Consider the following 72089-nt stretch of genomic DNA (forward strand, 5'->3'; position numbering starts at 1 on the left):
TTCTTTGTCTTGGACCACAGAGATGCCCAGGATATGGGACAGCTCACCCATGTCTTTCATCTTGTAGCGCTCCTTGAGAGCCGTTTTCAGCTCGTTCATGCTCTCAGTCGATTCCGTTATCAGAATGAGATCATCCACGTAAACGGCGAGTATCTCAAGCTCTTGTCTTGATCTCACAAACACACAGGGGTCTGATGTGCTCTGTTTGAATCCTATTTCTGTCATGAACTCTGTGAAAGCCTTGCTCCAGCAGCGAGGAGACTGCTTCAGTCCATAGATTGATTTCTTCAGTTTGCACACCAGGTGTTCCTGCCCTGGTTTGATGTATCCCTCTGGTTGCTCCATGTAGATCTCTTCTTCCAGGTGTCCATTAAGGAATGCAGTTACGACATCCATCTGGTGCACATGTAGATTGTTTTGGATAGCAAAGGACAGTAATGTACGAATAGAGCTGAATCGTACCACTTTACGTTACTTTGAAGACTACTCGTAGCAGCATATTTGAAAGGAGCCCAAGACAGAGGCGCTCCACTGTAAGGGTGTGCCCGAATACGGTATTCGGATGAGTACAAATAGTAGCTTTTTCCCGAATAGTGAATTTGTACGAAAATTGTAAAAAAAAAAATATTCGGGAGAACAGTCAAATACTGTATGAGCCAGCGATACGCGCACGTTCTGTCTGCTTGTTGACATGACACGACGAGGGAGAGAGAGACGGAGGCGCACGCGCTTGCCATCTCGCACCTGCTGTCTGTCTAGACGTCTAGACAACGTGGAGAGGGAGAGAAAGTTTGGAGCGCGCTGATAGTAGGCACTAGGCAGGCAACGAACGTAAGCAGCACCGAGGGCTTTTGTCCCTAGTTAACTGGTTTATTTAGACAGTTATTGGATTTTGTTTTCTTGTCGTAGCCTACCTGCTGCAATAGCCTATGTGAACTGTAGCGTTTGTTTGAGCAGAGGAGGACCGGTAGCTAGCTTGTTAGCTCAGTGTGTTGGCAATTTATGATAGTACAAAACTTCACAGGAGACCCAAGTCGTTTCAGCCTTTACGGGTATTTATTACGTAACAAGTATTCTGATACAGCCCCCCAGCCCAACTGGGCTCATCACCTTTTATATGCATATCCTCAAAACCTAGTGTGTGCGTCACATATGGCTGCTGGTTCGGAACTGGTCTTGGAACTTAGTTCCAAGTTACGTAAGGAGATATGAATCTTGTCATTGAGTGCGTTCACATGCACACTTAAAGGAAAATGCTCGTTTTTGACAACCTGGACCTTATTTACGACATATTATAAGAAGTTTGACTCACCGAGATCACTTTTGTGTTGTTCGGAGGCCTGTAGAAGAAATTTAAAATCCAGCGCGAGCCAGTATATCCATGTAATGGCGTCCGACGGGGCAACGGGAATGCAGTTTCTCAAAATCCATTTTCGGCCGCTAAACGGTTGTTTTCATCAATCAGATTGCATGAATCGACAGTTGAGATTCCTCTACGCGAGCCATTGTTGTTTTGGTTTTCAAATACGTGGTCTTTAGCCTCTGTAATATGATCTTTACACGCCTCTCCCCCACTTGCTCCAGCACGCATGCGCACAGGCCAGCGCGCAGACTGGCTATTCTCCGGCTCACATTCTCTGCGCTACGATCGTTGTTGGTGCCGAGAATATTGTCGTCGTCATTCGTCAGCAACAATCCGATCGTAGCGCAGAGAATGTGAGGGAGAATAGCCAGTCTGCGCGTATACATAATTGTTTCTAAAAGATACAAAATCATTTAGTGATTTTACAATCACAATAGCTTAGCTACTATCACCATTATTTTATTGAAGAAATTATAAGATTGACTTACCCATTGCGAGGTTGTTGGACATTTGTCATTGTCTGATCAACTGGGATTTTTTTATTTTTTTTAAAGTGCACTAGAATGCGTCGAATGTCGCAGCCTGTGTGCGGGGCTAGCTGGACACAGCGCCATGCGCCGTTGTACGACGTCGTACGACATCGTGGCGGATGCGGTCTGCGGGGGGCTTAATACGCCCGATAATGGTAATAATGCGATTATTGAAATGGTCTTGTGAACGCCTTTATCTGATTTCCAAAATCGGGGTAAAGTCTTAATCGGCGTTTTCAAAACCCGATAAAGACCCCTGGATTTTTGCCCAATCTTTCGATTCTTTGAAGCATGTGAACACCTTAATCAGCTTTCTTGCAGGTTTTGGAAACTGCGCATGTCAGGAGGACGATGCATTTGTTTTGATTTTACAGCGCGCGCGGCGCTGGTGAACCTTTAGCTAACGTTACACGGAAAGACCGGGGAAACACCTCAGCTAACCCTCTTTGGTTTCGTCATGGCTGTCCGAGCAACAAAATCCCAGCATTTTTGGTCAGAAGAGGAGACACGATTTCTAGTCTGTCAACTAAAAGATCTTAATATTCTGAAATATTTAGATGGGCGAAAACATCGTAACGGAGAGCTGTTCAAATTGGTGGCCGAAACCATGAAGGACGCAGGCTTCATTCGGACCATAGAGCAAATTAGATGCAGGTGGAAAGGATTGAAGCAGGCATATTACAAAACAAAGAGCCACAACAACACCAGTGGAAGTGACCCTGCTTCTTGCCCTTTCTACGACGAATTAAGTGAGCTGTTAGGGAGCCGTCCGATGGCCAATACCGTTGCAACAGGAGTGGACGTCGGTCGTGATGAGAACCCAGCAGAACACGAGCAGGCGACACCTTCAACACCCTCACCAAACTCCGGTGAGTAGGCCCAACTCTTCATAACTTTAATTCTCTTAACCAATACGTAAAATGTCTTGCTAGCTAGCCAAAGTCTGCTATATCTAAGTGTTATTCATGAAAATAACACCCAGCTAACGTTCTCAGAGCTAACGTTAGCTAGCTAGCTAGCTTCAGAGAGGACTGATTGGCATGACCGAAGGAGAAGGGTAGAGATCTCTACCCCACCCTAATATACGCGTGTGTGGATGTTTGTAGAGGATGATGACGACCTTGAAGTGGCAGGACCAGAGCAGGATGCCAGCGAGATGCCATCTAGGCCTACCTCCAGGTCTTCTGTATCTCACCCTGATTCTACTGGTAAGTTTCCATACATTCTGTGAAAAATAAACTAGAAGCTGAATGCAATGGCAGTTTATTAATGCTCCATATGTGCACCTGTGTGAGTGCAGCCCAGCTTTAATATAATGAATATTTACTAAACAAATACACTTTGGCAGGTGTGGGGGCCAGGAGACAGAGAGTTGGAAGTATGTCGACCCGGAGTACCCAGCATCAAAGCTTCCTGGAGAGAATGCAGCAGCAGCAGAATGCATGGCTGGCAGCGCAGCTGGCTGAGAGCCATGAGAGGGAAGAGAGAATGATTTCGGCAGTTGTGGAGGCAAATACTCAGTCCACAGAGCGGGTTGTGAGCCTACTCCTAGAGGATCTTCGAAACACCATGCCCCGACCCATACTTCCTCCCTACCCCTTTCAAGGACTTAATCATACACCACACACCTTTCCCAACTATTCAGACCAAGCAACCACTGAAAATGGGGGCAGAGTATACCGAAACCTAGATCATTTTGATTAATTTGAGTAGAAACCTGTAGCCTGGCTGTTAAATGGCCTCCTTGTTGTATCATTTTAGTTATTAGTAAATAGAACTTTGATTGCAGTTGCACTATTCTAAACATTAAGGTTGAGGTAAAGATGTTTGTGTGCGACATATATTGTTATGATCACAAATAACATATTTATTTATATATGTGGCAACAGCTTATATTAGTATGTTAATAAAGCTGTGAATATTCAAACCTTAAAGGAAAATGCTCGTTTTTGACAACCTGGACCTTATTTACGACATATTATAAGAAGTTTGACTCACCCAGATCACTTTTGTGTTGTTCGGAGGCCTGTAGAAGAAATTTAAAATCCAGCGCGAGCCAGTATATCCATAAAATGGCGGCGCACGGGGCAAAGGGAATGCAGTTTCTCAAAATCCATTTTCGGCCGCTAAACGGTTGTTTTCATCAATCAGATTGCATGAATCGACAGTTGATATTCCTCTACGCGAGCCATTCTTTCGGTTTTCAAATACGTGGTCTGTAGCCTCTGTAATATGATCTTTACACTGGCTATGCTCCCTCACATTCTCTGCGCTACGATCGGATTGTTGCTGACGAATGACGACGACAATATTCTCGGCACCAACTACGATCGTAGCGCAGAGAATGTGAGCCGGAGAATAGCAGGCTGCGCGCTGGCCTGTGCGCATGCGTGCTGGAGCAAGTGGGGGAGAGGCTTGTAAAGATCATATTACAGAGGCTACAGACCACGTATTTGAAAACCGAAAGAATGGCTCGCGTAGAGGAATATCAACTGTCGATTCATGCAATGTGATTGATGAAAACAACCGTTTAGCGGCCGAAAATGGATTTTGAGAAACTGCATTCCCTATGCCCCGTGCGCCGCCATTACATGGATATACTGGCTCGCGCTGGATTTTAAATTTCTTCTACAGGCCTCCGAACAACACAAAAGTGATCTGGGTGAGTCAAACTTCTTATAATATGTCGTAAATAAGGTCCAGGTTGTCAAAAACGAGCATTTTCCTTTAATACTCATGGCTCATTCCAGCAGGCTGATTGGACACTACGGTAAACAAGAAAAATATGGCGATTGAGAACTATGAACGATTAAAAACATCTTATAGCTAATTTACCAATAATCTGAACTGTAATAACATTCTCTTTTACAAACACAAACAGCTTCAAACAGGCAACTGATGGACAAGGGGGGCGGCGCTGTTTTTCCAGAGTCCCAGCCCCCACCCTTGTCATCACCACCACTGTCTTGTGCGGTCAGGGAGGGCGGATCTGTCCCAGCAGTGTCCCGCCATGTGTGAGGAAAACTAGAGGGAGGGAGAGAAAGGTGAGGGGAAGTGTGTACGAGAGTGATGCAGAGGAAAGGGAAGACTAACCTTTGGAAGTTGATGCGAGTTCTTAAACAGTATGGATTGTCAAAGAACATTTGCGTCATGTGCACTTCCTGGCACTTTGCAGCTAATGTTCCAAAAGCTATCAAACAGAGTACAAACAATTTTAGGTATCATGCATCATGTAACTCTATAGAGTTAGATTGTTACATAATTAAATATTTACTTAAATAGTTTGAGTGTTCTTGCTCTATATGACTTACCAGTAGGTGTCATCAACCACTCCCTGAAGAACGTATGATGTCCAGCCCTTTCTATTTACAAAATCTGCATATCCATCAGTCGGTGCCAGAACAGGGATGTGGGTGCCGTCAATACATCCTATAATTTGAGGAATGTGATATGCACCCTCAAACCTTCTTGCGATGACACAAGCCTCTTTAACTGATGGGACTTGAATTAGTTGATGGACGACTGAGGACATCATACCCTTACAGAACATGTAAATGCATTTCTGCACAGTGGATTTAGCGATCCCAAACTGGTTGGCCACTAATCTGTATTCACAGCAGCTTCCCAGTTTATACAGACAGATTTCCACTCGCATCTCTAGGGGTAGGGGGGCATGTACAGTCTCCTCTTGAGGGCTCATGACCTTTCATCAATCCACATAGCCTCATAAAAGAGTCTCGGGTCATACGGAAATTCTCCTTCCATTCGCTGTCGGTAAACTCGTTCAGGACTATCCGCTCCCACCAGTCCTTACTTCGTACCCGCATCCAGCATCCACGCCCTCTTGATGGAAAGCAGGGTAGGCCTATCTGTCCATAAGCAGGCCTCGTTTGCCAGCAATTGATCAGCATACGACGTTTTCTACTTTCCGTTAGGATCAAAAGTATCATGAACGCGATTGTCATTTGATTCTGGAGCAATAGGAATGACTGCGTAGAAGACGATTAATTTACTAAAATCCATTTTCGTTTTCGGTTTAAATAGGCTACTAAAATAATATCCAGTAGGTTAATCTAACGTTATCGGAAACCAACAAATTAGGCGAGGTGGAAAACCGTTTGGAAATGGAAAATGGAATGCTTTTTTGTGTAGCCTGCTCGCGACAAATGTGTCGCATTGTACAGTATATGATAATATTATAACCACCCTACTAACACACGCAGGTTGCGCAAACGTTCTACATACGGCCGCTATAGGTGACAATTCATCTGCGCCGCGTGCGGAAATTACGCGGCCATTTACGGAAACGCGAGATCTGCCGATTAGTAGACGCTACGTTAGAACGACACGTCATTCAGAAGTTGCGGCCGCGTGCAAAGAACGCACGTGATCACGTGGGCAGGAACCTCCGTTATAAACTCACTTGGCTGACACTAGATTTACAGGTATTTATATGACTTGGTCTGCACGTCTTTTTCGCACGGTGCAAATATGGTGCGGCCGCGTGCAAAAAACGTGGGCAGGAACTTCCGTAATAAACTCACTTGGCTGACACTAGATTTACAGGTATTTATATGACTTGGTCTGCACGTCTTTTTCGCACGGTGCAAATATGGTCACTTACTGACCACTGGCTATATTTAGCATTTGCAGTACCACTGGCTATATTTAGCATTTGCAGTACCACTGGCTATATTTAGCATTTACCAGTACAAAAACGAATTAATGCTATATGGGGATATAGCAGCAAGCATTATGAAACAAACCAATATAAGACTGAACACCATTAACAGTTTAGAACATTTTATTACACAAAGTACATTACAAATTAAAAGTATACATATTTACAAGGATGAGGTTTACGGTCGGTCACATTACGCATAGCCAGAAAAGCAAAAAAAAGCATGTACAAGCTCTGGCTAGCAACCCATTATCTGACAATTGCAAAAGTTCTAAAAACAAAAATGAAACAGTGCGCATTCTGTGGCAGGCAGACCGGGAACAGACCGTTGTATCCCACAAAAAAAAGGTTAAAATTTACAAAAACTATTTACAAAAAAGGCATCCATCCTGGCAGGCTGGAAAGGCAGGTTTAGGGAGACGGGCTGGGGCTCACCCACATCTGAATCGAGGGTCTGGGCAGAAGAGGTCATCCTCATCTGAATACTCCACTGTGGTCAGGGCTGGAGCTGCGGTCAGGGGCTGGGCTGGGGAGGTCAGCTGGGCTGGAGCAGATGCCTAAGGACATAATGAAATGGCTGTAAAAGCAAGTCGCATACGTTCATTGGAAGCGTGCCATGTCACTGGATACGAGAAAATTAACTGCCTGACATCACATACCTTTTTGAATCGAGCAGGGGCATGTTTCAGCATCTCCTGAAGCTGGGCAGACACCTCCGTCACAGTGGTGCTTGGCTTACAGGCCATAACTGCACCTTTTAACCAAAAAGGGAATGGTTTCAATGCACATGGCATGAAGCAAAGACAATGTATTATTTTGCGAAAATATGAACAATCCCTTACGTAATATGACATTGTAGAGGGTCATTTTCTTCAGAGGCTTCATCCCCCTCTTCCCATGGACGCTGTAGACACACCACACTCTGTGTATGGCAATGGCTGACAGCACCTGCCGGACCACATCTGGCAGATCTTTGCCGCCAATGGAACTCAGATATCGTGTCTGCAAAACATAAAGACAATCATTTACTTTTACATTTCCTTAACACTTCCCTGCAAAAATAAGGAACAAAGTTCTGCCCTGAAGTTACTCACCATCTTCCTTTGATGATCCTTGTCCTTCAGCTGCTCCTCCAAGACCAGCAGCTCCTCCTCCGTTTTAGCAGGGTGCAGGTCATCCAGTACTGCTCCCCGATAGCTGTCTGCAGACTCGCCGGACAGTCTCTGCTCCAGCCTCATCATTGTCTGTGCCATCTCCCTCAGACTCTGCATGACGCTGGAGAACTGCTGACACATCATCCTCTGGAAGTCTGGATATTAAACACAGATGTGGCTATAAGTAATTGTACGGTCCCATAATGGATATTCAGCTCAAAGTATATCCCTACATGCAGCATGAAGTAGTTCACAAAATTCAGCATACCAGCATCTGCAGAGCTTGATGGCAACACTGCTGGAGCTGTTGGTCTCACAGGCGATGGCATCAGAGAACTACCTGAAAACCAGAGGATAAAGGGATGAGCAGGAAACTATGGTGCTGGCGGCGTAGTGATTCTGGCATAAGGGGAAGAATCAACTCGACATGAGACATGTCAGACCCTGACCTGGTCTGGCCGGGGTGCTAATCGCTGATGCATGCTGCTCGTGCCTGGACGTCTGAAGGGCTGAAGGGCCTGGGCTCACAGCGCCTTGGCTCAAAGGACCCGGGCGATGAACATCTACTGCCGAGTAGTGAGATGTGAGATGAGCGAATTAGTGAACTGAGTACATGAGTCTTCAGAAAGTCCTGAGTTAACTGTAAGTGTGCAAATATGCATAGACATTTCACCAACACAAACATGCATAGATTCCTGCATTGATAACTGGCAGAGCAGGCCTTCCGGCTCTGGCACCTGGCATAGCTGGTCTGGTCTGAGTTCTGCCGACCGGCTGCCTGGGCACTGGAACATATAGTAGAGGTAAATTAGCTCAGATTAGTCAACTCAAGTAGTACTCTTTTGGGACTGTTGAATGCACTTTATTATATTACCTTCGTCACTGGAGTCATAGCGTGTGTTGCGCTGTCTCTTCCTTGCATCTTGGGAGTTAATCCATTGATGACTGCTGCTCAAACACCTTCGCCAAGGCACTGGCTACTTCATAATGCTCTGTGTGTTCCTCAGCAGAGACAGAGGTTGTCATGGCTCCTCTTGATGTGCTTGTGGAGGTAGATCTGGGAGGTATAGGAGAATGGGCACTCAGAGCAGGAGAACACCCAAGTCTTGCACAACTCTAACATCACAGCTAGGAGAGCGAATGAGAGAGACCATTAAAAAGGATTATCTCACCTGTAGTACAAGTTCAAATATAGAGGGATTATACGTCATTGTAAATGAGAGCTTACTCTCAATTGATTCACGAGGTTAAATAAAGATTGAATGAATATGTAGCTAGTGGGGGGTTACAACCACACAACTGTGGAGAGAGAATGAGACACTTGGTTCCCTCCTCTACTGGTGTTCATGGCCATGGCCACACACCTGGAATACTCCAACCCTGATTTAAAGGCATAAAAGTGGGGAACACATTCTTGAGACGGTCCCTAAAACTGGAGGGAAAAAAAACGGGAAAATGATCTTCCCTCTCCTCATCACTCACTTCTGCATGGGGCTGAGCTCTACCCTGTCAGCAGTGGCAATACATGGGATAGCGGCTCAGCACACAGGAGAACTGCACAGAGAGGAAGGAGGAGAGAGAAAACCAACAACAAAAAAGGCAAGAAGGGTTAATAACTGAGCGAATCTTGCAAGTTTGCACTACAGGGAAGCAATTGCTCAATTTCCCTGATATTGTGGCGTCACTGGCGTCAGTGATGCGTCTTATGAATCTCACATGTCTACCGCTAACATTAACTCAATATCAATATCCCCATTTGTTTATCCCGTCTATGGAAACGTATGTGCATTTGTACTTACGTGTGCCTGCCTTTATTGATGATCAGGTGTTTCTCCACCTAAGGGCTGGCCAGACAGAACCATCAGAGACCATTGGGCTGAGCTGAGGAGAGAGCGACATGTTAGAGTGTATGTGTGCATATGTATATGGTGCTCTTCTGTTAATACTCATGAGGGCATTCAACTGAACAAGACTCACAGAGCATGTGGTGCTGTCCCAGGACTGCCCCTGGCCACGCCTGTCCCCGTCTTAGCGCCTCTTCCTGTCCCGCTCACCTGCTTCTTGCTCAGTTCAAACAAGAACTGGGAGGTTGGCAACTGAGAGCATGGGAGGGGAGAGAGGGAGAGAGAGAGAGAGAGTGGGTGGGTGACCCTCTCGTAGGCTGACATGCACACTCCACAGGACCACGTGATTTCTGACACGTTTAGAGGAACAGGGCAACATGTCTACCACCCTTCACACTCAGTAATTAAATAGATTTTGCAAGACACTATATTAGTAGTCCACATCATGAGTACCTATTATGCAAAATTTGGATTTGTATGTGAGTGAAAACGTAGTACACAATTCTTTACCCGTTTGACAGAATGAGCAACCATTTCAACAGTTAAGAGTAACATGAAATCCACCAAGATGGCTGCTGTAACCAAATGAGCCAAGATGGCTGCTATAACAAATCCTGCTAGCTAGCCTAGCTCCGTTGTTGGGGCTTCTAGTATTCTGTTAACGTTAACTTCAGAAAAATAAATGCCTAAAAACAAACACATACTAACGGTGTCGTGGATTAATGCGAAATCAATGAGTAAGCTAATTATCGCATTTTATTCCAAGCGATGAAACAGTACGAACGTGCAGGAGCTCGCGCGAGCCTGCTAGACTTGAGAAGACTCCACCATTGCCCGTAATTAGGAAACAATGGCCCACGACAACACTTCATAAAAGTTATAGTGTACACAACTGAAATATTCTCAAGTTGCCAAGCCAACATTATAATTTAAGCTACAATTACACAAAAGCTAAAGTTATAACAATAATTGCGAGAGTAATTTTACGTAGGCTACTTAGCTAGCCATGATGTACAGAAAAAGGCTAATCACGTTAGCTGGCTAGCTAGTTAGCTAACATTGGAAAGAGAGCATCTGCATATAGATAATCATTACAAAAGGGTAGCTTGCACATAACGTTGGTGTTTTATCTGGGACGATACCAAAATACATAGTATGTATGTATACATACTAATGTATACATTGAAATTGAGATACTTACAGGATCTGTGTTGTCGCGGGGACAAAGACAGCGTGTTGGTCTTTCTCCATCGTTTCTGTTTCAAACGGAGCGGAAGTTTCACCCGTCCTCGTTCTTCTTCTTCTTCGCTGGGTTTAGTGGCGGATCGCAAACAACTTTAATGTGCATACAGCCACCTACTGGCACAGAGTGTGTAACTTGTTTGTCTAGTTCTTCAATTGTGTCACCTAAGAAAGTAGCCCAATGCCTTGCATTCTACGTTCACTGCTCAGCGTTCATTGCTCACATTTAGGTTGCAAAATTAGGAGTTTATTCATAGGCATATTTTTTATCATTATTTTTATTAGGCCTAGACTGCAAATCTTTAGTGTTAATATTAACTGTAAATGAGAAATTACACACAAAACAGACATGCAGGATTTCTCCTCATTATTACAATTCTGTAACTGTATGACTTCAAAATTTATTTTAAAACCTAAGTAATTTACAAATGTTCTGACCCACTGTGACACATTTCCAATAAAGTCAGATTGGGACTGTGATGTAACCACATTGTCACGTTATTTAATTACATCGTAGTTACGGATTTAAGCAGCAGTGGCGGCTACGTTCCCTTACAGCAGGGGTCTCAAACTCGCGGCCCGCGGGCCATTTGCGGCCCACCACACCACTCCATCCGGCCCGCGACATGATGTCAGAAATATAATGTAATCCGGCCCGCAAAATAATTCCTTGTAAACGGCGCCGGCAGGCAGGCCTACAATGCGAAATTCAAATTGTGGGGCGAAATTCTGTTATTGTGCACAGCGCGCAAGGTGAACGATGCAGTCACAGGTGCAATCAATCCGCACGCGACTGTGAACGGAATGCAGCTAGCTACCGAGAGGCTGTTTTCATGATTAACTAACGTTAGGAACACAGACCGTTTCAAGAAAGATGGACATTGTAGTATTTTTTGTAGAGTTCAATGGAAATGCTACCTGCCTGATATGCAAGAACAAAGTGGCCGTTCTGAAGGAATATAATGAGCTATTCATTAGGCTAGTAAACATGGAGAGTGTCGGGAGACGAGAGAAAAAAACGAGCCACACAGTTGAGAGGGCTGACGTCTCAGTCTTTCAAGATAAGTGTCTAGCCAGAAATAGAGTAGTAGCCTACACATGTATTCAAGTGTCTGGTAAGAAATGGAAACAAACCTGAACTTTAATAAATGCAAGTAGCTAGCTACAGGTCCAGGGCAGGCTTACAGTAGTGATGCATCTTGCAGTTAAAACAGAATAGTAGGTAGTACAAATGTAGGCTATTCAAGATCAAATAAAAGTAAGGAAAAAAGATTTGCAGCACTAACTGTTAAAATATATTAAAATGAATGGAAACCGGTTTGAATTTGTATGATGAAAATGTTAGTTATGGAATAGTCTTGCAACATTTAGAGACTGAGTTGTGAGTCTAGTTATGGAAATGAAAAATGACATTTTCCGAAATATTGCACTTTCTTATAGTTAGTAGTAGTTGAAGTTGACTTGGCCCTCCTATGAGTTGACGATACCAGCAGTGGCCCCAAGCCAATTTGAGTTTGAGACCCCTGCCTTACAGTGTCCTTGAGGACGGCTATTTTGGTTATTTCGCGACTGAAAAGGCAAGTGTCAGCTAGGTGTCAGCTAGGTCCGCTGCTGGTACCGTCGCAAAGTTACCACAATTACACCAATGTGTCCCGTCAGTTTTACGTACTGTGTTAGTAGGGCAGTGGCTATAGTGGGCTGTTCAACGCGTTGAATGAATAAAACATTTGTAGCCTAAGTAACGGCGATACTTTGCTGCAGAAGTTAACGGTGCACATATTTGTCTATGTAGCAAACACCGATTAATGCAAAGAATCAAGTAGACGCGTCTATTGAGTAATCGCATTATTAATTACACATGTGTACGGAATAATCGTATTATTGTCATAAGCCGACTATTCCCAATAATCGGGTTTCTCATGGTCATGTGAACGCACTGAATGATGCGACATCCAGAAACACCTGCTGTATAGTATTAAGTAAAAATGTCTTACCGTCACGCCGAACAGGCCAGGAGTCCATTCCAACTTCTAACGTAACTCGTCAATGTAAAACTATGTAGCCTACATGTGGTGAACTTGCTAATTAGCAAGTATTAATAGATGGTTGAGTCAAAGCTCCCCAACAACTGTCGAGGAGGGTGGAACGTTGCAGCCGTCAAACCGCTCCGTTAGACCAAGCGCACGTCCAGAAAGCAGCGGTAATCCCATGCGATTTCTGGCATCATCTTTAGCGTCACTTGGGAAAATTCTCTCTCCACATGAGCATTTGATATGGGCAGAGTGAGCAATCTGATTGCGCCAAGTGCCACATCCTGAAAGCACAGATTTCCTCCGGCATCTTTAAAGGCCTCTACCTCCAGCCAAAAGGCATCGATGCGGTGATCATGACAGAAACCGGCTGATCCCACATCCCCAAATTGGTATCTTTAGGTTTCTTCGGGGGTAGCTAGCTAGATTTGACTCCGACCTCGACCTTCTCCTTGACCGTGTGAATCAAATGCATTGAACAGGGAGAGCTCCCTCGCCCCTATTGGACACGTGCACATCTCCCATCCAATTAACATCATTGGATAAAATTGAAACGTCAATTTGACAATTGACAATCAATCGAAATGACAATCTCCCCCGTTTGTAAATATTTTTATGAAATTTGACAGGAAACAAGGTAAAAAAGATGACATGATTACTAGTCTAAAAGTGGACAACCATTCACCAAAAACCTTGATTTAAAGTTTGACAGAAACAAGGTAAAAAGATGACATGGTTACCAGTGTAAAAAGGGCAAAAAACCTCTTGGTCAATTTAGAGGAAAAACCCAAAGAAATAACTCTTCAATCTCATTTATCAACTCATGTTTCAACCATTGTAACTCTTCTAAACAAATATGATATTTTTTCAAGATAATTTCAAAGTTCATTCACTCCTGTTGTGAACAATCGAATGTCATTTCCTCTTCTGGATCGTAGCTTCCATGTTTGCGTCCAATGAATGTCTGAATGTCCAATGTAGGTTCCAGTGTGCGTGTTTATGTGGTGCAGTCATTGCTGTTGAGCTTGTTCACGTTGTCATAACAACGACCACGAGAAGGAGGTGACCGGCAAGGTCACTCTCCGATTGCTCATCAGAGGAGAGGACAGTGTGGCGGTGACCGGCAAGGTCACTCTCCGATTGCTCATCAGAGGAGAGGACAGTGTGGAGGTGACCGGCAAGGTCACTCTCCGATTGCTCATCAGAGGAGAGGACAGTGTGGCGGCCCCCTGCTTTGCTCTTGAGATCTCTGGTTCGGCTGCATGGACCGTCCTCTCAGCTACTTTTGACAGCTATTCCACACAGGCCTGAATGCCATGGTCCTGATTGTTCCATCTTTACCGGTAGGTTCACCCCGCTACTACTACTTCTCTTCCATGTCTTCTGGTCTCTTCTTCTCAGGCTGCTCGTCTGCTCCCTGGTTTGGGACGCAACGGCTCTCATGGACCCACAAAGTTCTCTCAGCTACTCTGGCAGCGTCTGCGTGGTGAGTTGAATCTGGTACGGCCCCAGGTCGCGGATCAGGACCCAATCCCCAGGCTTGGTGTGATGCAGGAACCCTTCTTTGGTCAGGAAGCCCCTCTTTGGGGGGCTTTGAAACATTGTTAAGTGCATGTCACATTCTATCATCTCCTCTTCCTGGCAGGAGATGATCCTGCTTTGGGGAAAATGGTGTTAGTCATGGTCAGGAAAACTTGAACAGGGTGCATTGGTCAGTCTAAGTGTCGTTAGAGCCAGTCGGCTCGTCAGTCCATGTCATTGGTCAGTGGGGACCTAGCTTTTGTCCATTTACCGAATCGGACAGTAGCAGGGATCTAGGCTCTGCAGTAGCCTACAGTGACATCAGGGGCAGTGTAAGAATTACTTTAACACGCCCAGTCCCCAGTCGTGATCAAGGTAATTTGCTCTTAGAATTTCTGTCGCCATTTTATGAAATAAAAATAAAATAAAAACATTCTCGTCTCAACAAAACAACACCCCCTAAGGGTGAAAACAAAAATTCCCTGAAGTCAGGATAAAACAGAGATGGGTGAAAAAATGCATTACTCAAATAAAATAACACTAAAATGAACGCTTCATTTACAATTAACAAAATATAAAATGAACGCTTCATTTACAATTAACAAAATATCAATTATCTAAAACTTCCCTCTTCTGCATTTGAGGACAGAGTATTGGGCACGCTTCGGACAAAATGGTCTCTTCCCTATGTCATACTTATCTGTCGCTCACGGTGAGTCGGTGACATGCATTGGCCCTGCATCCCACGAACCACAGGTGTCGCCCATCTGTAGGGAAGCAGGCCGGTAACCTCCATCTCCACCTCCGGTCCCGTCTCCTGGTTCGGCATTCACCCGTCACTCCCGGAACGACAGTTGTCTGTAAAAACACTCAGAAAAACACTCAGACCCGATGAATGTGCCTCAAACTATAAACATGAGATATTTAACATAAACATAAAAATAAATATATATAATTGGGTTGTTAGGAGATGCTGTATTCAGATTAAGACACTGGCAAACATTATCCATCCTCCCACCATCATGTACAAACCTTACGTCCTCAGCTACATCTGTCTTTTCCTGTTTATTTACCTTAAAAAGATTGGTCTATATTGGCTAGTTAAAATCTACCTTGTGGGTTGTTCAAGGGAACCCCAGCAGGTGGCGCCGAAACCCAAGTCTGAGAATTCTCCATTTCTTTTATCTTGCGGTAACTGTGACACCGTTCAAACCAGTGGCCATACTGACCACAATGGTAACATGAATCGTCTCTGTCTTCACTTCAATTATACCTTTTAACTCGCCTAACCCTACCAGAACGCTTCCTATTGTCTCTCTGTCGCCACTCTGGCCGTTGTTGGTTCCACCCCTCCCCGCCTCCATTTTGAAAAATGGGAGCAGGCGGAAAACCAGAGCTGGGAGGCAGGGCGGCAGCCACAACAGCGGGTGAAACAGTCATAGTTTGGGAAGGATGTGTGAGCTCTGAGTGCCGAGTCGGTGTGATAGAGTTCAAAACGGAATGACTAGGAGGGGGAAGGGACTTTGAATATTCATCTCTCTGATTAACTTCCTCAGCTAACCCTCTCTCTGACTTGAAAAAACACTCCTGTGCGACTAGTTCCCATTTCCTGAATGCATTCCATTATATGGTATTCCTAGGCTCCCTTCCTAACTTAGTCATCTCAAACTTCTGTAACTGAGCTCTAACCGTCGCTAACTCGAGAATCAAGAGTGTACCGGACAGGGGAAATCAGAATATCTCGCCCATAGCGAAAACTGCATACAAGCATCATCCCAAAACCTTTGCGCAACAATCTTAGCTGGGCCAGACAGCGAACTAGTATTGGTATTCATAATTAACACAATACCCTACAGCCAACAATGAAAGGAAACGTATAGTTAAAACGCACGGCGGGAAATAAACAAAGGAATACAATTTCAAAAGAAACAAAGACACATTAAACCACTACATAACTCACCCAGCAACTGGTCCTTTGTTGTCCCTCTGGCTCGGGCGGGATCACCGGGAGAGCGGAGTAGTTGTTGTTGTTCCCTTTGTCTCCCAGACAACCAGCTACCGGAAACCTAGCAGTAAAGATTTATGGCAGTCGAAATAGTGTCGAAAATGTAAACAATACTTACCTGGATAATAGGCGCGCTTAGCAAACAATACAAGGCAAGATCCGAAGCTCAAACAGTAAACACGGAACACAAAGGACGAACAAAGGCCTACAGAAAAAAAGGGCTACAAAAAAAAAAAGCCTGCCCGGCTGAACACCAGCCTCTTGGTTGGAAGCTAAACTCGTTATGCTATACCAACCACCCGGGATAAAGGGGAAAACGTTTCTCCAAGAAACGCGGATCGGACACTACCAAATCACTCCCAGTAGCTACCTTCGTTGAGAAAACATACAACGGCTTGCAGTTTGAATTACACCCGCGACTGGCCAAAGGGGAAGCCCGTTTCTGTGCCAACTTTGGCGCATTGACTGAACACCAACTCAACCGTTCTAAACTGCAACCGATAAACCACCTAAACTGTACATCAACTGCAGGGGAACAAATGGCATATGAAATGGCAGGGGTGGTCGAGAATACAGACACGTGACATGAGAAGAAAAGGCGGTAATTTCTTGGAGACAAAGGGACAAAGGATGGTTATTCTGGAGTAGACAGATTTCTAGGTGTGTGGACCTCCTGGAGGTCATCCTGTCATGAATTAGGTTGAGGGAGGTGGTGAATTACAATAGGAGAGAGAGGACAAAGGTTTAAGGTGTTTGGAATAGCAAAAGACGGGACTGGATCAATAGATTTTAAGAACAAAAGCTGAGATCTGAAAGGTCTTGAGGCCAGTTGTAAATTCTATGACATTACCTCGACTCAAACTCCATGAGATTGTCCTTTGACCTTAATCACTGTCACCTCCTTTGGAAGGCTGATGGCCTCCATGAGCTCTCTAACCAACTCTCCATTCTTAATGGGCGTCTCTAAATGCTAACAGGAAACCTCTCTGTTTCCAAAGCTCTCCAAAGTCATGCCATGTGCATACCGACTGACTACATGGATGTTTGCAGTCTTGCCCTTTAAGTGGAAAGTGATGGGAGACATTTTGCGTAGGTGATTACGCAACGCCTGAAGATAGGTGTCTCCATCAATATTGAAAGCTGTCCCCGGTTGCACCTCTTCTGCAAGAGGGACGCTAAGCCTTGTGTCGCGTTGATGACTGAAACCCATTGGTTCTCAGGTTTCAAGGCACTGAAAATGGTGGACGGGTCTGCCACTAGGGGCGCTATCTTATCCACATACTCATTGGCCACTCTGTAGTTCACACAGAGGCGCCATTCACCTGAAGGTTTCAACACAGGCCATGCTGGGCTGTTGGAGGCCCCGTGAGTTTTCTTCAGAAACCTTCAGAAACCATGGAATGTCATCTTTATCTCATAAGTCTATGGAAGAGGGACACCATTTCTTACAGAAAGCTCCAGCTACAGCCATACTCAGAGGTAAATCATAATAATTAGGAACAGCTAACAGGATCAGATTAAACCAACATTTCTCTGAAAATCAACCAAATTCATCAATATTCATCAATCCCCCATAGATTATACGTGAACACGCAGAATCATAATGATCAAGAGAAATGTTTACTTCCAAAACCTAAACCTGAACAGCCATTATGCAGAAAGAAAAAGAATAACTGAACAGAAAAGCGTGCTTAAGATAAACAGATGAACAGTTACATAATATCCCAATCATTGCTTCCTCTAGCAGGATTACAATTTCAAAGGAAAACAAAATAACTCTATTAGGTTATTTCATGTATGAATCCAGCATCCATACAGGTACGCCCTACATAGCATAGCTTCACGTGTCCCTTAGAACATTCTTACAGAAAACCTGCGGGCACTGGACCTCTCATCTCCAGTCTACTGACGTGCGAACGTGACCTCCCTGCTGAACATGCCCTGCTAAGGATACAGCGAGATGTGTGAACAAGTGTCGCTAGCTGCAGTAAGAAAGATATGAGCGGATTGCCCTGCAACTAACCAAACAGATCTGTGAAATGAGACACCTCGCCTATGTGTAGCGAATTAGTCATGGCTCTGATCTGTTCAATCTGATTCTGCAACGGGAGTTGATTATCCGCAATGGTGAAACAGCATGTCCGCCTTAATTTCTTACACTGCCTTTCGCATGCTAGACATCATTAATCAAACCCTAAGCATCAGTTGTTCTGTTGGACAACGTCCCAAATGCCACTGCAAGTTTCTCAATGTCCGTCACTAATAAATGACGAACATTATACCCACCGAATATGTAATCTTATCTACATCACATCTAGGCATGGTTTGAAGCTCACAAACAAAACCAAACATGTGGAGTGGAGGGCCATCACCACCGCTGTGAATGCCAGTAGGCTACAGTAGTATGGCCTACTTTGTCGGGGGGTCGGTTGCTGTTTTGGGCCTATCACAATTTCATGAATGGCATCACACAGGCCACAATGTTGTCACCGTGGGTACTATTAAATCTCAACAGATGTAAGTAGATCACATGGAGGGGTGTGTGCGTGGGCCTGTGTGTGATAACGATGTTGATGATATGGATGATAATAATGGTCCATTACATTTATTGGCCACTTTTCATGGCTTCTCAAAGTCGCTTGAGGGGCCTACTGTCATGACATCAATGTGTGGTTCTACTGTAGCCTAAGGAGCCTCATCATGAGAAATTCAGTCCATTCCAAGACAATATTTTCTATTTGAACCAATAATATTTAAAGGAGAGTCGAGTAGGATGACAGCATCATGCATCACAGTTTGTCCCGGGTGAGCCTTTTTCCCTTCTCTCCCTCACACATTGAAATTCACCGGCTCACCACCTGTGTCGCCAACTCCCCTTGTCCTCAAAAAATGTGTAAAACACGGTTTACCATGTCTGAAGGATGTGTAATTTACACACTTTTTGTTGTGTGTACTTTACACACTTTTCATTTGATAAATCCAAAAGTTGATGTAAAATTGTGTGTACATTTTTACACCATTTTTCCCAGATTTTGAGTGTAAACCGATGATAAATGAGGGCCCTGGTCCACATCACCGTATTTATCCTGGTCCACGTCATCGTATTTATCAGGGTCCATATCACTCACTGGGTCTGGACTGCACTGGACTGTATATAGCGCCTTTCTACCTTAACGGACAAAGCGCTCATTCACTCATTCAGACACCAATGGCGGCAGCTGCCATGCAAGGTCCTCATCTGCTCATTGGGAGCAATTTGGGGCTGAGTGTCTCTTGCCCAAGGACACTTCAACATGTGGACAGGAGGAGCCAGGAATCGAACCGCTGACCCTGCGGTCATTGGACACCGGCTCAGTGAAACAATCTGATATCAGGTGGTTTTAATTAGTTTTGACAGTGTGAATAAAATCACTGCTGGTAGCTTTAATTAAATTAATCAAGGAAGCATAGTGATGGATGAATGCCATTTTATTCATCAAGGAACTGATAATATGACAAATGTTTCACGTAACATACAACCTTTGGATAAAAGTAAAAATAAATAGTACTCACAGTCAAACAAATGCACAGCGTTGGATCTAACTACGAGGATTTCCTAAAGTGTCTCAGTGTTGGAAACCAGCATAAAAAACTGATCTGAACTGTGACTCTTCACCCATTAAGCCCTCCCGAATATTCATGACTTATAGAAACTGTACATGTGTCTATAACATAACACGCACATAACTTAATGATGCATTTAAATGGCTATTTACAAAAAAGGTATTTTATCAGCCAAGCATATTACATTTTCTTTTAGACCACTTCTTTACATAACCTATGCTACAGTGTTTAAAAGCAGAAAATAATACATCAGTTGATATATTAAAAATCCAACTATATGTTACACAACAACATTGTCACAGCTATCAACAACTCTTTAATACATTATTGGTATCAAATACTTTGCGTCACTGGACAGTCCCTTTAACAATTTACAAAAATAGCTCAGAGCATCTTCATTGCAGTGTATAAGTAGCTTAATTTCCCTGGAGAGAGAGACTGAATATCAGCAAGCCAGCTTCTGTAACCAGCGGAAAGATGACAGGAAAACTGAGTGAATAGTTCTTGTAAGTGTACATACACGGTATAACAATCATGACCATGACAACCCCAAAAAAACAGTAGACACACATGCTACAATGTCTCAAGCTTGTAGCCATGGCAATTAAGATTAAGTTCACTATTTTGGACCTTAAACCCTATTCGTGGTCTGTTTACCCTGAACCTGATACAGAGACCATAATTTCACTGATTGGTCCAGTATTGAGCCTGCTACAGTATAAAGCACGTAAAAATATTTTGATTGCGATACATTTCACAGGAGAGCATACAGGAGAGCATACGGAGACTGGTAACATTACACCCTGTGCTTCCCGTCTCCGAAAAGCACATTCATCATAGTTTTTCCCAACGCATTTACGGGTGTCCCCTTGGCTTCCATTGTAGCCCAGTGAGAGCCTGCAGAAAAACTGTAGTAAGCTCAATACCGGGACGGGACGATCAGATGGTCTCTATGTGTCAGTTTTATGGTAAAGACCACAAATAGGATCTAAGGTCCAAAATGGTGAACCTATATCCTTATCCTTTAAACTGTGGCAAACCACAGTGCATTTGTAAATGTAAGGGCTTTTCAACCAAGGTTAGTTTGACAACCATGGTGCAGTGTATTTTCCTGTCCAACAGAATGTTTCCAGTGGCTATAGCTTTCATAGGCTAGCTTTGTGTCAGAAGATAACAATTACAACTGCTACAACGTATGTGTATAAATGAAACAAATAAAAAACTGATGTAAACATTTCTTTTAGGGAAAAAAAAAACACCTGAGACTATACAACATGTCCTCACGTCACTGGACTGGAACATGAGTTCTAGTGTTTTAAATGTGGTACTTTATAACTATTGCAATGCTCCTGATTCAAAGTGGTTTTACAACACATGGTTTTGCACAGAGACGACACGTCCCTAATTCAAAACAAAGTCATAAAAACACACAATTATACAGTGACCTCTAGCGAGTCTTCACTCTCACTTCCCATCCCTCTTCTGGACTGTGGTCGGTCACCCAAACCCAAATCAACCCTCGGACCCGAGAGGATGGCATATTTCTCTGTCAAGGTTCTCGGGCCTAGGGGTCAATTTGGAAGAGTAGGAAAACATTGGCACTGTTCTATTTCACTGTCCTAGCTCTCCCCCTTCACTCTAATGCTGTATCCCCTCGTCATAAAGCCTAAGGTCCCTTATTTGATGGCTAGGTGGACCTGTAACCATATTACCAGCACCTATTCATCAAATACCAACACAGCAGAAGCTCAGGGAAGAGGAAATAGGATCAAATGGAACCACAAGATGTCATCCCAGTCTACCCACAATGCTGCGCATCTCAGTCTCAAGCGTCTCAGGAATTTGGAAGCATGGCTATTCATTGGTGCTGTATACATCACAACAATAACGCTCGGTCAGAGTACCTGCCGAGGGGCTCTTCTAAGGCTACATTTACATGTACATCCACCCTCTTCGCGATTGACCCTTCTAACAGGTGGCAGGGAGACGGCTGCTTGATCACAGCGGTTCTATGAGAGATGCATAAAGCTCCACCTCATTGTACTTGGGATTAGAGGTATTTGGAGAGTAGGAGGTACAACTTGAGGAAAGACCCGTTTCTCCCCGTCTCCAAGCGCCTCTGTCCTGTCCAGTTCCTCTCACAACTCTATGTTGCACTTAACAGGCACCAGCTGACAAGTACTTTGTCAAACATAAAGTGATATACTTACAAGTGAAAATGTTTATTTCATTTTGTTTTCTCTTTACATAGTCTAGAAGCTATGCAACTATATAAAGACAATGATTTATTATCAAAACCAAACACTAAATTGAATGCTTTACAAGCATTAATGTCTTTTTGTTGTATATTTTTGTATTATTCAATGAATCAGTAGCTAAATCTGCAGTTTAAGATTTCACACCACTTTCAAATGTAGGACACTCAAGAAGATGACGGTCCTGAACGATGTCGACCAGGTACTTTTGGTTTACTGGTATTGTTCCAATCCTTCATGAGTGTTTGGCTTTCATACGGTAATTCTCATACTGATCTACTGTTAGTGCATACATACAAACAAATAAGTCATAGAAACAACCACCAACCTGACAACTTCAGGCATAAAGGTCGACCAACGGTTGGAAAAGCACTGCTTGTTCCTTTATTTACAAACAAAAGCTGAACTACAGAACTATTGCTGAAATGTCCAAACTTTCCAAGACCAACAGACACTCGTTGGAGAACAGGTGGCCTACCGTACTACATGGGCATACAAATGAACATCCCATTTCAGAGGTACATGTTCACTGTTTTAAGGTTATAGAGGTGAAATCAAAAATAAAGACAAAAAGATGTTCTCAACATCCAGAATGATCCAGAGTTAACAGAGGAGCGACCCTAAGCAGAGAAGGCGAGGAGCAGGGAGCAGGCATCTAAACGCTTCAGTCAAACAGTGGCTCAGTCCAGGCTTGTGATTTCACTGGAAACAAAGGTGATTATATCCTAGTACATCACACCCACTGGCTGTTTGGCACCAGCGAACCACTGTTTCTGACGCGACCAGTATCCTGCTGGTGCGATCGACCCTGCCTTCAGTCCGCTGAGCAACGTGAGACACAAGAACCCTAGACGTGAGACACAAGAACCCTAGAACGTGAGACACAAGAACCATAGAACGTGCTGTGAACCAATGACAGAATTCTGTTGTGTCATCAGTCACCTGAAGATCCAGTGTTCAACAGCTCCCTCAGAGGTTGGTCTCAGCGTGGGGGTTGCAAGATTCCAGGAATATTCATGGAATAAATTGGAAATGTATGGGAATTAACAGGAATAAATTCTGTTTTCCAGTTTATTCCCATTAATTCCAATTAATTCCTGTTAATTCCCATGGCAAGTGTGTGAATATTCCCGGGAATTTTGCGACCCTAGCATGAACCATGTCGGTAAGTTTGTGATGTCTTAACCCACTGTCTACCCTTCTCAAGATCTCAGGAGGCTCCTAGGATTCCATGGGGAAAAGGGTGGAGAGAGACAGGGGGAGAGAGACAGGGGGAGAGAGACAGAGGGAGAGAGACAGGAAGAGAGAGACAGGGGGAGAGACAGGGAGAGAGAGACGGGGGGAGAGAGACAGGGGGAGAGAGACAGGGGGAGAGAGAAAGGTGGAGAGACAGCAACTGTTCAGGGGAGCGAGCCATGGAATGATGGATGCTTTGTACCTTTACAGGACCAGATACAGATGGGATTTAGGCATAGGGTTAGCTCGACCCATGGACCTGTGCTACAAGCATGATTAAATGCTTCCTTATTTACACAAACTCTTCTGATTGGATTCTGGGAAATCATCGATGAAAGTTCAGCTGGCGGAAGGGAAAGGAAACAAGATCAGGCTCCATTCTAATAAACCTTCCTTCTCCAAACAAGCAGACATTTTGGCTTTTCAGATATGTACAGGGTGCAGCCTATGGTATATTGTTTAGCAAATTTGCTTCGTTTCCTCCACATTCTACACAGGACAGTAGAATCAAATCAAGAACTAAAACGAGGGAGTTAAAAGCCTCAGATTCCTTTTTTGTGGTTGAGATGAGTTTGTGATTTCACTTAGTGGCCTTCAAAGAATAAGCACATTATAGCTCCTGAGGAGGCTACAACCATTCACCTGGGTGGGGGTGTGTGTGTGTGTGCGTGTGTGCGTGTGTGTGTGTGTGTGTGTGTGTGCAGCTGTAAAGACAAACTTTGGGGATGCTGACTGTGACTGTGCAGAAGCCGTTCCAACAGAAGCAGATCATTCCAGCAGACCTGGAGAGGTCTTTGTGAGGACCGGTCAGCAGGGTGCTCCCTCTCTGGCCGTCCCCCTCTTCCTCCCTCTTGCCGTCCCTCCTCTTCCTCCCTCTCTGGCCGTCCCTCTTCACACAACCTCCCTCTCTCTCTCTCTCTCCTCAGGCCTTCTCCTCTGGCCTCCTCAGCTGCTGGAGTTAGTGGTGAACTTCATTGGCGATCAGGCTATCCTCCCCCGATTGAAAATCCGCCTCATTGAGGCTGTTCCCTGCATTGATCATTTCCTCATCCTGCGAAGACCCCCGGTCGTCCTCCCCGCTGCCTGCCCCGGCCTCGTCTGAGTTTGGGTCTTGCAGGACTTGGGCGATATACATCTGCTGCTGCAAAAAGAACACAAAGTAAGTGATTAAAAGAAACCTGATCTAAGCACTTAAAGGTGCAATAGTCAAGACTTCGATGTAGACGAATCATTCGAAGAAAAAACGAAACTCTGAGCCAATAGTATTAGGACTGATCGCTCCTGACCGCTCCCGCCTCCCGACAGACCGCGTGGTACCAACGTCGTAATACTATTGGCTCAGCCTTGTTAGAGGCGGATACCAAACCAAACCAGACAGAGGTAAACAGGACGTTCTTGTCGAACCCGTCAACATTTCTTAAATTAATACATTCTGACTCAATTTTAGAATAAATCAATACTTTTATTCTGCACCTTTCTAAAAGCTCAGCGGACGTCAATATGAGATTAGGCTGAATTCACTCTGAAGAAGACAGTGGAAACGTCAGTGATCTGTGCACCAGTAAATGTTTTTCTGAAAGATCCTCCTCTCCTACTGATGCTGCTGGACCTTAACCGAGAGCACCAGTCCTCATCTCCATAAGCATGTTTTAGCGTGTGAACTTTCACAAATTTGGCTCTGTGGATGTTTTTATTATTATTATTCGTCTATATAAAAATTGTATCTCAATGACATTTATTGTACACACACTAAATTATGTGAAATGTTGTTTGAATAACATTGCACCACATAATAAAACGTTTTTAAAACCCGTCTTCCTGCGCCTTCGTAGCAGAGCCCTTCTTCTTCGTCTCCACCCTGTCCTCGTCACGATGAACGACGGAAGACGAATGTCTTCAGTCTCTAGTTGAGCGCAGCGTTAAGAGACGGACTCAAACCTGGACGAATGTCTTCGGTCTCTAGCCGAGTGCAACGTTTAGAGATGGACTTGTGAGTCTGAGCCGTCCCAAACCTCTGAGAGCCAAACTCCCCACAGCGAGACGCCTCCTAGCTTACCTGAGGCTTGTTGGTAGGAGAGGAGCGTTGGGGCCGTCCATTTTCAACCCTGTCCACGTCCGTCTCTTTGGTGTCGATCTGACAGAAGCATGAGGGAAAGGTGGTGGTGGGGGGGGGGGTGGGGGGGTGGCGGGGTTCAGGACAAAAAGAGAGGGGGGGTTAGAGTCTTCTTCGCGGTACGACAGGGGACTAACTCCACTACCTGAAGTGAAGCTGGAGAGCCAAGAGTGTGTCGCTGTGCCGTACCTTGAGCACGGTGACCCGTACCTTGTAGTTGTGAGCGCTGAGGTACTTGAAGTGTCCAAAGCACACGTGCGAGAGGCACACCACGATGGTGACGATGAGGACTACCAGGGTGAACATGGAGGTGGGCGTGACAAAACCTGGGTTCACACAACATCGTCAAAAGAATTAAGTGTCCTGACGTGTTCTGTAAATCTGAATCTATATTGGTATTTACATGTCAACATTCATACTGTGTTAACATAAGCTCCACCCCCCGGTCATCCTGGGCGGAACCTAAAGACCTGAGCCGTAACCTCTTAGATGAATAAACCCTCGTGTTTGACCTCTGACCTGTGCGCACGAAGGAGAAGAAGAGCAGCCAGAAGAGGCAGAGGATGGGGGCGGCCACCACCTGGGTCACAGCCCCGGAGTGGATCTTCTTGTCCAGTTTGGACGGCAGGTAGGCATAGTACATGTTGTATCTGTCCACCAGGTGTTTCAGCAGCATGTACATCAGACCTGGGAGAACAGGGACATGTTTTTTAGGACTGTTAAGAAGATAATAACACAATGAGCTTTTTTTTCCAGGAATATAAATAAAATACTAATTGAAAATGATTCGTAACTGATGTTGTTACATCAGATGTGGAGTGTATTCAGATATATTCTACTGTACAACTGTAAATAGTACGGATGTGGGATACATTATTACACTGTATTACAGTACACAAGTGAAAGCAGTTATGGGGGAGGGGGCACCAAGGGAAGGCTAAGTACATGTTAATATTGATCTTGTTGTGGTAACATCTTCAGCTGCTTTTTTTCCGCCACATTCCCTTACCCCTTTCCTCTCCCCCACATTTTGTTCCACTATAATAACCTATACCGTAACTGAGTACTCTTCCGCCTGGACTACTGCAACTCCCTCCTTGCTGGGGCCCTGGCGTCAGCCATTAAACCTCTGGAACTTGTCCAGAAAGCTGCTGCTCGCCTGGTGTTCAACCACCCTATGTTCTCCCACACAACTTCCCTTTTCTGTTCCCTACACTGGCTCCCTGTAGCGGCTCGCATCCAGTTTAAAACTCTGCCGCTGACCTTCAGGGCAATTAAAGGAACAGCCCCCTCCTACCTCCAGGCCATGGTCAAACCCTACACCCCCTCCCGACCGCTACGCTCTGCTACCTCGGGGTGACTAGTTGTCCCGTCACTCCGAGGCCCCTGCGGTCGTTGACACAGTCACAGCTCTTCTCTGTCCTGGCCCCGCAGTGGTGGAACGAACTGCCCACTGACGTCAGGACAGCAGAGTCGCTGCCCATCTTTCACCGCAGGCTCAAAACTCATCTCTTCAAGAAGTACTACAACAATCCTCCCTCCTAAGCACCTATTGTATTTTAGATTGATATTCTTGCACTTTGCTTTCAGCACTAGATTATGCTCTTAGTCACTTGTTTTAGAGAGAAGATGCACTTTTGAGTTCTGGCAAGTAGTAGTACATTGCCTTTTCCAACATTAAATGCAATTATTGTTAGTCGCTTTGGATAAAAGCGTCTGCTAAATGACTGTAATGTAATGCACCGAGCGTTTTCACTGAAAACGTCTAGTAGATGGTGTTACAAAGACAGAAGGTCTCTCTCTCTCTCTTTCTCTCGGTCTCTCCCTCTCTCCCTTTCTCTCTGTCTCTCTCTCTCTCTCTCTCTCTCTCTCTGAGGAGAGGAGCGCTGACTCACCAAAGGGGACGATGATGGGGCAGGTGATGCTGTAGGTCATGACAACGGTGAAGACGCACATCATCCAGGCGTAGGCCGCACCAAACTGGAACTCATAAGCTTGATGCTGCAGACACACACACACACACACACACACACACACACACACACAGACACACACAGACACACACACAAAACCTCAGTTCTAAAGGTTCCCAATAAAAAAGATAAATTGATTTAAAAATAGAATTACTTTTGTTTTTTTCAGTCCAAGGATTCTGCTTATAATATACTTGGTCAGTGTTGTCTGAACTGGTGTTGAACTTATGAGGTTGACATTAAATAATCCCTTATCAATAGTCCCTGAGATCGACTTTTTTCATTTGAAGCAGGTAGAAAGTATCGCTGCACACTGATTATCTTACACAATGTCTATGTTTTTGTTTGAGTATTGGCCAACTGTGGAGATAACCATGGACACCGTGGATAACAAACGTGCCTATGTACCTCCTCCTCATCTGTCATTATATACTAGATGATCCCACCACTCACATTTCAGTCAGATGGTTGGTTATTCACTTACAAGCATGTACATGGTCAACACATGAGGTCATGGTATTATCATGTACATGTTCAACACATGAGGTCATGGTATTATCATGTACATGTTCAACACATGAGGTCATGGTATTATCATGTACATGGTCAACACATGAGGTCATGGTATTATCATGTACATGGTCAACACATGAGGTCATGGTATTATCATGTACATGTTCAACACATGAGGTCATAGTATTATCATGTACATGGTCAACACATGAGGTCATTGTATTATCATGTAAATGTTCAACACATGAGGTCATGGTATTATCATGTACATGGTCAACACATGAGGTCATGGTATTATCATGTACATGTTCAACACATGAGGTCATGGTATTATCATGTACATGGTCAACACATGAGGTCATGGTATTATCATGTACATGGTAAACCCGTGAGGTCATGGTAATATCATGTAAATGTGAGGTCATGGTAATATTATGTACATGGTAAACCTGTGAGATAATGGTAATATAATCTTAACATGTGAGGTCATGGTAATATCATGTACATGGTAAACCTGTGAGGTCATGGTAATATAATGTAAACATGTGAGGTCATGATAATATAATGTAAACATGTGAGGTCATGGTAATATCATGTACATGGTGAACATGTGAGGTCATGTTAATATCATGTAAACATGTGAGGGTATGATAATATGATTAACATGTGAGGTCACGATGATATCATGTAAACATGTGAGGTCATGTTAATATCATGTAAACATGTGAGGTCATGGTAATATCATGTACATGATGAACATGTGAGGTCATGGTAATATAATTTATATGGTGAACACGTGAGGTCATGGTGATGTCATGTAAACATGTGATGTCATGGTAATATCATGTACATGGTGAACATGTGAGGTCAGGTAATATCATGTACATGGTGAACAGGTGAGGTCATGGTGATGTCATGTACATGGTGAACAGGTGAGGTCATGGTGATATCTTGCGTGCTGGTTGGGGGTTCACGGCGCTGCTCACCCTCTTCACGTTGCGCCTCTCGGCCGCGGAGCGCGCCAGACACAGCCGGATCATGTACATGAGCAGACCAGGGATCCTCAGCAGGTCCATGGCATTCCCGATGAACGCTGAGGCGATGACGTAATTGACAAAGAAGGCTCCGTTGTCAGGGAGAAAGACACACCTGAAAAAGAGATGCACAACAAGATAGATTAGGTACTGGCTAGATTAGGGTGGCCTACAATTAATACTACTTAAAGGTATAGTCATGTACGATTGGATAATTACTGGCACTTAAGTGAAGAAGTGTAGTTTAGTTTATTGAGTTTAAAAAGGACAGTGTTCACATACATTAATTGCTTCGGTTAAAAAGTCCTTACATAGAACATGAACACAAAGTAAGTTCTAATGCCTTGTCCACACGTACACAGGTATTTTTGAAAATGGGGTTTTCCCTCCTTCATTCTTAATAAAAATCTCCATCCACATGAAAACGCAAAAACACACTGCCTAGGCTGTCGCTGGCTCATTCTGTTCGATAGCTGTAACACACACATCAAATAAGCTCCTTGCTATCAACAATTACTTTCGGACTTCTGCTCCACTCCAACTTTGATTTTTAGCCCTTTATTAGCCAGAAGAAAACACCAGAAGAACAGCATTTCGGTAACCGAGAGCTGCAGAGTTGTGTGGTTGAGTCCACAGGGTTCTCATTGTGGCATTTTATGTAAACAGGTGGTAACAGCGTCTTAAAACAAAACTCAAAGCCAAAACTCCGGTTTTCCTGCCCACACGACAACACTGAAAGTGGAGTTTCTAAAAATGTTCACCCTGGATGGAGTTTTCAAAAAAGTCTGGTTTCAGTGACCTAGAATGCTGTTTGCGTGTGATGCCCGGTTTCAAAAATACCCATGTTCGTGTGGACAGGGCCTAAGTTCTACTTCTACTATCACAAGTGATTTGAACATAAACACTACTTACTCAAATCTGACTGCACCATCAGCAAGGAATTTCTTGTCAAATAGCCAGCGAAAGAAAACATCCAAACTGTATTAAAGGACAAAACAAAACATAAAACAGTATCAGTATGAGATGAACCTGTGCGGCCGCCAAAACACTTCCAACATTGTTGAAACATTTGAGCAGACATCGCCCCAGTGCATCTATCACAGGAGCCAGACAGAAACACAAAAAAACAACACAACTCCATCTGCCCTCTGCATTCAAGCAATCCTTCACAGCTTTTTCTTACTGGCCCAAATAGGCTACATTTCAAGAGCAATATTACCAGAATCAGAAACGTATATTGCCATGTAGGATAGTAACAGGAATTTGTTTCGGTGCAGAACATGGAGACAACATTGGACAGGGTGCAGGGACAAGACAGGACAGTGCAAATGAGCAGTACAAAATACGAATGCAAAAATAAAAACGATATACAAAATGGAGTGTGGTCAGGGTATATACAGTACAGTGAGTGTGCAAAGTGTAATGTGTATGTGATGTTTATGTATACAGTGTATTTGCGGACATGCGACCACTCAGTGGTTGACAATCGAGGGTTTCAGCACCAGGTGAAAGTGCTTGAGCCTCGTTAGGAACTTTCCTCATGGGTCCCATTTCAGCAAGCAGATATACCTCAATAATTCAACCCACACCTAGTTTTCAGAGGTGATGCCAATGTTTGTCCTTTTATCCATTCAAATAAAGGGAAGATGTGAGCCAAACTCAGTCCAAATGCACTAATGCAGAGCTTTTACATCAAATGACCAACAGTGAATGTGTAAGTGCGTCATTTCTGGGATGAGGAAAGAAACATCCATACAGTAAAGACATGGGAACAGCCATACAGTAAAGATATGGGAACAGCCATACAGTAAAGACATGGGAACATCCATACAGTAAAGACACGGGAACAGCCATACAGTAAAGACATGGGAACATCCATACAGTAAAGACACGGGAACAGCCATACAGTAAAGACACAGGAACAGCCATACAGTAAAGACACGGGAACAGCCATACAGTAAAGACACGGGAACAGCCATACAGTAAAGACATGGGAACAGCCATACAGTAAAGACATGGGAACATCCATACAGTAAAGACATGGGAACAGCCATACAGTAAAGACATGGGAACATCCATACAGTAAAGACATGGGAACATCCATACAGTAAAGACACGGGAACAGCCATACAGTAAAGACATGGGAACATCCATACAGTAAAGACATGGGAACATCCATACAGTAAAGACATGGGAACATCCATACAGTAAAGACATGGGAACATCCATACAGTAAAGACACGGGAACAGCCATACAGTAAAGACATGGGAACATCCATACAGTAAAGACATGGGAACATCCATACAGTAAAGACATGGGAACAGCCATACAGTAAAGACATGGGAACATCCATACAGTAAAGACATGGGAACAGCCATACAGTAAAGACAGGGGAACATCCATACAGTAAAGACATGGGAACATCCATACAGTAAAGATACTGGGTACCTGCTTAGACCAAGAGATGGCAGCAGCAGGACCATGAAGATGAGGAAGGTGTAGCATTTGTGCATGGTGGTCCTGTTTTCTCCTGACCTGCCCGTCAAAAACACAGATAAATACTAAATATGTAAGTCAATATGCAAAACACCGCTGTCCGCTTAAGAGGATTGTTTTCCAATGTTTTCTAACAAACGGATCTCTGAAAATTAAGTTAAATGTGCAGACTACCCAAAACTTACTATGAGCTATAATTAAGCAATAAGCCGTAAGCGTGGTTTACAGTGATTTCAAAACAGTTAGGGGGCGCTGTTAGGCACAATTATTGTTTTTATTCAACAGTAACATCAGGACATCATTATGGAATAAATACAGACTATTTCAGTGTCTTTTATATCGATTTTAGTGATCTCCTTTATTTCAGGAAGTTTCCCACCTCTGCTTCACGAGAATGGGACAGACGAATGGACAACCCGAAAATCTAATGTTTCTCAATTCATATCAAAATCATATTTTAACAGCCAAAAACATATTCCCAATGTACAACATAAAAGGAAATCAGACTGATAACTTGTGGTGACAGTGCGGTGGAGTGTGGTACCGAGTCCAGTGGGCCTCGAAGAAGGCAGAGTAGTAGACGATGGTGGGCAGCAGGGCGGAGAAGGCCCACAGCAGCAGGGTGGGGAAGAACTGGGTCACAATGGGGTTCTAGAGAAACCACACAGAACAAGAACAATACGTCGTATTTACTTTTTTCAGGCAGAGTGGAGAGTTACATTACAGCCATTAAGCAGTCCGATCAATGCCACTTAAATCTTGCATTCAATGCTTGTTTCGGTGAATTTGCCGTCACTGTTAGTGTATTAGCTTTAAAATGTGTGAATGCAGATGGTAATGGCTAACTAGGTTGAGTTAAGAGAGACAGAAGCCCTTGATAAGTGGTCAAAAGCTTTGAGGGAACAAGAGAAGGGATCTGCTCACATTGAGGTACTCCACAGGCTTGGTGACGTTGAACTTGTCCATGGTGGAGATGATGATGGCAGGCGTGGTGAGGAAGAAGAGGAGGAGGAAGAGGATGCAGTTGATGACGAAGCAACGAACCCACCAGGACACGCCCCCTAATGATAAGTGTTCCCTGTTAAAAAAAAAAAAGTAAAAATGAAAGATTTTTTTAGACATACAGAAACTGAATATACAGTATATAGTCTGGCTCCCCCCCGTGAATCAGAATTTTTGAATGCGATTCAGGGTCTGGAAAGGCTCTCGTCCAGAGTGATCTCTTGGTTGGAATTCCAACCAGGCGAATCAGCATCCTTTAAATCTGATTACAAATGCTGTGATTGGTTCAACTTGGCTCCACACTGTTAGCGTCAACCATCAACCATCAGACGCTAAGGAAATGAATCCATTGCAATTAATGACAGCGGCTCCGCTGCAGCCATCGCGTTGCGTTCAAGGTTCATTTCTTGATTTTTGACAGACACTGACAGTTGACGCTAACCAGGGGCAGCGCATGCACTTGGCATAAAAGGCAATTGCCTAGGGCGCCGAGGCACTAGGGGCGCACAAATCTCTGCTAGCACCCCCCCCCCAATCTTCTGACAATTTGAATTGTCCGCTAGCACCCCCCACCGCTCAACAACTTGTCGGGGGCGCACTGTCGTTATTTTGCCTAGGGCGGCCAATCACCTTCCGCCGGGCCTGACGCTAACGGACCCAGTGGAGCCATGGGGTTAGGGGGACAAACTAATCGCTGAGGACTCCCTCTTTGCCAACTCCCATCTTAATACGGCTGCGATGGGAGCCTGTTCAGACTGTATGTGAGACAAGATGGTGATTCAGTCTGAGTGTCTGGCTAGAAGATATAGACCTTTTCAATAGTTTTCGGTCACTAGGGCAACGACCTGATCCAAGTACACATCCAGTGTGTCAATCTGCACTTATAGTCACACTAGCAAGTCGAGAAATTAACTTTGGGACCTTGTTGTTTGGTGGTGGGATTATTATTTACTTATCTCGACTCTCCTGCATTTGGGAGGCTCAGCTTGTTAACGCTAGCTGACTGTTATCATCGGGGCAAAACCAAAGGTTGCGATCGACAAAAGTAGTGTCATCTTTTGAATATGAACATTCCGTGAAACGATCTATAGTAGCCTACACTCCTATCTATGCAAGCCCACAAACAATCTGCCGTTCAGTCGTGCTCCAAAGTCAGGGGGTCATGAAACGGCTGACTAGAGGTTGAGGGGGGGGGGGGGGGGTTAGGGTCAGTAATGAGTTTCAACTAATATCTATGACCTCCCACCCTTCCATATCCTCCACCACAACCGTCCTTGAGTGGAGAGGTGTGCAGCGGAAAAGCTCATGCAGAAACATTACTCGGCATTTCAAAAGCACTGACGGAGCCTCCCCTGCTCTGATTGGCCCTTCGATCATTTCTTTTACCTCAGGACCCGTGTTTAGCAACTGCTTTATGCTGAAATTCCTCTCGGTAACAGCTGGAGGTGCTCTGCACGCACCCCGGGACACACCTGATGCAGTATAACTGTACAAATAAAACGTAACAGACTATGATTTCAAGGCCTAGAAAGTAAACACTCTATTAGCCTCTGTAAAAGGATGTACTGTATATCAATCTTATTTTGGCACCAGAACTTTAAGTTGCCCCTGGAGAGCTCCTCTGCAACAAGCCTTCCACTTATGTAATTACCAACACCGCCAAACTCTAATACCATGGAATGACATAACTATACCCATGTATGTAACTATATAGTAGTTGTTACTGCAGGTATTACCATTTTCAATACAGAGGTATAATGAAAATGGAAAGAAAAAAGTTACTAACATATTTTCTACAAGTAACCTGTCTCAGTTTTGTCTCCAATGTGAAGGCAAAGAACACACCAGTAACTCTACTCTACTCTACTGGATTAGCTTGTATTGAATTCCTACCGTAGCGATGGTTTAGAAGTCTCCAACTGCAATTAACTTGACATTGCTCCTCCCATTCATAAGATAAGATATAACTTTAATAATCTCCAGGAGGGGAAATTTGGGTGTTTGTATCTTCATTCCACCAAATGAGGCAGTAAAACATTGGAGAGTTTCACAACGCAGGCATGGTGTGAACTGAAGGAACACGGTGTCTGGTTAAAATTATCTCATCATAAATATGTGGGGAGGGCCACGTTCTTCTCCCCCGGCCTGTGTGACGCTAGCCTCATGAGACCATCCTGATCTGACAAGCTCACATCGTTTCACTCCACTCACCAGTCTGGCAAGGCTCCACAGAGATCAGTTTGCGCCTGATCAGAGAACGATCGGCCAATCAGCGTTCGATGAGGAAATACTAGCAGCTACGCCGGGTGGGGTTTACAGTAGGTGTGACGACAACGAGAAGCAACTGTTCGTTTTAAAACAACAATGGCGGAGGTTAGCGTAGATGCTGTTATAGCATCAGTTTTATCCGAACTGTAGAGTATTTCCTCATTGAAAGAAAAGCAACGAACAACACTGAAGGCTTTTCTCTGTGTAAAAGATGTCTCTGCTCTTCTCCCGATTGGCTTTGCTAAGAATTTGATTCACCCCGTGATAGACGGTGAAAGACAGGTTGTTCATCCAATCGCCTGCCGAGCAGTTTTGACAGTGCCTTCCCTTTTCCAAACAGTTTCAGACGAAGCCATCCGGCGCCTGGCGTCAAGACTAGTGTGACATAAGCACTCACCAGCGCACGTTCTGCGGGTCCGGTGCGTACGTCACGCTCCAGTTGGAGACGTGCAGGCTCTCGCTGAACTGGGACGATCGCGGTTCCGTGCGACACTTACAGTCCTGGAACTGACACGCGTTGAAGTCCTTCAGGATTCTGGGGGAAAATAAGGATCAGTCCTGTGAGTGAGATTCTTTAAAGGAGCACTTCCCCGAATAGCTTTGTATCATTCCAAAATCTGCAGTATGTTACAATGAATGTGAATTTTCTTCCCTCCATGTTCCCTGCACCTAGCAGTTTCAAAAAAACAAAAACTCCACAAATGATGTCATCAATGTATCATTTGTTTGTATGTTTGTTTTTAAGAAAAAAAAGCCCAGGGAAGATTGAGGGAAGAAAATTCACATTCATTGTAACATACTGCAGATTTTGGAATGATAAAAAAGCTTGCTAATCGGGAAGTGCTCCTTTAAGACAAGACTTTACATGTTTAAGACAAGATGGTGGGGGTATAACAGATGGTACTTCCTAAAATAGATTGATGTATAAAATATCTATAAAATCGTAGATGGAGCTACATCGTGTGTTCTTATTATCAGTTAGGTTATGACACACAAACATAGCCAAAGAGCCTGTGAGAGCCTGACAGAGCATTCGACAGCGGCATATACTGGAGCTCTTTTCATAAGTAGACCTGCTATTCGCAGAACACTCAGTCAGTCTATGTACAGTACAATACATGTGAAGCAATGAGAAGAAGCATTTGTCTCGGAGGCTGCTGAAAACAGTATGTGTTTGTACGTTATTTGTAACAGCGATCAGATTCAAATACATTACTATCATTTAGCAGATGCTTTTATCCAAAACGACGATAAGCAGAACTCGCCAGAACTCACTCAAGCGCATCTCCTTTCTAAACAAGTAACTAAGAGTATAATCTAATATATAACATGGATGTGGCCTCACATGGCAGTCATGGCCTCGTTCATACAGACACACACCCATACACACACACACACACACACACACACACACACACACACACACACACACACACACAACATGGATGTGGTCTCACATGGCAGTCATGGCCTCGTTCTTGAAGGTGATGAAGGCCATGCCCAGAGGCTTGGTGTTGACCTTCTCTTTCTCCTTCCTGTACTCTTCCTTCAGCTTGGCCTCCAGCTTCGTGTAGTAGTTCACTGCCTCCTCCTGGAACACAACCACGGCAGAGGGACTGCACTTAGAAAACACCTTTCTACCTTAACGGACAAAGCACTTGACCATGGCTTCTCATTCACCCATTCACACACACATTCACACATACATTCACACACCAGTGGCGGTCAGCTGCCATCCGAGGTGCTAGGCTGCTCATTGGGAGCAGTTTTGGGGTTTAGTGTCTTGCCTCAAGCACACTTCGACACGTGGAGAGAGGAGGAGCCGGGATTCGAACCGCCGACCCTGCGGCCATCAGACGACCCGCTCTACCTCCTGAGCTAAAGTCTCCCTCCAGGTGGTGGAGGTGCGTTCGTAGGTCAGAGTACGAACCCAAAGCGGGAGGGTGGACGCTCTAGTTCTGAGGAGCGAGGCGGTTTCACGCTACCTCCTCACAGCCTGTGATGGCGCAGCAGCAGAGGTGTCCGCAGGGTTTGGGGTTGATCATGGTGGGGACGTGCTCTTTGGCCATCAGGTCTGTGAAAAACTTCTTACTGCGTTCTGCCTTCTTCCTGTAAGACGTGCGCACGTACGCACGCACGCACGCACGCAGGCACGCACGCGCGCACGCACACACACACACACACACACACACACACACACACACACACACACACACACACACACACACACAAACGTACAGACATTATATTCAACCAGCAATCTCATATAATATAATATAATATAAAATAAAATTATATAATATAATATATATTTTAAAAAGACATGCACAATACACTGTACTTATAAGTCTGGGTGCTTGATCACAACATCTTGTAGATAAGGAGAAAATAGAGTTCCGCACACCAGAGAGCTCCCATTAAAAATGATTGTTTTTCATTGTGAGCCCGAGTGGCGTTTAGAGCCCAAATGCTCTTCCTCAGACTCGACAGCGAACTGTCCCTTTACCTCTCGCCGTTGAGCGACATCAGCTTGGCAACGTTGTAGCAGATGCGCGCCTCCAGCACCGTGCAGTTCTCATAGGCCTGTCTGCAGGACAGGAGGACAGGTATGAGGACACTAGCACGTCTAATATGTCCCTTATGTCTGGTACTCCAACTCAGCATCTACTACGCGACTGTAGAGTCCGTTCTCCTATGTGGCTGTGAATGCTGGACCCCTGAAGCCCACCCTGCAGAAGTCCCTAGATGGGTGCTACCAGAATGCGGTGTGCAGTACTTAACATCAACCAGAACCAGAATGAGGCTGGCTGGTCACTGCCAGAGACACCAGGAGCTTCCAGCCAGCAAACTGGCGCTGTGGGAGCCGACACACGGGCATCGATAACGAGGGCGTCCCACTCTTACATACGTGGGCGCGCTCAAGAAAGACGCAGGGGCGCAAAGAACGGTACCGGCCAGCTAGCGGGTAACATGCTCGCTCTGGTTGATGTTAAGTGCTGCGCACAGCATTCGGGTGTAGAGTGTGGTCTAGTGGACCCATATAGGGACTTCTGTGATCCAGAGAGAGGGTGTTGGACTGATAAAGTAGAACCTGAAGCATGTACGCTCTCGACCCGCTTATCTGCACAGGCAGGGGCTTGAAGGTGGAGGGGGGCTGAGAGGGGCTTACTCAAAGTGCTGCTTGATGTGCAGCTCCTCGGCATACTTCGAGATTCCGTTAATGAATAAAGTTCGCTTCACCTGAAACAGAAGAGAAGCTCATTTGTAAAACTGTCAGTAGTACAGTCTATTAGTTTACCCCAAGAAGAATATAAAGTTATTTTTAGGGGATTCATTTGGATTTTCTTTCATTCTTAATGCCGGGCTCAGACTACAGGATTTTTGGGCCGATTTATCCCCGATTCACCCCGCCCGACAATCGGAGGAGAAATCTGGTCTGGAACGTTGGTCGGGGACGATGATTGGCCCAGATGATCTTGTAATGTGAGGGGTTTACAGATCCAATCTTATACCTTCCGATCGGCTCGCAGACCCATCGGGGCAGCCCCGATAATATCAAACATGTTTGATATTTAAGATTATTACGTCCCGACTTTACAAGTGAGACAGCGAGACCAGTGGTTCGTTGCTCCCTCGGGCACGATAAGATCCTGTAGTGTGTGATGAGCCGTTATTTTCAAATCTTGCTGTGTGCTTGTTTGAGATGCGCAAGAAGAATATCTGTTAAGATTCTCCTTATGTGTGTGATGTAACCTGATTTCTAAATTGATTAGGATTTTAAATATCCTGTAGTGTGAGCCCGGCATAAGGGTTTTTGGATTACAACAACTGACATGGTATTCATAAACAAGCTGGGCCAAGTCAGCCTTACAACTGAATTAACACCCTAGATAGATAGATCAACTGTGAGAGTGCATTAAGTGTTCACTGCACTTTCAAAGGTCTGTGCAAAGTCAGTGAGATCAAAACATCAGCGGCAGCAGCAGCAAACTAGCATCCATACCAGGTCATCCTCCTTGTAGTGCATCTTGGACGTGTGTCGTCTCATGCTGTACACTGTGAGCAGCAGGTAGATGAACGCAAACGTGGTGTGGAGCCACAAGAGGTTGGTCCTGAGAGAACGACGAGAGACGAGATTCAAAACGTCAGCACATTTCCCTTTCACCTCGATAGGAAAACAGAACAACATATCATTCTTCATTTTCAATTTGTGTTATTCGACCAACACCACAACTTTTAAAATTAATCTTTAAAAAATGTGCCTACCCAGACTGCAGGTTGGCTATCGTCGTCCGGCCGAAGCTGTATGCATTATTCTCTGGTAAAGACAAAGAGATACGACACTATTAGTCATTATGAAATGACAACTCTGACATAATTTTTAGGTTAGGTTAGGACACGGTCATGGCTCTTCTCTGTCCTGGCCCCGCAGTGGTGGAATGAACTGCCCACTGACGTCAGGACCGCAGAGTCGCAGCCCATCTTTCGCCGCAGGCTCAAAACTCACGTACTACCATGATCTTCCCTCTTAAGCGCCTATTGTAATTATAATTTGCTACTCTTACACTTTGGCTTTAGCAGTAGATTGTGCTCTTAGTCAGAAAGGACATGCACTTGTGAGTTCTGGCGAGTAGTAGTACACTGACTACCTACGTTAAATGCAGTTATTGTAAGTCGCTTTGGATAAAAGCAACTGCTAAATGACGAATGTAATGTAATGTTTTTAAGGAGAGGGCTAGGGTTAGGAGGCACCAGGCCTCCTTGGTATTTGTTAAACTAAGAGCTTGTGGGATCGTGTGTTGATGATGACAGCCTCTTTTTTTCCCAAAACACTTCAAACAAAAACTTGTAGGGTTTTTAACTGTTAACATCCAGCAGTGAGAGTCAGCTTGATGACAGATAATGACAAGACATGAACACGATGTGGTTGTATTTGAATACCAGAGAGGAGCTACTGTTCTGCAGGGGAACTGTAATCTGAGTCTGTAGCCTTAGCTGTAACTGTAACCTTATAGTCATTATTACATTAATAATCACTCCCAGTAAATAACGTGTCACTGTCCAGATACTGTTAGTGATGACTACTACTGTACATGCATGTCAAATCTGTGAGAGGCACCGTATGATACTGATGTATACAGGACAATAACACCACATAACAGTCCTGATAATAACATTTCATGTGATGTATGTGTGGATCCAACAGAGATTGACAGAGAGAGTGTTATAGGAAGAGAGAGATAGAGGGAGAGAGAGAGAGAGAGAGAGGGAGAGAGAGATAGGAAGAGAGAGATAGAGGGAGAGAGAGAGTGATAGGAAGAGAGATAGAGGGAGAGAAAGAGAGAGTGATAGGAAGAGAGAGGTAGAGGGAGAGAGAGAGAGAGAGCGAGAGAGATAGAGGGAGAGAGTTCATTCTAAAGAATGGAGGGCGAGAGGAAAAAGAGGGAAATAAATAAAGCATGATACTAGAAAGAAGGAAGATGAGAAGGAGGAGAGCACAGCCCTGCTTGTACAGGTCAGTGGTACAGTCCGCTACACCCCTGCTTGTACAGGTCAGTGGTACAGTCCGCTACACCCCTGCTTGTACAGGTCAGTGGTACGCCCCTCTACACCCCTGCTTGTACAGGTCAGTGGTACGCCATGCTAGGCCAGCCGCAGAGAGCTCGCGTTTGATCAGATAACATAACAAGGGTGGGGGGGATAGGGCACGGTCAAAAAAACAAAAGGGTTTGGCACAATGGCTGCTGGGTAATGTCCTACATGTCCACCTCTGCAGACGGCGCTGGAACCCAGTTACACTGAGATCAATCCCATTACAGTCTCTCTAAGCCCTCGGGTTCTAATAATGTACCACCCAGCGATGCTGAGAGAGGACCGGTAGCTAGCGATAACTCTTAACCCAGGAAAGGACAAGGGGGCTAAGTTATCTCCTCCCTGTGCAGTGGAGGCCACACCGTTGGCGGTACTCGGCTCGTTGTAGACAGAGAGAGAGCTTCTATGGTCTGGGAAATAAAGATCCCAGAGTCATGCCCATCTCTTTTTTTTTTTTGAGTCCACATAACAAGATACAACTGCAGAAAATCTATAATCGAAATATCAGCCAGCCAATCTCAGGCAAATTCGTCAGGAGCCAACTGCTTGTGAAAGAAAGTAAACAATTCACCAGAACAAAGCATATTTCTATATGTAAATGTTTATACGTGCCTATTTCATAAAGCACACAAAGTATATATTACATTATCTATGTGCATATATATATATACAGTAAATGTTGCCGCTTCCTCTGCATTATGTGCTGGCAACAGGCTAATAAGCAACGTTTCATACTGTAAAATCACTTATTCAGACGGATATGATGCTTTAAGCTTATTTACAGTATAGTGATACACGTCAATCCTGGTTAACATTTCAACATTGTGTTGCAAAAGTGAAATACTGGTAACTTTATAACAATGATCAGTTATAAGACATTTATAAGCTATTAGTAGATAATTAACTAATCATGAACAAACCATTTGTATACATTTGTAAATGATTATGAAATCATGTATAACTAAATTTGTATAACATTTACAAATGATTCATATGTTTATTTTGATGGATTTTTGAAATCTTTGATTAAAGCTACATGTATAGATTTTTTTTCATGGTTAATAACTGATTTGTTCAACATTTAGTGAGACTCTATAAATCATTAGGGTTAGGGTTAGAGTTCCCTCACCCAGAAGGTTCCCGGAGAAGTTGACGGGCAGGACGATGCCCACGGAGAGAACACCCACCACCACCAGCAGGCCGATGATGTGTCTCTGGAAGGACAGGTAGTGGACCGCGTCCTCGCCACACTTCTCCCTGATCTCCTCGTCCCTGACAAGGACAATTACGGAACATAAGACAGAGTGACAGTGCATAGGATTCTGGATATAATACCAAACTTGGTGCTGTGGTCTTCAAGAAGGTTGTGGATAGAAATTGATAATGCATGATGGTGCTTGTCCACATTTATTTTATTTTATTTTATTTACAATTTTATTTTTATACGGACAGTACACATTCATGACATTGCTGTAAATGCATCAGTAGTAGTTGTGGCTAATTTTCAAATGTTCCCGGTGTTGAAAAAGCTACATCCCATGTCCAGGAGACATCTTAAGACATGGTGTGAATGGGGATGACAACAGAGCACAGTAGACCCTCTAATCACATACTTACTTTATTCTGAAGATGGCTGTTAGCCAGGAACAGAAGCCCTATATTAAAGACATGGATATTGTCAGTGTCAAACATAAATTATTGAAAAAGCACAGAAAGAAAATGTGTAAGTTGTAAACATAATACAAGAATTGATTCTATAATCTTTTTAAATTTTTTGACTGAGGAAGATTATAGCTCGGGCAGTACGGTGAACGCTGCTCTAACGTGTAGTGCCTTCAGTGTTGTGAGAGAGAGAGAAGTGACTATTAGATTCTGGGTTTCAAGTATATCTGTGTAAATAAGATGAAAGAATACTAAAGGGAGATGAAAATAACGCCCTTTGTTCGTTAGTGATTTGGAAATGCAACCTACTTCCTGAATTTGGAATTTAGATGGGTGCTCCAGGATTCTGAATATTTAGTTTGTTTTGCACTTACTGGGAGTAGAGGGATGCACATGTTTCCGACTGCGATCTATGTCTTTTTGAGGAGTTTTGGATGCTGTGCAGGCTAATGCTAACTGGAGCTATAATGCTAACGGGAGCTATAATGCTAACTGGAGCTAGCACAGATTACCCAAAGTGCTTAGATTACGCTCAGAAACATCTGGGCACCTGGTCAGAAAGGCCAAGTCCATCCTGGCCGACCATCCCACCTCCCTGGACCAGGATATCCACCTGCTGCCGTCTGGGCGTCGGTACAGGGTCTCTAGACTCAGGATCTCCAGGCTCCTTCATTCCTATAGCTATCTTTGCTGCCATTAATCAGTAAGTATAGTCCATCTTTCATTGTTAGACTTGGGAATACTACTACTTGCACTTTTATTTACTCATGAACTTTGTTAATAGACTGGGTGCAGGAACAAGACAGGACAGTGCAAACATATCATACTATTTTTTTGTGTTTGTGTTCATATTTTTAAGCGGCACCAGAACTGCCCTCCAAGGACAATAATGATGTATTGAATCGAAATGAATCCTTCTACACTCCCAAATGCATAAATAAGCTAAATATTCAAAACCTTGGAGGCCCCAACCAAGAAATACTAGTTCACACTGTAGATCTGTAGACCCGAAGGTATCATAAATATTGGGAGTGTGTGTGTGTGAGGGAGGGTAGAGACTCTAATAGTGACGTCACGGTGAGCGCTGGTGTCAGGGAGAGTGGGAGGAGGATTAGGAGGGGGAGAGGCAGAGGAGGGAGTGTGAACCGGGGCTGACCTCTTAAGAGTCAAGGGAGAGCTAAAGAGCAGCAACTGGATTATAGCTGACAAGTCACAGGCCTAAAAAATCCCAGAGCGATTAGCACTAGGGCCCAACCAAGGAGCTGTGCTGTGAGTGGATGGGTGGATATTGAGGCCATTCTGGTCTCCCTCAGTGGGCCTCCATCTGTACGCCTTCTGTGCTTGCTTCCATAGGCTGTTCTCTTCTGAAGTGGGTGTTGTTTGAATAAATGTGCCTTGTTTGTATAAAGTTAAGAAAGCTGCTCTGGGTAAAGAACAGGGACATTCTATAGACAAACTGGAAAAAAAAGACTGGTTCGCATTTTGGTTTCGTGGCTTACTTGTTGCTTTGTCGAAAGTTTTAAAACCAAAATTGAATTGGCTCTTAAAATGTTTTTTTTTCCATTACAGATTGTTGTTTTTCTTTAATGTTGTTCATTTAGACAAATTAGAGAAAATGTTATTGCACTGGGGGAGGGGAAATCTGTGCGCATGTTTGTGTGTGTATGTTTTTGTGTGGGGAGGGGGGGGGTATCGCCAAGATGAGACATTCTTTAAGTGGAAATCTGTGTCAAGCAGAGAGGAGGAGGGTGCACAGTGAAGCGCACACACACATCGCCCCCGCCCCCGCCCCCCCCCCACCCCCGCCCCCCTCGCCGGCACGCCTGTCCGAGGATTTGCCTTCCGCCGCTTATCCTGCATTATTGAACTGAGATGGGAGCCAAAGCCAATAGGAGTGGTTTAGACAGACGCACGTGTGACCAATTAGAGGCGATTTCCGAGGTGGGGAGACATGGGGAGAATGGGGGGAGGGGTGTTCTTACGTTGTCCCGCTGGTCGAAGTCCACGGAGCTGGACACTGACGTCAGGCGCTCGTAGCGGTCGGGCGTCTCTGAGTGCATAGCTGAGGCCACACTGGAAGCAGAGGACAACGGTCACTTTTTGGATGTTAGCAACAGGAGGAGACCAGAGGACAAGACCGAAACACGTCCTTCCTCCGCACTGCTGGGCGTCACAGTTAATCCTCATCGTGTTTACCGTGTCAAAAAATGTTCCCTTTAATATGGCCTCTGTGTAGAACCATTTCAGGCAGTTAGTGCTCCTCATTTTGAAAGGCCCTATCTCTTTTCTGAGGTTCTACCATGAGGTAACTCAATTTCCCACAATGCACAGCGTTAATAGTTAAAGCCAAACTGGCCAAGATCCGAGCATGCAGCAAAGCCCCATCCCACATTGCACAGAGGTGTCTGTTACAGCAGGGTAAAGTCAGTCAGTCAGTCAGTCAGTCAGTCAGTACAGGAAACTTTTCAACTACTATTCTATTTTTTTTTTTTACAATCCCCAGAATCCATTATGGACCTCAACATCTAACATTTTACCTCAGGTCAGGGTGATGTGAGCAGGGCAATACAGATCAGAAACAAGTGTAACAAAATAATAAACACGGCATGCAAATTTAGGTTTGTCAGTTTGTTAGGTATGGTTCGTTTATAGATTCCAGACCATTTCTTATGATGTAAGCAGGTATTTAATAACTAGTCAGTGGTGTGAAGACAAGTGCACAGCTCACACACAATCCTCTTGCACAGTGGTTTAAAAATAATGATGGTCCCTTTTACATTGTGGTTCCAAACATGCATTAAATATGTATCAGATTGTGAGGTATGCTGTTCCTGTCTTATTGCAGAAAACGACAACACTGCATTTACAGTCTGAGTCCTACAACCGTATTGTACTTCAAGTAATTATACTAGATATCCCATTAGACTGTAATACCACATCAGATCTTCAGATCATTTTATGTAATTATTACTTTTTCTAATTATATTTTTTCCTGTTTCACAAATGACGAGCAGTTCAGTTGTGAAAAATCCTTTCAAAAACATTTGAGGGCATTTTTCCCAAAACTAGATTTGCAACGGAAGCACTGTTCAAAGACTGATGATTTCCAATGTTTTCATCAGCAGGGTGGGGTTATCACAACTGGAGATCTACTAGAATCCAAGGACAGACCTGTAGTACACCAGAGAGACATTTACACAGACAGGGGAAGGTGTCTGATAAGGAGAAACATAAACTGATGATTTGAAGACTACTATTCACTCTAGTGCTGTCTGGATTCCAATCCCAAAACGTACACCTTTACCACCCACCTTCAAAGCCACCCCCTTAAAATCCTGAGTAGACAGAATGGAGGAGGTGTTGTTGTTTTAGGTTGGAACCCAGCCGGTGCTGAGAATGACAACTTGACATATAATATGGTCTAGTGGTACAAGGATCCAATCGGGACTCGCTAAGCACAGCTAACGTCACAGGGACTCATACGAAAACTCCACACAGTTGGGGGGCTACTGAGATTCATATCAACACAGATACGCCTTTTACCTTTTCACAGGCTCATAGTTATCCCTGTCTTTTCTTCGACTGTGTTAATGATAAATAAAGTGAATAATAAGGTGAATGATGATTAGAAGCATGGACGTAAAAGATTAATAACATGTTAGGAAGTCCTTCAGAGCACTGACAGATTAATAACATGTTAGGAGGTCCTTCAGAGCACTGACAGATTAATAACATGTTAGGAAGTCCTTCAGAGCACAGATTAATAACATGTTAGAAAGCCCTTCAGAGCACTGAAAGATTAATAACATGTTAGGAAGTCCTTCAGAGCACAGATTAATAACATGTTAGGAAGTCCTTCAGAGCACTGACAGATTAATAACATGTTAGGAAGTCCTTCAGAGCACTGACAGATTAATAACATGTTAGGAAGTCCTTCAGAGCACAGATTAATAACATGTTAGGAAGCCCTTCAGAGCACAGATTAATAACATGTTAGGAAGCCCTTCAGAGCACAGATTAATAACATGTTAGGAAGCCCTTCAGAGTGCACGGCAGGTAGGCTATCAGGACCAGGAAAGACAGGCAGAGAAGGTCAAAGGTGAAACAGCAGAAGAATTCACAGCAAACACCAGTGAAAAGAGACACCCGTAAAAACCACTATAAGCTTGTTATGACAGACACACACACACACACGCACAAACACACACACAAATACAGAGAGGGAGAAAGTGCGTGTTAATTCACCAGTAAGCAGGTCAACATCGGGACAGTGTGTACCAGCTGACCAGCCAGTGAGGAGAAACTATTTCAAAACAGGAGAAAATCAAAAACACAAAATAAGGACATACTATTCCCGCTCCTCCAGGCCGCTGAGACGCTTCTTCAATCTTCAAAAGAAGAACAGGGAGGAAGTGTAGAAAGTTAATATCGTCAGTGACTCGTTTATTTGGTGGTTACTCCAAATGTGCAAAAGACTTTTGTGTCTTTACACAAAATGCCAAGAATGCATACTCCCCTTTCCGCTAAATTCATGGACACTGAGATTTGGAGTGTATGTTAGTGATTTGGACAAAGAGATAATGTAGACAATGGTATGGTGGCTTAACAGACCTCTGCTGCTAGCAAAGGCGAGTGGCCCAATCATAGATACTGCATTTTTTGACACAGAAAAATCAATCACCAATGAACATTTGCTCTCTTTTTAATGATTGCAATCAGACTGTGTGCTAAAGACCATCTTACTGGAGCTAGAGGTGCATTTTCTGTGCTTGTGTGTGCTTTGAATAAACAAAGGATGGCCCAGAGGTAAACAGAGGTAATGTAGAGCTACAGTAGCTTCCCAGGGCTCTGGTTCACACATCGGGGCTCAGGGCTTTAATTGTATTAAAAGCAAATGTAATACTGCCACTCACTTATTTGGATTTTGTGGTATGACCACCACACCAAAACCGCCCCACGTCAGCTACTGTACAGTACCTCATTACAACTGAACAGAGCACCTTTCCCTTTGCAAACACAACAGTGGCAAACGATAAACGATCACCAAAGTATTGTGGTGGCATCCTGGGCCGACCCACTGGCCCCCGCGTAAGCAGATATGTTCCCCCCTCTCCCCCAGACAGCTGCCTCACTGGGGACAGGCCCTGGTGCAACACAACACCCCTCCCAAGCACAGTAGCCCTGTCAGCAGCTGAGCGGAACACGCCATAAACACGTGTTCCTTGTGAACTGGTGTTGGTGTAGTAATGGGTCAGGCGGGGTGTTGAGAGAGAACGGGAGGCAGGTTGCTATGGCGAAGGGAGAGAGTGAGATATAGGAGAAAATGAGTAAACGGCCTAGCCTGGGTCCAGACGTCCGGATCCGCCCACTCCACCCGGGTTGGCTGATTCTTGGTCTTGGTGTTGCTACATGAAACGGACGTTTCTCTGAGTAAAAAAAGGATCGGCCCAATGAGCGCCACAGGGTCTAACAATTAGCCAATCAGCGCCAAGGGCGGGACTGCCACTGTTGTCAAGCTGTGCGTTGGGGCAATGTGACACCTGTATTTGAGAGAGCGATTGGCAGTAGACTAGTTGGTAGTATTAGTAACAAAGTAGCCTACTACCATTACATTGGTTCACTTTGCTCCATGTTGTCAACATTGTCTATGGTTTTCATGGCTACACATCAGCAATGACGTTAGATTCAGGCAGATACATTGGTCTCTATTGATTGGTTAGGGAAAATCAAATATCCCTCCCCCATGGAAATCAGTTAGAGTGGAAGCAAGATCAGACTGAAGATCTAAACAGACTCTAACGTCTGTTGTCAGGCTATAAACAGCCTGTAGGAGTGGTCTGCACATCACAGGGCTTATAGGAGGGAATTGGGAGCCAAGACAAGAGGTTGTCATCAGAATACACTTGTAATATGAATAATCCTTTGCTATTGCTGCATTACTTTGAAAACAAACTTTTAGCTTCTGTTTCTCAACATTGAATACATTTTAATTTAGTATTAATGATGATAAAGGTTGCATCTAGCTACCTGACAAGGTAAGTTAGAAGCATGCCAGTTCATAATTAAATCCTGCTACTGTAGATATCAACTAATGACAGGTGGAGTAGTATTGAAGGATTGGTAGCTATCAATATTGGGCTATAATTTTTGATGAAACAACATCATAGATTGTGTTCTAGCTGTAAAAGCCGGTTTCTGGGTCTGTCAGTCCTTTGGAAGGCTAAACACTAAATTGCCAAGGCCCTTTTTTTTGCATAATTAAAAATAGAAACGTCTGCACAACAGCTACTGCTCCTCCAAGTTTTATTGTGCTAAAACATTTCGATCAGAGTTGGTCTTCATTAGGTGAGTCTCAAACTATTAATTTTCTGTCCTGCACTAGCTCAGTAGCCTTGTACTGTAGTTAGAATGTCCGCCCTGAGATTGGGAAGTTGGGGGTTCGATCCTCAGCAGAGTCATACCAAAGACTATAAAAATGGTATACATGCTAGGGTCATTTCCAGGGGGTGGACTTGTACATCAAGCTGCCTCACGCTAAGGAAGCAGGAGATAGGCTCCTGCCCTATGGGCCACTAGGCTCCAGAACCACTGGTTCTCAAGGCTATTTACTACATACGTGCAGTACCAGCACCAAATGGATGTGCATACACTTCTCGTGAACCACCAAAATAACTAGGACTTAAGTAGCAGAAGACAGGATCCAGGCATATTAGCTATATTATTGCTTCCATCCATTCCATGTAAAAATGATAGTGACAGAAATAAAACACATATCTCTTCCTTCTGTCCCTGCCAAGGCAAGGCATCCTTATCCAGGTCTAGGGACAGCAGAAACCATCGGGCCTTTATAGTGTTATTTTATTAAAATGGCACAAGCCCAGTGGAGGAAATTGTAATTTCAGCCTTGGCAGGAAGATGCAACAATGTGGGGAAGACAGCTTAGTCAGGCAGAGATGATGCATCTCGCCAGTCTGGGAAGCTGTTCTCCTCTCTCTCCTTAGCGCAAGTATTTCCATGTAGAATCACTTGGCTAAAAGGAGTCCTTCCAGAATAGACAGTTCCTAGGAAATTGTCCCAGCTGGATGGTTCGAACAATATTTTTTCTCAAGAAATTATTATAGTGCCATCGATGCTGACGACTAGCAAAGGCAGAATGTTGATATTGCTCACTCTCATATAAGCTTCCTATTCTCCACTTGTCGATTGTTAACAAGGAAAAGAAACCTCTGATAAGGAATGAGGTTCTACCTCTCTTCACCCAGACAACAACCAAGCCAAACCCCGCGTCTCCCCTCGCATCCATAGCGGGCAATCATTTGACTGGCATAACATACAGTATCACAGAAATCCTCTCCATGCTGTTCAGATGCGCGTTCTGCGGGTGGTACCGTGCCGTGCAGAACCTCAACGCAGCCCATGAGAAACGAGTTCCACGTCAGCACGTTGCTACCGTGTCCCGGGTGAGAGCCTCTGGGTAAAGACGCTAACACAGTGGTCTGCAGCCTGCGGCATCGGAGACGCACTCATCACTTTAGCCCCTCTCCAGTGGCTCCCTGGCTTTGAGAAACATTATATGGAAATGAATGAATAAATAAATACACATTTATTACTAAAATAAATGCTCATGTTGGCATTCAAGTTAGCTAACTACCTACATAGCAGCAGACAGGCTAATTCAGCACAAATTAGTGGATACAAATTCACCAGAATGCAGGAAATTATTCCCCTTCATTAATGTGCACAGATGTTGCGGGGTTGGGTGGTATCCTAAAGGGATTTTATTTCTTTTTTTACGCTCACAATATGCTCCTCGATACCACCAAAACACTGCTGCTCCATTTTCTATTAAACTGACAGATTATAAATGCTGTTTGTCAACTAACAGTGTTTAAGTTCACCACTGTTGCGCTTGGAGAAAGAGTAACCGTGTTTCAAACTTTAGGAGGGTGTCCCCTTACTCCTGGGGTCAGGGGTGTTTCACGTGTTCCTCCAAACACAGAGAAGGAAGCGGATAAAAACAGAGGTTAACACTCCAAGTCTGCACGCACACCGAAAGATCTCTTTGAGCGAAAGTATGTCCAGGTCCCAGGAAGTACACAAACCCAGGAGAGTTGGCAGCCATCACATTATCTCGCTAGAAAGAACAAGCAGATTTTGCCAGTAGAATGTCCATGTCCATATGAGCTGAATGTCAATAATATTGCCACAGACACACTGGTAAATTTAGAGCAGATATATACTTTGATGATAGAAAACTATCTGGATTCGATGTGAAAAACCTATAACAGCAGCATACCTTTAAATGTTATGGTGATGTTGAGTTACTGTAGATAGCAGATAGTCAGAGTCTGACCACTAGCCCTGCACTGTAACAGACTCCTTATTGCTGCAGACTCAACATACTGTAGGCTACAAATGACTGCTTGCACATGTACTATGCAATTAGACTGGATATCCCCCATGACAATCAGTATGAAAAAATAAATAACGCCCAACACTTGATCTTTTAATTATTATTATTATTGTTATTATTATTATTATTATTATTGTGTATTGTTCTGTTGTTATTTATGTATTTGTGTGAACTCGTCAACACTGTAAATGAGGGAAACCTCAGTGCTTTACGAGTATACAGTAAATAAAGGTTTGAAATAATATGAAACCCTAGTATTTATTATCAAAATGACAGCTTGCAATGTGGTCACCAACAGGGAGCCAAATGGGACATTTGCAGTAAGATTGGGCCTACACATGAGTGAACCCGATTGCCTTGGAATCAACAGGAATGGATAGAAAATGCCTGATGAAATGTTATTTAAGGCACAAGGTCATAAACGCAATAGCCCATTTACAACAACAACAACAACAACAACAGACAGGGCAACAGGAGAGGTTTTGGTTGGACTGGTTAAGGGTGCAAAACTGCAAGAGGAATGTTAACATTAATCATCGATGACATACAGTACTAGTAAGGTGATCTGTACAAAGGGATCATGTACAACTGGGGTAGAACAGAGTACAAGTAAATGAGAGGATGTACGCACATGTTATTCTGGCATAATGTTAAGACAGATACAGTAGCCTGCATCCAATGAATGGATACAAAATACATTTATTTTAAGAATTGAATGTTGGTGAACATTCCACACACATTTCTCATTTTCAGCACAGGAGAGTTTAGATTATGCTCAGTGCCAAAATTGTTGTTTGCAACAGCAACAATCAGAATTGACAGAATGATCATTATGTTCTTCCTTCACTAACACAATGAAACCACGAAGATCGGACTACAATCAATTATGTCTTTTAAGATCTCTTTTGCCAAGTCCCGTTCCTACAGTGGAGTAAGACAAAAGCAATCTCTGATGCATAGATAGACAGTAGATGCCTGTGTAATGATAAACAGGGCCCCAAATACACTACGGTCATAAACAAGGCCTAACACAGAAGAACATATGGATACTGTGTTGTGTTGGAGAGTGTATGTACAGATGTTGGAGAGTGTATGTACAGATGTTGGAGAGTGTATGTACAGTAGGCTTAAATGAAACGGAGAGAACTAAATCATTGATTACCTGTCAGCGTCTGTCACCAGCGCCAGTCGTCCATAGTCCCAGGCCACCTTCCGTAAGATGGAGAAGACGAAGAGAAGAGCCTGAAAGGACAGGAGGGGAGAGATAACGCCATGACACCAACAGTAAAACCCCTCCTCAAACAAGACCCCTACTTTCCCCTATGCATATCATGTATGCCCGCTGAGCTCATGAAGCAGGAAATGTACTGTCTGATATATAAATTTTAAACACAACTTTGCTATAATTCTACCCTCTAGTTGTCCCCCCAACTGATGACATCGGAGGGGGGAGCAATTAAAATGGCCTCAATCCGTGCGTGCATCCGTGTGTGCGTGCATCCACCTTTCACAAAGATGTACCACAGCCCACCACTAGGAGTGCTAGTCCATTTTCAGTTCATTTTTCCCATTGCCAATATATTTCATTAGGTACAACTATCTGGTATCAGGTAGATCTCTCTTTTGCCTCCAGAACAGCTTCATGGTCCGAGACGCCCTTCTGCACATCACAGTTGTAATAAACAACTGTTATTTGAGCACTTGTGGCCTTTCTGTTAGCGTGAACGAGCCATTCTCCTCGGATCTCTCTCATTAAAGGGGCAGTCACACCTGTTTCGGTTGATATTATTTGGATTAAGTGCTTAAATTATATGTGTAGGCCTTCAGCGTAGCTGTTTCCCTACACGGAAGACGACCTCTATCTATATCTACATATAGATTTCACTCTCTCCCTCTCTCATATATATATATATATATATACACACACATTTCCTGTCTACTCTTATTCACTGGATTAAGTGTAAATGAAGTAAGTAAATGAAGACTGAGTAATATGGTGCTTCCTCCGTTCACATGTCATCGGAAGGTAGCAGGCTTCTCTGTGGGCAGACTCACCAGGAAGCACATGAAGTCGAGGGCCAGGACGGTGGGCACGCCCCCGAATGGCAGGCCCTGCAGCACCGTGCTGCTGATGCGCGCTGAGTAGCAGTAGGCCTTGGAGCCGCTGTTGGAGCAGTTGTCTGGGCCCGCACACGCCTGGCCACCGCCAAAGATCGCCATTGTCAAGATCAGAACCACACTGAGCATGCTCACTGCCGCATCCTCCTGGGAACCTGTTGGGGGGGGGGGATGGGGGTTAGAGTCATGTGACCAGCCTGATGATGTCATGTCACCAGCTTTGAGGTAGATATTCAGAAAGAGCAAGAAAACTTGAGTACAGAAAAGCGACAAACATACAAGACTGTACACACTACACTAGGCTATATATACACTACACTAGGCTATATACACACTACACTAGGCTATATACACACTACACTAGGCTATATACACACATGGCAAATCCAACAGGTTCAGATACAGAATGAAGTGAACATTAAATTAATATAGGGGGTATTACAGCACAATCTAAAGTCCACTGTTAATACTGACTGTGTAGCCAACTCTTATGTGTAACCAACTCCTAAGCAGTCGATGTTGTGCACTTGCATAGTTATGCCTTCATAGTCACAATAGGAAATGAATTGAATACAGGTTGAACCAGCTACGCAAACTGTTAGCTGTCAAGAATGTTGTTACGGGCACAGCTGAATGGGTTTGACTTCCATGGACTTAACCATTTGCATTTCATCAAAACATTTCACTGGCTTACAAAATGACTGAGTATGGCCTAAAAGTACTGTATCTATATTAGCATCTCTACAGTAACCAGTTTAAACTGGCAGGGTTGGTGAAGTCAATGTTTCCAAGCCTGGTTTGTTTACATTTTGTGCAACAGATTCCAGCTTCCACCCAGCTGACCAATCACACTGTGCAACATCTGGCTCCTGCAACCTTACCAAGGTCAACACACTGCGACACCCCAATTCTACGTCCACGTAGTGTAAACTACGTTGTTGATTTCACACAAATACAAATCACATTAACAGTAAGAGGGGCTACTGTATGTGCAGGAGGGGTTTTGAGCAGTTTATGGTATAAAGGGTGTTTATAGGATCTACACGCCATACAGAACACACACCTCTGTAAGGAACGTCTGAGTGTGAGAGGTAGTCAGAGGGCAGAATCTGCTTTACAGTGAATGGAAAACAAAGGAGAAGAAAGAGACATCCCACAGCCTGATCTCTGCCGATCCCTTCCTGTGTGTCTCCTTCTCTGACACACTCTCAGATCTGACAAAGGAGTCAACCCGTCGGCAGGGCTGCAGTGGAAAAGTCGTGACTCACCGAGAGACGCAGACGAGCCACCAAACCTCACCCAGGCGCTGAGGCGCCGACGCACCAAAGAGACAGCAACCAACAGAACGTCGACCAAAAATACTCTTCATATAAACATGAAAGACGGGTTTGTTTGGATATCGACTCTGTTTACTCATTGACTTACGCTGCAGTTTGTTCGTTGACTCTGTTCTTTCTGAGGAGCAAATGGAGCCAGGGGGCCATTTCACAATATTGTTGCCAGCAGGCAAGTAGGTCCTCTTTGGATTAAATCATGTCATTTGTGGTTCTAATTGATTGGACATTGATCCAATCGTCTGCGATTTAATTTAGGCAACACCCATTGAGAAAGAAATAGCCTCAAATGATTTCTATCAGAGCAGCCAAACTGATCACTACTCCAGACTGATCACTGGTCCACTCCAGACTGATCACTGCTCCAGACTGATCACTGGTCCACTCCAGACTGATCACTGCTCCAGACTGATCACTAGGCTACTACTACGAATGTGTTGCCAAGCCGGGAACATTCTGAAATGGAGGGCAGCCCACGCCTGTGCCCGGTATGTACCGGGACCCTCCCGGCTGCAGATCGCACACACACTTTCATAAAGATGCGGCACTCGCACTACTAGACAGCTGTTACTTCACCTGCATGGCTGTCTCACACAGGTGGTGGAATATGGAAACAGGTATACATCCTGGCCTTCAGGACAAGCTGAAGCCGAGTCCTGTGTATCCCTGTGGGAGGTTCCTGAACTAGGTTACTTTCTGAAGGACATAGCTATTTTTAACTTATGTTGCCTACTTTTGTTTGTTTTAAATTATTTTTGTGTGTATTTTGGTTTATTATTTTATTCAGTCAGGCAAAGATCCTAGTTTCAGAAAGACCACCTCAGATGACAGCCATCTGATCACGTAGGTTCAGTTTTAGGTAGCACACTGTATACGGACTGACATATACAGCATCAGACAGGCACACATGTGCAGCGGCCACATTATCTTACTTGATCCATGAGAGCAAAGTCATCTGGGATGAACAGATAATATGTATGAACAGCACAAGTGAGTGGGAGGGTGAATAGCTGCTTTTTGAGGAGAGGCCTAGTGTTAGAATCCCTTGACTTCTACACGAAATGTGTATTTATTTAGCCCACCGATGTGTTTAACCTCTGAGAGTGCCAGAAGAAATTAAGTGAAATGGTCAGAAATACCATGTGGTAAGAAAGGTGTGGAGGATAAGCATAACAGCCGTGCATTCTGTGATAAAAAAATAAATTTTAAACAGAGGTGTATTTATAAAGACGTACAGTAGATATCGGGACATCACAGAGATGTATGTAATCAGGACGTTACAGATTTGACCTGAAGGCAATTTAGATGCTGCCAGTGAGATACGTTTTGTATGGATAACATTCATAATTTAATCCAGAACATCTTTTAAGGCAATTTCAGACTTTTTTCAGACTATTAAATATCTATTTTTCTCTGCCAGAGCTCCTTTGAAAAATGAGTTTGTAATTTCAACAGGACTTCCCTGGTTAAATAAATACACAAATCTAGTAGTCAAATATTTAGCCTCTGATGGCCATACTAAAAATTTCCCAAGTTGTCTGCCTGTTGGCGACTACTGGCATGGCTAACATCGATGATAAATATTTTCATAGTGCATACTGTAAATAGTCTTGTGAGACCCTCTTGATCTCACATTGTGTTTCTCTCTTTAGATCAGCCTAGGGTTAGGGTTAGCCTTCCTCGTACCTCCATCGATTTCAGTGGGCAGGAAACTCCTTCAGCCAATTGCGTTTGATAAATCAAACTTTTGGATAAAAGCGTCTGCTAAATGACTGTAATCTAATGTTATGTCAAATTCAGTCGGAAGAACGGTGGAAATGTCTTTCACGCCGAGAAACTCCGCTAGTGCACACTCTTGTTCTTGTTCAATAGCTGTTATTGAGTCTATTTCTGCAATATCTGCACTTATGGCTGTGTTCATTACCTCCACCCCAGTGACTTCACAGCGCAGGGCGAGAGGTCATGTTTTCATGAAACTTGGTGGAAGGGTGTAGCATGGGCCAATTTAAAACCCATTAAATTTTGGAGCGGATTCAAATCACGGGGCGGGTCCACAAGCCGCCCAAACACGGACGGCCATTCACCTCCATTCATTTTTTGAACTCCATTGTCATTGGGGAGAATTGTGGGAAGGTCACAGACACACAGGACTGGCATAAAGCTCTCGGCCTAACGAATGCAGCGATACCAAACATGTCCTGTTCGCACGCACGTGCACAGAGCCATGAAATGCATTCATGGGCAGAGGTCTGTGCTCTCTGAGCTCCATTTCTAGTTCTGCTTGTGTTAGCGCGTTACCGCTCTTTGCTTTTGGAGACGCCATCTCTGTTTTACCAGTGGCGGTCTGTATATCACGTCTTCAAGTACGGGAACCAACCAAGCTAACACTACCATTCCCTACTGCCAACCAAGCCAACACTACCATTCCCTACTACCAACCAAGCCAACACTACCATTCTTACTGAGCTCCAGCTGTGGAGGCTAACGGATCACTTCTCGCTAGTCAGAGGTGTGAGTGGTGGGGGGGTGGACTCCCCCCCCACCCATCGACCCCCGTGAATCCATAGGGAGGTATGCTATTGTGTTTTGTTGCCATTGAATATGGTTTATAATAGTGTACATGTACTGCACTTATATAGCACCTTGCTACTGTATGCAAAGTGCTTTAGAATGGCCTCTCATTCACCCATTCACACACACATTCACACACCAATGGCAGCAGCTGCCCAGGAACACTTCAACTTCGAGCCGTGATTCGGAGCTAGGATTTGGACCCGGGATTCGAACCGCCGACCCTGCGGTCATTGGACGACCCATTCTACCTCCTGAGCCACAGCCGCCCAATAGAAATAGAAACCGCTGATGGAAACCGCATGCTGATTGGCCAAAATTGAAATTAGGATATTAGGTGTAATGAATGGGCATCATTATGCATTTATATAGAGTTGGAATAGAAATAAACATAAACGTGTTAGAATGGCAGAGTAGTCTATAGGCGGTAGGAAAATGTGCAGAGCAGGCGGCGACAATGACCTCCTTCCAGACACATTTAGCTCTGGACAGGTGTTGTCCGTCATGTGCTGTGATGACTGGACTGTTATAGTCTAATAACTAGTCTGATTGATTGATATTCAAATCGTATTGTTATGAAAAACCAATGTCAACTGGTGAGCGTTATAATTAACTAAGACAATATTGTCACTAGCATCGTTCCCAAAGGACATGTCTGTGACTGTTTAAAGGGAATCTCATTTTAGTATTCTTGCCGAGGATCAGGCTCTAACCTACTTCGGAACAAGGCACTGGGCAATGTGTGGACGAGTGCTCCTGCGAGCTGGGCGTTTTATTTCCAAAACACAAGGTCAAGACCGAGTTTGCCCACCCTGATTGATCAGAAAAGGATATAGCTGCTCAGTTCTTTGCATGAGATGCGATATCACAGCCAGTGTATCTAGGCTATATAACAAAGGTAGATTGTCCTCTCAAATGACACCTTCTGATCATGTAGGCTGTAGATCACGTAGGCTGCACATCCGATGGTAAATTCATCCCTTATTCTGAGAATAACTGCAGTATAATAACCCTGTATTTATGTAGGGTAGGTAACCAGAGTCGTCCTATGATGAAATATTAAGATCCTGTTCGTATCGCTGAACTTGAGGCGTGATCAGGCCCAGGAGCGATAATGCCAACACCGTTCTGCATGATGAGGGCGCTGCGCCAATCCCAAAACAAGCTATCGACAACATTATTTCAGTGCATTATTTCATGATAAGTAGCATTAGCGTCTTTTACCTGGCAATCCGATTGGATTTTCCCCCCGCCTTCAACTGATCCAATGGCAAAACGCCAAGATAGATTATCCTTTAGGCTACAAATCCACTGCTGCGGTGATGTCTGTAAACCGAGCCATTAGCCGCAGGAGGAAAAAACACACATTCAAATGCACATTCCTTAAAATACAAACAAAAACACGCAGGCAATCAACTTAATGTTTGCCTTATTACCTACTATTCAAAGGGAGAATGCTTTACAAGCGACATAAACGGTAGCTACGGCAAAAGAAACGGTCGAAGTCGCTCCGAGAATACCGGCGACTGGAACTGGAGATCCATCACTGCGTTTCTCTATTGACGAACACTGGAGGGCGATAAAACACCACTTCCGGTAGAATTCCAGAACAAAAGTGTCATATTTGTTATTTCTTTTTTTTTGTGTCAAACATTGGCATTGAGCGCCACTTGTCTGTTTATAACCCCTGGCGCTGTATATTTGTTTGTTGCTCTTCATTATTATTATACCGTTGTATACTACTCTTTGTATATCTGCATTTGAAGATTAATAAAAAAATAAAAAATAAATAAATAATAAATAATTAACTCTTAACTCGTATGCCCACCTCCCTTGTTCTCTGTAAAGCGCATTGTGTTGCCTCTGGGTATGAAATGCGCTATACAAATAAAGCTTTGATTGATTGATTGAACTTCTCATATGTCAGAATTTGGATAGGCGGCCTACATGGACCGTTGAGTAACATGATACGCAAGGCTCCCTTGCAAAAAAAATATAGGCTAACTGTTTCAAAAGATCACAGTTTCAATTAAGGTTAAATAGAAAATAAGGGAGTGACTATATATTTCAAGCATTTTAGCCATAAATACCTTGTATTTGGGCTGGTTATATGATGGGTAGGGTTAGGGCGCCGTAAGAATAGCCTGTGCCAAAAATAAATAAATGTGTGCCAATGGACATCTGAGCCTCTTGCCTTTCGATCTTCCCTCCAGAACTCGTATGGAGGAGTACCCCCTGTACTGTCCACCGTGACCCGCCCCGTTCTGCGGAGCCATGGCGCCCGACGGACAGGGGGGTAGGGATTCCTGGGAGCCGGCACGCCTCAGAGGCGCGGTGGAGGCGGAGAAGACGGAGCCATAACACGTTCAGAGATCCTCTCAAATTGTTATTACGAGGCTGTTAGATCTACCTTCTATAAAAGGGAATACCATTTTGTAGGCTACTAGGCTATTATAACCACTGAGCACCTTCACCAATGAGTTCTTTATCTGGCAATGATAAAATAAGCATCAGTTATCAGGATTGTGTCGCTGTATCCATGATACAAGAGAAGTGAACACTTCGAAGAAGCTATCATGCTCCCCTGTGTCTGTGAGACTGCAAGCGTTTTTCTGTTGAAAGTAGAGCCAAGGTAGTCATGATGTTCTATGTAATCTATGTCATGATGAAGAGGAGTGTGAAATGCTCTTTATTTCATACTTTATTCATAAAGTATTTGTTTTGTCTGTATAGTTATATATTATCTTGGAGACAAATATATATATTGTAGCATATATGTCTATGTCTTGAGTAGGTTTAAAGTGACAATCATACATTGTACCACTTGTGTAACCTATCTGTTTCGGCATGCCCAGTGCAGGATTAATGGCGCGTTCCAGGCAACCCGTAACTCGTGTTTTTCCGACCTCCTACACGTGAAAATGCTCTGGAATGGCAGTCAAACCCGTAACTTCCCACCCGTGAACTCGTACAGATCGATGTACTCCCAGTTGCTGGGTGGGAAGTTACGGGTTTGACTGCCATTCCAGAGCATTTTCACGTGTAGGAGGTAGGAAAAACACGAGTTACAGGTTGCCTGGAACGCGCCATAAAACCCGGATCTTCCGCTTGGGAGGCGGACACACTGACAGTTGCGCCAATAGGGACGTCCGTCTTGGGAGGGCCTGTCAGCGCTCCTTTGAGTTTCACCAAACACTCCACGTTTCACTCCGTTATACATGCAGTAGATAGTTGGATGTGTATGAGTGGGACAGGAGGTGGAATAGCCTACAGTGGTCGGTGGAGGACTTCGTTGAGTGGTGCATGCAAAACCACTTGCCGCTCAACATATAGGCAACCAGAGGAGGTGGTGGTAGACTTCAGAAGGAACAGGCTCCATCCAGGGGGGTTGCTGTGGTCCAGTCATCAAGTATTTAGGAGTGCAACTGAACAGGCTGGACTGGGCAGGAAACACAAGGAGGGACAGAGCCAACTCTACTTCCTGAGGCTAGGTTTTTTGTTTCAGAGAGAGAGCAAGAGATTGAAGGGCAGACTTCCGCCCATGAAGCATGTATAATTGCTGAATGTGTGGAGTGGAGTGGGCTGTTTCTAGTTTTGAGAAGGACGGATGTCAATGTTAAGTGAGAAATTTTCTGGTTTCGCACCGTAATTTGGAACCGCTCAAATGTGATGGATTATTCCTTGGCCCATGCTACACCTACACCCAGTGTCATGAAAATCGGTATGGTAGTTTTGTTTGAGCCAAGTGAGAAGCTGGCAGTTTGACCTAAAAAAGTATAAATGTCACAGCTAGATATTTACACCATAGGAATCCTGCATGAACATATTAGTAGGCCTACATACTGTGAGTTGTGGGACTCTGGACTGAGCATGGATTCACTGATTGACTTGATTGAACACAGGTGGCACTGATTGAGACAAAAGACTGGTTAGATGAAGATATTAGATGGTTTATAACAGATGGTTTCACACTGACTTAAACATCACAATCACAAGGGTTGCATGTAAATGTGAAAGGTACATGTAACATGGAAGTTTCAGCAGTTTCCACAAAATGTTTGTTAAAATAAAGGCACCATGAGGGGCAAAACCAAAGACAAATAAAACTAACGTATACACTCAACAAGTGGAGAACAAAAAGACAAAGCTTACAAGATTACAGACTTAGGCTACAAGTTGGCACAGGACAACACCAGGGACAACGCACAGCTACAGCAAATAATGAACAGACAAAGAAAAAGGAGCTACATGTAGGCTATATATACACAGACTAACAAGACAGGTGGAAACCAATCAAACAATCAGTGGCACAGGTGTCCAGAGTCAATTTAGCCAGTTGTAGTCCTAAGGTCCACTATTGGGGTGGGGTTGCCAACACCAACATATCTAATTGGTGGAGACATTGCTGTTGCACTATAGGATTGTGGGTAGTGTATTGTTTCCTGTATAAACAGCAGTAGTTTGAGGGGACAAAATGTGGACAGACTTCAAAATACTATCAAAAATTCAGTTTTTCAGATAAAATTCAGAAAATTGTCATTTTTTCATGATTTATTGAGTATTTGCAATAGCTGCATACAGTACTGTTTACAGTAAAACATTTTCACATGCTGTGGGCTCAATTTTTTATATTTGTTGTGTTTGATGTTGATGTCTTTGGAGGACAGTCTGAAGATGTAGAGTAGCAATTGATGTGTCAATTGACCAAAATGTGGGAGGAGTATGGTTTGATAAGTTTTACAGTTTTTGAGAAAAACAGAGTGATTGACTTCATAATTCCTGTCAGCTCAAAGCATATGGAAGTTTCTGCTGAAGTGATAGCATGTACGGCTGATTTTTGTTATGATTTTTTAAAGTTGTAAACATTAGACGGTAACTGTAGTGCCACCATTAGGACTATTGCCCCCCTATGCCAGTTGAGGACTTCTGGCATAGGACTGCACCTATGAGCACATTTTGGTGATTTTTCATGCATGGGAAGTCAGACATCCTAGGAAGAAGAAGAAGATTCTGAATATTGGTAAATACAAGAGGGACCGTCAGGTCAGGTCAGGTCAGGCTGCCCGGCCCCTAAAGAAGAACAATATTGGGAAATAAAAGAGGGACCAGCAGCTGAGGCTGCCAGGCCCCTAAAAAGCTTGTTAAAGTTGTGAGGTGAGGGGCTACTTTTGGTGATGTATGCCCCACAAACGCGCCCGCCCACACACACACACACACACACACACACACACACACACACACACACACACACACACACACACACACACACACACACACACACACACACACAGCCTACAGTGTCTTTACTTATCTGGATTGCTTTGTCTTTACTTCAATGTCATTCCAGTTCTAGTCCAAAATCCCAATGGGAAAATTTTATGGGATTTGCACCAGTCAGGAAAGCTCGAAAGTCTGGTATCGCGAGACTAGAACATCAGTAGCCGCCAGTCGAGAGAAGGTCAGCGCTTGAGAGAAGTAGCCTAGCAGAGACAGAGCGCGACAGAAATTATATATTTTACTATTCCCAACAGGTAAAGTGACTACACCGATGGGCAATATTAGTTGCCTACATCTGAGTAAAGCCTTAGCTATTAACTGTAACGAGAGACACTTAATTAGATTGTAGCTGCCAGCCCAGGAATGAGTTACCTAGCTAGCTAGTTTCTGTGGTAAAATTGGCGGGTGCTGATAAAAAGAATTCTGCTATGGCTAACTAGCTAAACTAGCTAGCACTAACATGCCCATTCCTTGTAAGCAAATTCAGTGTAAAGCCTAATTTATGACGAGTTTAGACAACGTTAGCAAATTAAACACAATAGTTAACATAACTTCGGCTGGGTAAATTGGCTAATGTTATTGCTAAATTAGACTATAAAACAGGTAATTACCAGAAGTCATCGTCGACGAGCAGCGAGAGGGAGAGAGTGAACTTCTAGCAACAGAATGAGCTCTTCAGAGGTGAGGACAAGTCGAACGCATGTCTGTGAGCTAGCTACCCAGCTAGTTAGTTAGCTAGCCAATATGTTAGTGAGCTAGCTGACAGCTAGTTAGTTCTATGAACTTGTAGCTGACTGTAGAGGAGGTAATATACGCAGTTTGCTTTCATTGAGTCATAAACCGTCTTCGTTTGCTTTCATTGAGTCATTAACCGTCTTCGTCCTGCCAGGAATATGAAGGCCTGAATACCCATTTCTCAAAGATGGAGTCTCGTCTTGAGAAATGTGAGAAGATCCTCTTCGGGAAAATGAAGAGGAATCACCTGGCTATAGGTCAACTACCATCAAGCTATGCTTTTGAATGAATTATTTGCAGCTCCAACCCCATCTCTGGCTGATGCTAGAATGAATCGTCTGGATGGAGGGTGGGAGGGAACTCCACTATACATCAACCAATCACAGCACTAAGCAGCTAGTGGGTCAGACGTGGACACAGGGATCAGGCTGATTTACGAAATTGGACCCAGGAGTGGAGCTACTCGGACGTCGCTGAGAGGGCGCGCTCGGCATATCACAATACCCCTGGTCGGGCACGCTCGCCTTGCACTAATACTAATTGTAGGTGCTTGTTATACTGACAGTGTCAGCCTGGGACCCTCTCAAGTAAGCAGCTAGTGGGTCAGACGTGGACACAGGGATCAGGCTGATTTACGAAATTGGACCCAGGAGTGGAGCTACTCGGACGTCGCTGAGAGGGCGCGCTCGGCATATCACAATACCCCTGGTCGGGCACGCTCGCCTTGCACTAATACTAATTGTAGGTGCTTGTTATACTGACAGTGTCAGCCTGGGACCCTCTCAAGTGTGTGTGTTTCTGTGTTTATTTTATCTTATTATAGTTTAGTTTATCTCCCAGAGCTGCTGCGTTATACTGTTAGTGTCATCAGCTGGGAGAGGAAAGAGAGCTGTCCTTTATGATAAAATGGAGCAGTACTTTACCTTTCCACCTGTTCGTCCTCCACACACACACACGCACACACACACACACACACACTCTTACACCCACTAACCACACACATTAACCACACACACTCCCAGCCCCTCGGAGCTTCAGACCCCCTGCCAGGACACCAGCAGAGTCTCAGGGAGCTGCTCCAGCCCCCAGCACAGCTGAGTTATAATCATCTGTTTTTACAGTGGAGTTATAATAGACCTGTTACTACAGCACAGGGGAGTTATAATAGACCTGTTACTACAGCACAGTGGAGTTATAATAGACCTGTTACTACAGCACAGTGGAGTAATAGACCTGTTACTACAGCACAGTGAAGTTATAATAGACCTGTTACTACAGCACAGGGAAGTTATAATGACCTGTTACTACAGCACAGTGGAGTTATAATAGACCTGTTACTATAGCACAGCGAAGTTATAATAGACCTGTTACTACAGCACAGTGGAGTTATAATAGACCTGTTACTACAGCACAGGGAAGTTATAATAGACCTGTTACTACAGCACAGTGGAGTTATAATAGACCTGTTACTACAGCACAGGGGAGTTATAATATACATGTTACTACAGCACAGGGGAGTTATAATAGACCTGTTACTACAGCACAGGGAAGTTATAATAGACCTGTTACTACAGCACAGGGAGTTATAATAGACCTGTTACTATAGCACAGGGGAGTTATAATAGACCTGTTACTACAGCACAGGGGAGTTATAATAGACCTGTTACTACAGCACAGGGGAGTTATAAGAGGCCTGTTACTACAGCACAGGGGAGTTATAATAGACCTGTTACTACAGCACAGGGAAGTTATAATAGACCTGTTACTACAGCACAGTGGAGTTATAATAGACCTGTTACTACAGCACAGCGAAGTTATAATAGACCTGTTACTACAGCACAGGGGAGTTATAATATACATGTTACTACAGCACAGTGGAGTTATAATAGACCTGTTACTACAGCACAGGGAAGTTATAATAGACCTGTTACTACAGCACAGTGGAGTTATAATAGACCTGTTACTACAGCACAGGGGAGTTATAATATACATGTTACTACAGCACAGGGGAGTTATAATAGACCTGTTACTACAGCACAGGGAAGTTATAATAGACCTGTTACTAAAGCACAGGGGAGTTATAATAGACCTGTTACTACAGCACAGGGAGTTATAATAGACCTGTTACTACAGCACAGGGGAGTTATAATAGACCTGTTACTACAGCACAGGGGAGTTATAAGAGGCCTGTTACTACAGCACAGGGGAGTTATAAGAGACCTGTTTCAACGGCACAGGTGAGTTACAGTACAATATACCTGTTACAACCTTCCCTCTCTCTCCCTCCCTACACCCCTCTGTCCCCCCCAGCCCCCCAGCAGTGAGCCATCAGAGCCCAGTGGGAGCAGAAGGTCCCCCCAGCCTCAACTGGAGGAGGAGCCAACAGAAGAAGTGCTGGCCTTTCTCAAAAACAGCTCCCCAGCACACAACACACTCTCACACACAGCTCAGGAGGGTCAGGGTGGAGTGGAGTCCACCACTCAGAGAGGGGGGGCAGAGAGCTCTGCGACCCCCTGGGACAAACATTCAACTTCAGGTGAGATAGACGACTGTCAGACGAGTAAATACTGAATATTCATGTATCCTTTGTTTGAGCGGGGTGTGTGTGTGTGTGTACGTAAGTGTTTGTGATATGTGTGTATAAGAGATAGGTGGGTTGCAAGTTTCACTGATTGAAAGGCAGCGTTTCCCCTAAGATTTTTTTCAGGAGGAGTGGTAGGCCCGCTGAAACTACTAGTGTTATCGTGGGGCACACATGTCAGGGATACATGGTGTCAACAATGCATAGATATCCATAACAATGCATAGATATCCATGTTTGTTAGTATCGGTGCATTTCTCTACACTGAGCTGAAATGAAACTAGTGCTTACCCAGCCAGCATTGACAGGTGGGGCCCACATGGGTGCTACGCAGGCTGCCAATATGAGTCCCAACTGGGTTTGGCCATGGTTTCCACAGTGGCTCCACCTGGGTTTGCCTACATAGGCTTGAAATGGGATCTGACTAAGGCCTGGTAAGTTGCTGGCTGGGTAGGTAAATAAATATTAACCATGTATGGTTAGTGCATAAAGTGCATAACCGTTTTTTAGGCCTACTAAAAAAAAAGAAATCCTGCAGAAAATGTGTGTGAATGCTGAACAGAGAAGTCGCAAAAGCATTGTTGAAAACGCACAGCCTAAATGGGAAAAATGTGAACTAACTTGAATGCAACACCATTTAGTCCGCAACACATAGCCTAACTAATATTAGGCTACATAGTTACTGGCCAAACGGACATTCACAGAATAGCTAGAATAGTTGGCTGGCTTAAGTTAAGAAGCTAGCCAACCGTTTGTCTCCAGACCATGCTATATCTAACTATCTAACTCTTATAGCTAATGTTAGCTAGCTATTTTGCTTCGTTACCGACTTCAGTCCCAGCAACTAGGCTAGAGTAGCTAACGTTAGCTGAGTTATAGATAATTTCGTAGCTGCATGATACACTAATGGTATAATTCAAAAGGTTTAGTATTAGCTAAATATTAGCTAACCTAGCCAATGTTAAGAGTTGGCTACAGCTAGAGATGGCATGTGAAGCTGAAGTGAAAGCTAATGTTTCTTTTGACCTAGAGTGGGGACCTTTTCTGGAGTTAGGGTTACAAATTGTAGGCACTTTCCTGAATCGAGGCACTTTCCTGAATCGATTGTGGTATATTTGTATTTATAAGGAGAATGTTACTGGTTAGTTTATTGCAAGATTGAGTTGCTAGGGAAGGTTTTGGTCCTCTCTTGTGATTGGTTGATTTAAAATGAGGGTTGACCGTTAATAAGTTGGCTTAGTTGTGATATGGTGTCCAGACAAGAAACACGCAATGTATGTCTAGGAGAACAAATAATAAAGAAGTTATTTAAAGGATAAACGGAGCTTGGAATAATTGTTAAATGAACCCACCGAAAAGACACAACATCGATCATTGGTAATGTTAACGATCAATGAATCAATAAATTGTAATTAAAATACCAACATTTCCAAACAATACCAAATGCGTTTTTTTTTTCTTTACGCTTTGTTATGGACGGACTGGGTTATTTTTTCTGTTTTTCTGTTGCGCATCACAGCTCCTCGCAAACACTGAGCTCATGATGGGTTTTCTGCAGGTGAGACGAGGAGGAGAGCCAACTTATCCAAGTGAACGTTCTTCAAGTGATAGAGCATTGCTGTTGTCGTCATGTTGTAGGCTAGAGGACCCAAAGCTGCCTCCCCTAAGGACAATGTCAATTTGTGGCTTATTAAATACATATTTATAACTGAATTGAGTATATACATGTTAGTTATGTTGAAGACTTTACACTTTAATAGCAATGCAATGCAATTGATAAACATAAATAATACAATAAATAGATAAATCATTTAATAATAATAACAATATTAATAATAATAATAACAATATTAATACAAACACACAAACTTCTCTGCTGTTGCACAACTACAGTCTTCATGTGCCCACCTCATACATTGCTCCCAGCGGACCCACTTCCCTCCACTAATAGAAAAAAGTTTGCAGCAATAAAAGCATTCAGCATCTTCATCTTTTGTGTTTTTTTTTTCAGGTTTCTTCCCCTTTGGCAATATTTTTCTCTCCTTGCTGATCCTTTCCTCCAAGGACCTCTTGTATGGAGACGATGTTAACACCGCAGCTGACTCAGCTTTACGCTTCCGTGGTCTTGGCTTCTGCAGCTTTGGCACTGGAGACAGCTCTTCCAGTACAGAGGAGATTGAAGGCTCAGCTACTGCGGTGGGTTCAGAAGTGGAGGCTGCTGGTGTAGCTGAAGATGAGGGTGGTGATAAGGCTGAGGATGAGGGCGGATGGTAGGGCTAAGGCTGCAGGTTGGCTGGTTTGGCTGAGGCCGCTGGTCTGGCTGATGTTGAGCGCAGTGGTCTAGCCGAGGATGGAAGCAGTGGTCTGGTAAAGGTGGATGGCGGTGGTCTGGCTGAGGAGGAGGGCGGTGGTCTGGCCGAGGAGGAGGGCGGTGGTGGCGGTGGTCTGGCTGAGGAGGAGGGCAGTGGTGACGGTGGTCTGGCTGAGGAGGAGGGCGGTGGTGGCGGTGGTCTGGCTGAGGAGGAGGGCGGTGGTGGCGGTGGTCTGGCCGAGGAGGAGGGCAGTGGTGGCGGTGGTCTGGCCGAGGAGGAGGGCGGTGGTCTGGCTGAGGAGAAGGGTGGTGGTCTGGCCGAGGAGGAGGGCAGTGGTGGTGGTGGTTTGGCCAAGGAGGAGGGCGGTGGTCTGGCCGAGGAGGAGGGCAGTGGTGGCGGTGGTCTGGCCGAGGAGGAGGGCAGTGGTGGCGGTGGTCTGGCCGAGGAGGAGGACGGTGGTCTGGCCGAGGAGGAGGGCAGTGGTGGCGGTGGTCTGGCCGAGGAGGAGGGCAGTGGTCTGGCTGAGGAGGAGGGCGGTGGTCTGGCCGAGGAGGAGGGCAGTGGTCTGGCTGAGGAGGAGGGCGGTGGTCTGGCCGAGGAGGAGGGCGGTGGCGCTGGTCTGGCCAAGGAGGAGGGCGGTGGCGCTGGTCTGGCCGAGGCTTCTGGTCTGCCTGAGGATGGTGGTGTTGGTCTCGGGGAGGATGAGGCAGCTTGTCTAGTTAGAAGGAGTGGTTCTGGCTCAGGCTCCTCTGTCACCTGAGCTGCCTTGAAATCATCTTCGCCAAACACTTCCCTGTTGCAGGGCCACAATCCACAGGTCCTGAACCCCTCTACTCATAAGTGCCGTCTTGGTGTATGCCTCCCGGAAGAGTCCAGCCATGTCGTAGATGGTGATCCGCTCGGCAGGGTGACATGCCATCCACTTGTCAGAAGCCTTGTTGTACTCATGCTTCAAACCCCTGAAGAATGTTCTGTCAAGTGGCTGCATATTATGGCTCGAGTGAGGTGGCAAAGTGATCATGATCACTCCCAGCTCCCTGGCCAAGGTCACTGCCTCCAGAGTCTTGTGGGAATGGTGCCCGTCTAAGATGAGAAGGTGCGGGTCCTCTTTCGTGCACTTGACAGTGCTGGCAAAGTGGTTTAGCCAGTCGAGGAAGAGGCTCGCATTGCTCCACCCCGAGTCAGACAGTCCTGCTGCTGATCCTGGAGGTGCTTCTCGGAGTAGAAGATCGTTCATCCTCTTCCTCGGAAAGATGAACATCGGAGGAACAAACTGCCCAACCGCAGTCATGGCACAGATGACGGTCAGACTGAAGCCACGCTCCGCACTTGTCATCCTCCCCACCTGCCTGGCACCCTTTGTAGCCACTATGGGCTGTGGCATTCTGAATCCCTGTCTCATCCATGTTCCAGATCTTCATTGGAGAGATCAGGGATCCAAGTCTGCCCAGTTCCTCTTCATAGACCTTGAAGAACTCCTCCACCTTCGGCCTGTTAAACCCCACAGCACGGGCAATGCTAGTGGCCTGTGGGGTTCTCACAGACAAAGTGGGATGCCTGGCCATAAACAGGCTAAACCAACTCTTTCCCACAATGCCCTTATTCACATTGAAGGGGTGTTTGAGGCCCATCCTTGTTGCCAGATCAAAAGCCAGCTGCTTTACGTCCTCTGATGTCAAACCGAAGAGGGCTCTCTCCATCGCCTGGATATGGCACACCAGGTCATTCTTAAAACTCCTACTCAACACACTCTTCCTGCCGAGGTGAATGTGTCCTGGCCTTTTCACTTCTGCATCTCGGTGGCGTCTCAGGGTCTTTGGAGGAATATTGAACCTCCTTGCAGCCGACTTAACTGGTTCCCCCTGTTGAATGCTCTCAAGAGCTTTTTTCAGCTTTGTTTCTCCATAACCCCCCCTTGAGGTTTTCCTCACCTATTTCTTCATCTGAAATGGAAGAAAAAACTAAATGAATAGGTTATTTTCAAGTGCCTGTAGCTACAAAAGCTAAACAAACACACACACACACCATCATTTCTCTCCCACCTCTGCTCTCACTAGTAAAATTATTAAGATTATTTTTTAAATATGAAGTGCTTTATCACCAATGGACATTAGTCTACAAATAGCCTAGCTAACCGATAGGCTTTCAGTCATAGTCTAAACTCCTATATTGGTATTGAAATCAATAGTCCACTCAATCTCTTTCTCTAGCTACGCACTTATTCTGCATGCCCACAAATAGTCTACAAGGTCATTCATTTAAAAATAACTTACAGTGTTGCACTTCATTCATGAAAATGCGCTCGTTCGTTTGAGGGGGCGGAGCATGCCCGCTTCTTGCAGCTCTTCTCTTGCAGCTGAGGGAGCTATTAGTCTATAAACGAACCGTGATTTATCAAACGTAGGCTAGCCTATCAGAAATGGTTGATTTAGTCTGCCTATTCAAGATAGGTGGTGTGGAAATGACAGTGAAAATGGTCTGGGATGTTAATTTTTGCGCATCGAGACAGCTCAGAAATATGAGACAATCCCCCCATTGATTCAAACGGGACTCAATTTCATACGGGACAATTCAGATGGCAACCCTTTCTATAAGCCAACTAGCTAACAATCTAGACGGGTCTAGCTAAGGAAGCATGTATAATTTTAGACTGATATACACTATATTTCTTTAACCCAATGTTTTTACCTCAGACAAGCTAGCTAAAGTTAGCTAAAGCAAGTTAGGTCTTGCGAAAGGGTCAACGATAACGCAGGGGGGGCGTCTTGCACTCCTGTGCTACATTTGACATTTTCATTCATACTAACCTACCAAAAGTAGATAAATTCTCCAAATGAATGGGTTACATTACCTAGAATACCCCTGATAACATGTACAAAACGACTTGTGTATACAACTTTCTAAAATCTGATATATGCTTATTTTCTAACAGCAGAAAATTAGATCAACTTATCTCAAAAACGTTTTTGCTTAATAACTCTGTCAACTGCGATGTGACAGGTCAAATATTTGATGTGGTGGCCTGGTGTCATCTGAGAAATGTTTTTGGTTGGAAAATAGCATCCCCTGGTGTTCACAGGGGGAATTACAGGGGGGGGGGCGTCTTTGGGTCCTCTACTCTACGTGTACAAGGCATCACAATATTTGCAAGTGGCTTCTTCTCCTTTCTTTGCAAAGTGGTACCACACAAGGTCCCACACAAATTTTTCAAATTATGCCGCTGTTGATTTGTCGTCTGCATTTCTCCTGAGATGGCTGCTTCGTTATAGAATAGTTATATTGCGCCCTCTGGAGGTTCATTGGCTCCGCCCAGCGACCAATGGCGGAGGGTATATTTTCGGTCGTGTGTGTTATTTCTTTCGTTTGTTCATCACATAGCAGGATTATACAAAATCTACCAGAGCGATTTTCATTAAACTTGGTGGAGGGGTGAAGCATGGGCCAAGTTAGAACACATTACATTTTGGTGCGGATCAGAATCACTGGGCGGATACACAAATTAAAAGAAAACAACATTTGCCATACTTGGACCAGCTTCCTTCCCTTTATATCTACTTCTCCTGCCGGGTTTACTATACCGCCAGTGGCCGAGCGGTGATGTCAGTCTAGCAATGTGTCGACCCGGGTTCAGATTTTGATATCAACTTTTTGGGAGGAGGGGGGGTGTTTACGCCCAATATTGTCTTATGTTTTTATGCATGTAAAACAAAATCCTATATGATTCATGAAAAACAAATCGGATAAACACTGTATTAGGAAAAGTAACATTTTCTTAGCCTGGATCCTGTGGTATTAGCCTACATATAAATCATAAGCTACCTGCACATCTGGGCTGAGGTTTTGCCCCTTTAGTGTCAGGTTTCACTAACTGTGTTCTTTTTAATTTGAGTGTTGAAGCAAACGAAAAAAACATTATTATCCATCACATATCACTAAACTCAATGGAGGGATGTAATATAAGCCAACTTAGAACCTATCCAAGAGACATGGACACTGAACTAGTGCCCCTCTACCCCTCCCAGGGGCATGGAAACAGGACTAGTGTCCTTATACCCCTCCCAGAGACATGGACACGGGGCTAGTGCCTGTCCTTTTTACCCCCCAGAGGAATGAACACTGGACTTAATTTCTGTATATAGTTTTGTAACTTATTTATTCTATTATTGTCTGTAATGGCTGATTGAAACGATTACACAAGTATGTTCACTTGTGTTCATACATGACCACCTCTAATAAAAATCACTATCAGTTACACCACCAAAGCTTACTCTTCAATGGTGCAAGTGTGCTATATTTAGACTGAGAAGTGAGTTTAACCATTTTAACTCGATTACACCAACAAAATGCATTAATGGGCGGAGCCCTGTGCTCTCTGAGCATCCTTTCTAGTTAAAATATGATTTGAAAATACACAATCCAACCACGTTGTTTGATAGTAGATCAGGTAAATTTCACGTGTTCGAGCAAATCCTTAACTAATCGATTTTTGATTAAATGTTTGCATCCCTAGTTGGAACATCTTTACAAATCAAGATAGTCTCCATAGCCGAACAATCGCATAAACATCAGTGCTTTTCAAAAAAAAAAAAAAAATTATTTTATTTTTTAGAAAATCGAACTGAAAAGTGGC

The 72089-nt window shown here is 44.2% G+C and overlaps 1 protein-coding gene across 2 annotated transcripts; it reads right to left on the reverse strand.

The window, feature by feature from the left end:
* Nucleotides 1–21293: 21293 nt before the first annotated feature.
* On the reverse strand, nt 21294–58093 carry LOC311311370 (CSC1-like protein 2). Of its 2 annotated transcripts, XM_084441067.1 has the most exons (25): nt 57995–58093; nt 57779–57880; nt 52587–52804; nt 51694–51773; nt 46468–46506; nt 44101–44191; nt 42074–42111; nt 41586–41728; nt 39131–39182; nt 38868–38976; nt 38034–38104; nt 37371–37451; nt 36850–36973; nt 36322–36455; nt 35262–35399; nt 32519–32672; nt 32139–32245; nt 31547–31633; nt 30010–30075; nt 29050–29212; nt 27473–27578; nt 26097–26264; nt 25788–25903; nt 25521–25598; nt 21294–24605 (listed from the first exon to the last, which is right to left on the reverse strand). In XM_084441067.1, exons 3-25 carry the CDS (start codon nt 52776–52778, stop codon nt 24423–24425), a joined length of 2520 nt encoding a protein of 839 aa, XP_084297193.1. In that variant the 5' UTR covers nt 52779–52804; nt 57779–57880; nt 57995–58093; the 3' UTR covers nt 21294–24422. The 2 variants fall into 2 exon arrangements, with proteins under 2 accessions (XP_084297193.1, XP_084297194.1); XM_084441068.1 differs by lacking the exons at nt 46468–46506; nt 52587–52804; nt 57779–57880; nt 57995–58093 and adding an exon at nt 46364–46421 and having other exon boundaries at nt 51694–51752.
* Between the last annotated feature and the right edge of the window lie 13996 nt (nt 58094–72089).

Source organism: Borostomias antarcticus, assembly GCF_949987555.1.
Source record: "Borostomias antarcticus genome assembly, chromosome: 7".
Classification (NCBI taxonomy): domain Eukaryota; kingdom Metazoa; phylum Chordata; class Actinopteri; order Stomiiformes; family Stomiidae; genus Borostomias; species Borostomias antarcticus.

Bases quoted from the DNA above. Each gene is read 5' to 3' on its own strand.
- LOC311311370 (XM_084441067.1), bottom strand. From the start codon at position 52,778: ATGCTCAGTGTGGTTCTGATCTTGACAATGGCGATCTTTGGCGGTGGC. The intron at 36,456-36,849 runs GTAGCGTGAAAC...GTTGTGTTCCAG, and splicing joins CCATCACAGGCTGTGAGGAG to GAGGAGGCAGTGAACTACTA. The intron at 31,634-32,138 runs GTACCACACTCC...TTTGACGGGCAG, and splicing joins TTCGAGGCCCACTGGACTCG to GTCAGGAGAAAACAGGACCA.